Raw genomic sequence first — 52,859 nt, 5'->3', positions numbered from 1 at the left:
GACAGAACTGGAGGGTATTATGCTGAGCGAAATAAGTCCAATCAGAGAAAGACATGTATCATATGACCTCACTGATATGAGGAATTCTTAATCTCAGGAAACAAACTGAGGGTTGCTGGAGTGGTGGGGGGTGGGAGGGATGGGATGGCTGGGTGATAGACATTGGGGAGGGTATGTGCTATGGTGAGTGCTGTGAATTGTGTAAGACTGTTGAATCACAGACCTGTACCTCTGAAACAAATAATACATTATATGTTAAAAAAAAAAGGAGGGGAAGAATGAAGGGGGGAAATCAGAGGGGGAGATGAACCATGAGAGATGATGGACTCTGAAAAACAAACTGAGGTTTCTAGAGGGGAGAGGGGTGGGAGGATGGGTTAGCCTGATGATGGGTATTAAAGAGGGCACGTTCTGTATGGAGCACTGGGTGTTGTGCGCAAATAACTATGGAACACTGCATCAAAAACTGATGATGTATGGTGATTAACATAACATAATAAAAAAAAGTCTTGTGTATTGTGATGATCATTGTAATTTGGGCCCTTGGACATCTTTGTGTAATTATTATCTTCTTTTTGATGTGGAAATTAACTCACAAAGAAGATTACTAATATGCCCCAAGTCAATCATTAGAAAGTAGAACTAGGACTCAAATTCTGATCTCTATTTTCTCCTTTCCAAAATGCCAACAAAATTGAGAGAAAAGAGTTTGTTAAAAGTATTGAAATAAGGCTATGGGTTGGGCTTATAAAATTCATTTCATGCTCAGTATTATGTAAAGCTCTATTCCCTTAAGTAGAAAAACATAAAAGGAGTATTAGAAACAGATTTAAATGTTCATTTGTGGTGCCAGTGGCTAAAATTGTTTATGAATAGTATATGTGTGTCAAACCTGAGATAGGGCACCTGACCTACTTTCTAAATGTCAAATGTTATTTTGAGGGTTTAAGCATTTGAAGCCTCAGAGTTGCCTATTTTATAAGTTTTAGAGGAAACTGGAAGAGGGATTTCATGATTGAACACACTGAAACTGTTACTTAAGGCATATTAATAAAAGTACCAAAGGAGAAATTGCGTTAGACTCACTAGGCAAGAAGAGGAAGTAGAGTAAATGCTTAAAGATGACATTTAGATTGTAAAAGGGAATTAAATTTGTACACACACACACACATGCAAATACACACATATCCCCATAACAAAGCCACCCTAATTTCTCTTCTGGAGTACTTTGGCTTCTATGCTGATATTCATACTATGGATACATAATTTCTATTTGATGTTATTAAATTAGTAGAGGTATTCATTGAACATAGAAACACTGAAAATTAAAGAGATTTTAATTACATTTATTTGCCATAAAAAAACAAGATACCATTTTAGAATAAATGAAGTTGTATTGTAAATCAGTAGGACTAAATCTAAGTCCTAAGAAATTATATAAGTTAAAGCAAATATGATTTATTTTAAGATGGGTCTAGACTAATGATGACAATTCTAGATCATACTAAGGAAAATAAGTTTATCCAATTGTATTATATACCTTTGGTGGTAGACAATGATATTTATTTACAAAATATTTTTTTTTTTAGATTTATTTATTTTAGAGAAAGATAGTGATGGGAGAGGGAGAGGGGAAGAATCTCAACCAGACCCCCCACTGAGCATGGAGCCTAATGCGGGGCTCTGTCCCATGACTCAGATCATGACCTGAGCTGAAACCAAGAGTCAGACACTCAACAGACTGAGCCACCCAGGCACCCCCACACAATGTTTCTTAATGTTACTGTCAGAGGAAAACTGAGCAGAGTGAACTATTGGTCTCACCTAAGAAAGAAATTTGTTTACCCTCAGTTTTCTCATCTGTCAAATGGGAATACTGTTATTTACTATAAAACTTTTTTTGGGAGGAGGTAGAGAAATAAGAGAAACTATATGAACACCTTTTTGAACTCTTCAGCTTTCACTTCATTTATAAATCCTACTCGTGAGTTTTATTTATACATTTAATTCATAGAGTTACTAAGTACTCTGTGCTGGGAAGTAAGAATGCAGTAATGACCAAGGTGAAGTCCCAGCATCTGTGGAACTTACATTCTTTTGGAGGAAATAGGCACTAACACCAAATTGTGCAATCAATTATTTACAACTGTGGTATTGCTGAGAAGGACAAAGTTCTGATTTGGATTAGGAAGGTAGTGAAGGTTATCTTAAGGAAGTGACACTTGAGATGAACTCTGAAGGTTGAGTTAGAATTAATTAGACACAGAGGGAAGCAGCTCCAAGCAGAGGAAGGGGCATGTTCCAGTGTTCTGAGGTGGGAAAAATAAGCATATACTATGGGAAAAAAATAATGTGAGGTTGGTTGTCAGAAAATACAAAGAGAGTGGCTTAAAAATCAAGCTGGTGAGGTAGGCTGGGGTGTCCGATTCAAATTCTTGCCAGATCCATGTACTGGAACAGTGAGGCTCTTCTGAAGGTTTTTAAGCAGAAATGTGGAATGATCAGGTGTGTATTCTTAAAGGATCTCCCTGGCTACCCTTTGGAGAGTGAACTGGAGAATGGTGGGAGTGGATTCAGTTAAGTCAATTTAGAGGTTGCTTGAGTTGACCAAATAAGATGGTAGCCAGACCAGCGTGGTGACAGTCAAGATACACAAAGACATCCTGCAAGGGGTCACTGCAGTTGTCATTGCTACTAATATAAATGCAACTCTGTGTTAAGGATGACTGTATTTCAAAGTGATACCTTAAGTCTACATGTCTTCTTGTCTATAATGCTTTGATTATTGAGGTCAAAATGAGCTGAGTGAAGGTCCTTTTTGCTATCAGTTTTTCATAAATATGTAAGCATGGATAGAGACAAAGTGTGGGTATAAATAAAAGTCACATTATTTAATATGAACAGCCCCATATACATGGCATTAAAGAGTAGGTTGCTTTCCTTCTTTGATCCGCTACTGGATGATTAATAGTTTGCCTGGAATTTCTGAAATTTAGGTTTGGTCCTCTGGTTTGGGGAGCATGATCTAGGTTGAGAGGCGTTCTCTTTCTAAATTTGATGTAGAGGGAAGTGATCTTGTAAGAGTAAAAAGTCTTCCTTAGAATTGTTTGTTTAGATAAAAATGACTTATTTGCAGATATTATTTACTGTCCCTCTCTCTAAGGTATTTCCTGGTATAGTTGAATCTTTACTAAGTAGTCTACTTGAGAGGTCAAAACATAGGGGGAAATGGAGATAGCATGGATAAATATAAGCCTTGCCTGAGAAAGTAGGCCAGCTTAAGATGCAAGTAAAGAAAAAAAAAATCCAGATCCTTAGGATAAATTTAAAGACAAATCATATTAAGCAAAATATCATGGTTTTTAGCTTCTACAGAAGCCAAAGAAATATTATTTTTATGTTCCACATATAATACTATAAAATCTTGATTTATATTTAAGATCATTGAGTACCATCAGAAGTGCAGCAGAGATCAAGTGGTCTTGGCTCAAATTCCTTTAGAGATGCTCCAGGAGGATGAAATCAAGCGGAAGACGAATAAGAAGAAAAAAATCTTAGTAGTCTTCTAGGGAGAAGGATTCAGTAGCATCACGTGCCCCCCTCCAAGCTTGAGAGTCCCTCCAAGTGCTGAACTCTAGGGCTACGTGGTCTCTTGAGGGGATAAAAGGGCACCTTCATCAAATGCTTCCAAACCTGTCTCCAGGCATAGAGAATTTCTCAGAGGAATACACTCCATTATCCAGGCTACAGCGCCCTTGTGGTTCAAGGCTTATCAAAGCCTTAAGAGAAGTGAGTGACATCATGCAAGTGGCAGTGTAAGGACCTCTGAACAAAAAATTCACCCTTCCACAAAAGTAATGAAAAAAAAAAAGTATATCAGGATTGAATTTTTCAAAACTCTGGGAATTAACTAAAGACTTGGAGCAACCTGGGAGTATTCATTCAAGAAAAATGGCTGAATCTCAGTAAGAACAGCAAGCAAATCTTGATGGTAGGAATGAAGATTTCTCTTTGGTATGTTAATTCTGATAGTGAACATAAACATCATAAGTAAACTTTTCTTTTATCACATATTATACTAATTTTATCTGTTTAGGACTCAATTGTCTACATTGCTGGTGGTTATTTTAGAATTGGCAAAAGGAAAGAAAAACCACAGAAAGACTATGAAAGCTACATGGACATACCAAAGCAAAATCGGATTAGAAAAAGATAGAAGGCAAACCAAAGACAGAGGAACGGTCAGTTCTGGAAAGCATTAGAAAACATTGCTCAAACAAAACCAGATAAACAAAGAAGGAAGCTTTTTGAGGCTACCTCATATTACTAAGTTACTGAGAACATGAATTAAATAAAACAAGGACTTCAAGATTGTATGTGTATGGGGGGGGTGGGTAGATGCATGTACAGAATTAGCTGAAATTGCAGATGAGAGAGTTATGAAAATGATTCAAACAATACAAACAGGACTAATTAAAAATTTACACAGATCAAGGGACAGAACAGAAACAGTTGAGCACTAACTTAATCACAAAGGGAAGTCTGGAAATAATTGCAGGGAATTCAGAGAGGGAAAACAAAGAGTAAGGCACAATAGATATTAGATACAAAGATAAGATAATTATGGAGACAAAGATAAATAATTATAAGATTTTTTAATATCCCAGAAGTTAGAAAAGGCCATAAAACCAGGACAAAAAAAGTATCAAGAGATATTTTAGAAAGTCCTATTATAATGAAGAACTAAGTATACATTTATAAAAAGTACTCTCCATTCCAGGAAAAAAATCACCACTCAAAATTTGTCATTGAGATACTGTTTTTCTTAAAGTTGCAAAGGTCTGATTTTATATATTTATGACAAGCTCAAGAATTCTTTGGAAAAGAAACAAAGTTTTAGAAAAGTGGGCAAAGAATGGAAAACAATATTGAGAGAAGTAAAAGTGCCTAAAAATATACAAAAAGATGTGAAAACATAAACCTTGGTAATTAAAGAAGTTTTACATCAAACTATGAAATACTATTATCAGATTTGCAAAAATTTAAAAAAGTTTGAATTTACATTGTTATGCAGTATACAGAAAAGCATGCACTCTCATAAACTCTTGGTGAGGGAATAAATTTAAGTAACTGAGTGGAAGATTTGAAAAAGGCTGTCAGATTTGATCATGCTGTTGAGGGAGATACATTGATTAGAGAAATCCATTATGCAGGAGGAGGAAAAGCATGAAGGTTAGCTAAGATGAAGGAATTAAACTAATTCATTAGGAAACTGCACATGAGACAAAGTAGGGGAGAAGAAAAAAGACAAAAAATAAAGCGAGAGAAAACAAAACTGGAATATTTGCCTAATTTTAAGCACAAGAGTGAAGGTGGCTAAGAATCTCCCCAGGAGAATATAGTCAGGTAGATAAAAGGGCTCAGCCCAAGCTTCGTTGTGTAAACTACAAACACTTGCTTTGCTGAGTGGACTGGCTTCATAATTATAGCATTAGAGGAAACAAATAAGGAGCAAACACAAAAAAAACAAATATGGAAACAAGTTTTCCAGTAATGAAGGGCAGAGCATGTTAATTAGCTCTACCCTGAGGTCAATCTTTGGGGGTAGGGGTTATGGGGGAGGATTGGAAAGGATTTCTAAAGGACACCAAGAGTGAGGTGAAGAATGAAGAGGTGATTAAGCATACAAAGATTAACGGAATCTGCATGCATCAGGAAGCAAGGATGTTTGCTGGTAGACTGGCCTATTGCTTCTCCCCCAGATAGCTATAATCATTATATATGAGTTGAAATGATATATAGGTATTGGTGTTATTTTTCTATATCTGTCCATATCCATATTTACCTACATATGTTTATTCTTTAATTAGCTGTATCACCCAAAGAAGGCTTACCCTTTCAGAAAATTTTAAAAGATGCTGTGTTTGGGTGTTAAATGTAAGTGATGAATCACTAAATTCTACACCTGAGACCAGTTTTACCATATATGTGAACTAGAATTTAAATAAAAACTTGAAAAAATAAAAAAAAGATGGAGTGCTTTTTCAGTCTTTAAAGTCCTATCTTTACGTTACTTAAAAAAACAAAGACAGGTAACATTTAGGAGTCTTAGAGAAAACATTTTCCTTTTGAAAATGTATATTTTATGAACTCAAGATATGTTTAATAAGGGAACTGGGGCGCCTGGGTGGCTCAGTTGGTTAAGCGACTGCCTTCGGCTCAGGTCATGATCCTGGAGTCCCGGATCGAGTCCCGCATCGGGCTCCCTGCTCGGCAGGGAGTCTGCTTCTCCCTCTCCTGCTCCCCACTCTTGTGCTCTTTCTCTCTCTCACTCTCTCTCAAATAAATAAATAAAATCTTTAAAAAAAAAAAAAAAAAATAAGGGAACTGGAATTTTAATGACAATTAGCACTGCCTTTAGATTCCCACTGTTAACATTTAATTTGAATTTAAAATTATCAGAAAAAACTTCACTCTTATATGTTCCTTAGTCTTAGAGAAAACATTTTCCTTTTGAAAATGTATATTTTATGAACTCAAGATATGTTTAATAAGGGAATTGGAATTTTAATGACAATTAGCACTGCCTTTAGATTCCCACTGTTAACATTTAATTTGACTTTAAAATTATCAGAAAAAACTTCACTCTTATATGTTCCTTAGTCTTAGAGAAAACGCAAAGACAACCAAAATCAGTATGTTACGTATATTAACCTCTGAGACCATGAAAAGATCTGATTCTGAATATCTGTCTGAATAGATGTAACACTAGTGAACTGCACATTTAAAAGTGGATAAGCTGCTAAAAAACATTATGTACTAGTAATATAAAATTGACAGAAACAATAAAACTGTAATTGAACTTTTTAAGACGGCATTAATCATGGTCTTCACTGTTACAAAATAGAACAAGGGCTCTAATACAAAGTTACAACATTCATAGGAACCTGTTTAAAAATTGTTGATGGATTTGATTTAGAAGGTAAGCATGAGGTCTGTATAATCACTCTGGAAAATAAACCAGATTTGTTTCTTTGGGGTATTAAGCTTTTGTATTTAGTTTGCTCACATTTTTAAGGTAATTTTTCTAACCTGTCCCATGGATATAGTGAATCAGTCGTGCAGAGGTTATGGTTGAGGCGGAAGTGTGGGCAGTGGTGAGTTAGAGATTCACCGAGAATGCGCTAAGACCAAAGCTCTGAATAATAACCGCGAGGGCAAATCGGGCAGGACTGGAAGTAGCCCTGGGTGCTGTTGGTCATCATGGCATAGAAAGTGGATTAATATTTCTGGACTCCTGGTATGTATCAGACACATATGATCTATTCTCATGTTCACAGCAACCTGTGGAAAATGCCTCTTCTGATAGTTGATGATGTTAGGGTCAGGAAAGTTGTGATAAACGTGTCTTCTATCCTCAATAATGGTAAGGTCAAGATTCACATGTAGGGCTTAATGATACCACGTCCTCCCTTCCTCACATCACTCCTATTTTCCAAGCTGAGTGGGAAAACAGTCGGAGTGAGAGAGCGCACAGCTATAGAACATGAGGACGTAGCCAGAAACCAGTGTTCAGAACACTTGTCTGTGTGCCTCTCTTCCTTCAAAGCAGACAGTAGATCAGGAGTGAGAGATTACTGTATGAGTCAGGAATCTAGAAAAAGAAACCCCAAAAAGTTTTTTAAAATCGTTTCAAGGACAGGCCTCCTTTTAGGGGAAGAACCAACCAGTTCCCCAAATGTGGTTGGTTGGAGTACTGGAGGTAGACGTGGGGAAGAAAGTCGTTGGGGGTATGTCTCCATGTAGATAGATCCCTATGGACAGGATGATCATCATACATTCAGATGTTTTGTAAACTTCTGGCACTTTCCACATGAGCTTTCTAGCCCAACTACTACCATGATGATCCAGAACATTTCAACTTTTCACCTTTCTCTCAACTAATTATTACACACTTAATTACAGACATTAATGGTGCAGTGATAATCTATATGAATGTGGCCCCTGCCTCGGTGGAGTTTATAATCTAGTCAGGGCTGGATAGTGCAGACAGGTAAACAGATGATTATAATATGGTGGGAAAGTGCATTTAGAAGAGGGTATCTTACTTGTATAATAAAGAGACCCAGTGGGAATGGGGAGCGTGCTGTCTTGTCTGGGGATAGATAAAAAGAAAAACTAAACAGATTGTTTTTTTTTAAGATTTTATTTATTTATTTGATTTGATAGAGACATAGCGAGAGAGGGAACACAAGCAGGGGGAGTGGGAGAGGGAGAAGCAGGCTTCCCTCTGAGCAGGGAGCCCGATGCGGGGCTCAACCTCAGGACCCTGCCGAAGGCAGACGCTTAACGACTGAGCCACCCAGGCGCCCCTAAACAGATTAATTGGTAAGAGTGTACTAAAGCAATGTTATTTGTGATAAAAATACATGATAGAGATAAGATAATACAAGTACTTTGAAGTACTCCTAGAAGGTTAAATAAAATGACAAACTGGTAGTAATTCAGAGATTTATCAATTTTTACATACTTAATCTTATATATTACAGTAGACAAAAGAAAATGTGATACATTGTCCTTGTTCTCAAGAAGCTCCCACCTAATTTCAGGAAGGTGTTTTTTGCTTTGGTCATTATCAATGTTTAACACTGAAAGCAGTGCCTATAGGTATAGCCATTCCTTGTGGCCAGTATGCTGTGAAGGGGTTGTGCTGACATTAAGACCGTGAATATTTGGATAAGTGTAACAATGTTTAATGCTACATGAAAATATTTACCACATATATTTTCAAGCTTATATAACAGAATACAACATGATCCCAGTTTTGTGAAAGTTACTTGTTAAATGCATATTTATGCAAGGATGAAATCCAGAAGGCCATCAAGTAGAGCACATAGTAGGCCTTTAGTAATATTTGTTGAAATTATAAATGCATGACCAAATGATGGGCATGTGTCATTATTTTCTTTGTTTGAGTTTTGGAATTAGGATTCTTAAAAAATATTTTCCTCTTTATAGTCTGAACTTTTCATAATAAATATTTTATAATTTTTAAAATTGTGAGTTAAAATATATTTAAGAAGAGCAATTACAGAAGATCAAGTTAAGAGGTATCTCCAGAACAAGTTAGGGTGGGGATAATCTACTTTCTTCATGACTGACAAGGCAGGAAAAATAAGAGTGCAATTTTATGGGTCAATTATATGTGTAACAGCCTCAAATCCTTTATAGGACTAGCTGTAAGGGGTAGATGGTTACTATACACTGACTACTACTTCTACCTGTCAATAAACGCCAAGGAAGACGAATATTTTGCTTTACCCTACCTTAGGAACCCCTTTAACTATTAATTTAATGGCTTTCCACTCTTCGTATATCAAATAAACCCTATTGACACACCATCAGGACAGCCCATGACTGTGAACTCTTTGAGGTTAAGTATTGTGCCTTATTCATCTTTCTATTTCCAGCACCCAACACAGCATTAGGTAAATACTGGGTATTTTAAAAAGGCCTGTTGGATTCCACTTACACTGCTTTCCCAGTATTGGCTCTAAATTATTGTAAATCTTTCTTTCAAATCTAGATGCCTAGGCTATGAAGAATAAATCTATAGGATAGCTGGCTTTGGTGGTAGTGCCAGATGGTGGCCATGGAGCAAAAGAATGCACTTTTTGAACATCAGATCTATGCAGTTAGTATCATATCCGTAGAAATGGTGCATTGCAGAAGTAGCAGGATAAGGAGAAATTGGTACCCATTTGTGCGGCATATGCTTCTGCCCGCATGCATACACTCACTTGTGCCCAAGCGCAGATTTTGCAAGGAGGGATATAAATTGTTAGAATTAATCAGAAAACAGTGGCCTGATACAAATATAATCAGAAAACTCTAGATGGCAAGTCAAAACACTTTTGGAAGTCTAACACCAGAAAACACATTTTCTTAAGTGCATTAGCTGGCTTACAGTTTTGTTCTGACCCCCTTCTTGGATGCATCATTACCTCCCTGAATCAGATGCCGCATATAATTCTGTATCTTCTCTGTTCAAATTATCTTTCTGTATCTTGAAGTCAGTGAAGCCACCAGACAGTGGCTGTTAACATTGTTTAACCTTCCCTGGGGTTTATCTCCACATCCCCTTAACAATGTATTTATTTCTCACATTAAATCAGCATTGGCTCAAGTGCAGACATACACCCAATTCTTCAATTAACCAAGTTCAGAAACCTGTACAATTTGTTTTTCTTTGTAATTATTTTGGAGTTAGAGTAATTCTAAGAGGCTCACCTATCCCACACCTTTGAAAGCACACTTCAGAATCTATTTTCTTCCTCATGGAGGAATCATAAATTTAAGCTCATACGGAATTCTTTTATAGCCTCTTTCTCTAGAAACTCACGTCAAGAGTTACATTAGAAGTAAGGTTTACATAATCTTTAATGAGAGGCTTAGTTAAAACAAAAAAGATGATCAGATACTTAGACTTTTAATTAAAACATTGGAAGATACTTTAACTTTTTCTAGTCTTTGCTTTTTCGTATTCAGTAATGTAGAAAATATGGATTTATTGGTTAACTGTGAGTTTATTTCCCAGATGTGTAAAATCCTTCTTTTTTAAAAGCCATTACTCTGTTGTAAAGGGCTATAAATTAAGACCAAGGCTCCACAAAGCAGTAGTTAGTAAAATCATGGAAATGACTTTTAGGCCAGAAGAGATTTAGAGAAGCCTCCTGGTTAGAGTGTTGGACTAGGGGTAAGGAGGAGATTCCTATTTGATTTTTGCTACTAGATAAATTTGTCACCATGGAATAACTACTTAACCTTTGCATTCTCAGTATCTCACTTGTTAAATAAGAGTGATAGATGAAATGATCTTTATGGACCGTACCATGAGACTAGGGTTCTAAATCAGGTGCTTGTATAAATGTTACTGACCTTGGTTCTTTATAATGTTTGATTTTTATAGAAATTTTCATTTAAGTAATATGGGGTATGGGAGTTATGTGTTGTTAGCCATAAAACTGAATAAGTAAATAGGTGATGGTTGAGGGATATTTAGAGGGAAGGCAAATACCTAGCAGATAACCCACTTTTTTCTTTCAACCATGTAGTAATGGCAAATATCATTAATTGATTATACCCTATGACTCTATTGAGGATCCTGAGGTTGCGCGTGAGGCCAAATATTCAAGTATCCACTGCATTTGGACGATAAAACTGAAGTTCAGCATGGTAAACTATCACTTAAAGTCACAACATCTTGTGAATGATAGGCTCTGGAGCTAAGGCTTGAAACAAGGTCATTGGATTTCTCATCTGTAACAAGTAAAATCCATTCACTAATAGCTTAATGTTTATTAGTATTTCAGCCCTTTTGAGCTGGGTGAGACATAACTGGACAACAGAATTCAACAGCATGCAAATTTAGGAGAAAACACACACACACACACAGTACAAACATCAGTTAGCTATTGCTGCAATAATGCTGTGTAACAAAGAAACTAAAACATTTTCAAAAAAAGGGAAACAAAAAATGTCAATGACATTTAACAATTTATTCACTCCCATGGGAGATAACAAAAGGATCTTATTTAGCTAGGTGTTGGTGTGTCAGCTGGGCTCTGTTACATGTCTCTGGTTCCACTTATTTGGGCTACAACAGCTAAAGAGGCTTTCTTTCATACTCTAGTTCTTTGAGTCTTTTGTATGTGTTTCCCATTCACCTTGGATCATATTATCCAGGAATATTCTTCCAATAGCAATGACAGAATCCCAAGAATGCCTGTCAAAATGGATAAAATCTATTAAGGCCTGGGCTCTGAACTTGAACACTTTATATCTCTCAATCAATTGGACAAAGCAATTACACATGGCTGCACCCAAAGTTAAGGGGAGGAACTCCAAAGTCACACAACCAAAGGTATGGATGCAGGAAAAAATGAAGAAGTGTGGTTGACGATAGAAACTACTATGTTACATAGTACTAGCTACATTCCAAAAAATGATATATAATTCTTTAGAGATAAGAATTTAAAATAATGATAGTGAGAGATTTTGCAATCGAGATAAGAGAAGAATGTAAGTAGAAAATTAAAATGAAGGTGATAGTCATAATATGCACATATGATTCTTTGCAGCTGTTGAAAGGGGGACATATGTTTGGTCTTTGTGCTTCACAGTGTCAAAAATAATGAAATGTGCTCAGTCACAAACTTTAAAAATTGACTATATCAGGGGAAATAAGACTATACCATATAATTTGTTAAGTAAAAACCTTTACTCTGGTAGGAGGTCTGGTAGCATACGTATCTGATAATAGTATCTAATTCTGTGGAAGGAAGTAAAACCTGAGAGTGGTGGTCAAGGAGGATTTTAGCCTTATCTGCATTATCTGTATATCTCAAATATCCTTTATTTAGAAAAGGTTTTATAAGAAATGTGAAAAACAATAATGCATTTCTGTATCTGTTTAATGGTAAAATAACTTGAGGAATTCTTGGATTCTATATTTTCTTGGTTTATATTCATTCCTAATTATCCTTTAAGACATATTTAATGAAGATTAGCTCAATTAAGTAAAAAGTGAAAGAACCTAAAGATCATTAATTTATCTTGGTATACCGAGTAGCAAATATCAGAAATGTTTGTATTGTCCTATAGACAAAGTTAGGTTGAAATTCGCTGCATTTGAGCAAATTCTCCTTGTAATTAATATTTTCCTTTCCATACATAATTAGATAATGCTTTCAAAGTGTGATTTCTGCTCCACTGCAGCCTGTTTGGAAGACATCTGAAATTTTGAAGCTGACAGTTCATCTGTGAGTGTTAGTCATCAAGCATAAATGAAGCTTGGTTACTTAAATATAGATACTGCCTAGGTAATAGTAGGATGGCATTCCAATTCATTAGTTGAATTACTGTTACTTAGACTGACTTTCTATTTTTTCTTATTTCAAAGCAGGTTAACATTAGTAATAAAAACAAACTTGTTTAGAGATCAAATTTAGTCTTAAAAGAAGGAATGTTAGCTTTATCCATTGTCTCCTGAGACGCATAACTCTATATAAAGTCCCTAAAATGTATTTTAAAATGAGATAAAGACATGATATGTGACCTAAATAATAAATAACTACATTACTTATCATTTAGAGATTTAGGGAGCCAATAATAGGCCAAAAATAATCTGATTGTATCAGTTCCATTTGAGTGAGGAATGTGTCCTTGAACACAGTTCTTTTACTTCTCAGTATGGCCCTGGAATTTAAAATAGTAAAATTGAAAAAAGCCCATTTGTGTGAATGGGACTAGTCAAAATATGATATTGCCATATCATGGAATATCTCACAGCAATTAAAAACAATGAGAGAACGTGTGCATGCTTATGTGGTGAGATTCTCAAAGTATTGTACAATATCATTTATGTGTAAATATATACATACTACTAAATACTAATCTATATAAATTGATGTGTGTGTATAAATCTGTTTACATGCATACAGTAATACAGGGAAATATTTTGAAAAAGATCTGGTAGCATACATATCTGGTAATAGTATCTAATTCTGTGGAAGGAAGTAAACCCTGAAAGTGGTGGTCAAGGAGGATTTTAGCCTTATCTGCATTATCTTTATTTTATAAATTTTTATAAATAACAAATATTTTCACAGGAACATTGAATTGAAATCAAGTGAGGAAGCAGTTCCAGGAAGGACTGGATAAGAAGTGAATAAACTTTATTAAGATTGTATATAAGTGTTGGGATCAAGGTCTCCACTTGCAAACATGTAACCTTTGAGAAATTGTTAAATTGCTCCATTCTTCCACTCAGTCATTGTTAAAAATAGGTGTTAACGGTACTTATTTTCTAAGGATGTGTGTCTGGCATCTTCTGTGCCATGTCTCACCTCTCAGCTCATCTTTTTGCCTCTAGCCATTGACGCAACAAGGTGTAGCTTGATAGGAATCTTGATTCAGCTTCTTCAGGTATGTTGTGAGTTATGTAACCTTGTGGGAGGCCTGTGGAAGCCAGGCTAGCTGGTGTGGCACATATGCATACCAGAAAGTTCAGGGTGACAAATTGGAGGCCCTTAGGGATCTCCAGACAGATTAGGTCATAGCAGCTACCCTTGGATTGGCTTTCCCTTTTTTCCTGTTTGACTTTTCTAGTATCCCTTGCAACTCTCTCTCTTAAATTGAAGTGCAGTTGACATACAGTGTTATATTAATTTCAAGTGTACAACACAGAGATTTGACAATTCTATACATTAAGCTGTGCTCTCCATAAGAGTAGTTCCCATCTACCACCATACAACATCGTTATGGTGTTATTGACTGTATTCCCCATCCTGTACTTTTCATCCCCATGACTTATTTTATAACTGGAAGTTTGTATCTCTTAATCCCCTTCACCTATTTTATGCATCCCTTGCTTGCAATTCTTGTTCCCTACAACCACTTCCAAAAACACATACACTCAAGCTATTCATTTCAAGCACTGTTTTGGGGGGGAAACATGGGCTGAAGCAGGATGTGAAGACAATTTGCCCTGGGAAGAGCATAGAACTTTTCTAGCAAAAGTTAATGTACTGAATGGTAGATGTTATCATTCTTATCTTGTCATAGTTATTGAACACAAGGTTGAAGTGGATTATGGAGGCATAATTGAGGCCCAGGAATGCACATATTTAGTGTACCATTTGATGAGTTCTGACTTCTATGTATACTCATGAAACTGTTACCACAAAAAAGATAGCAAACATTTCCATCTCTCCCCCAAATTTCCTTGTGCCCATTAGCAATCCATCCCTTCCCCCATCAGTGTCCAGTGACAACCACCACTCTGCTTTCTGTCACTGCAGATTCATTTTAATTTCCTACAAATTTATATAGATGGAGTATATGCGCTTTTCTGTCTGGCTTCTTTCAGCATAATGATTTTGGGATTGAATCATGTTGAATGTATCATTAGTTCATTCCTTCTTTTTTTTTTTTTTTTTTTAAAGATTTTATTTATTTATTTGACAGAGAGACATAGCGAGAGAGGGAACACAAGCAGGGGGAGTAGAAGAGGGAGAAGCAGGCTTCCCCGCAGAGCAGGGAGCCCGATGTGGGGCTCGATCCCAGGGTCCTGGGACCACGACCTGAGCCGAAGGCAGACGCTTAACGACTGAGCCACCCAGGTGCCCCTAGTTCATTCCTTCTTACTGGCGAGTAGTATTTCATTTTATGGTATACTGTAGTTTGTTAACGGACATTTGGGTTGTTTTCACTTCAGGGTTTTACAAATAAACTGGGTATTGATATTCATGTACAAGCTTTTGAGTGAATACCTGCTTTTATTTCTTAGGAATAAATACCTAGAAATGGCGTGAGGTCATGCGAAAGGTATATGTTTAACTTTTTAAGGAAACGCCAAAATGCTTTCTGAAGTCATTGTACCATTTTATATTTCTTCTGGCAGAACAAGAGTTGCAGTTTCTTCACAACCTAAAACCCTTGGTCCCTTGGTCTCCGCCCCGCCCCGCCCCCCAGCCATTCTAGTGGTCTGTAGTGGTATCTCATTGTAAATTTAATTTGCCTTTCCGTGATGACTAAGAATGTTGAACATCTTTTCATGTGTGTATTTGCCATTCATACACCTTTTGTGATGTATCCGTGTCTTTTGCCTTCTTAATTGATTGTCTTTTATGGATTTCAAATGTATATACATTATTATTTTATAGTTTCCAAATTTTACTTATTTAATTCAGATTTGTTCTCTGTTCCAGTTTTGCAATGAATAAAGCAGCTGAGTTCTTTAACCTCTTTGAACTTAAACACTATTTTGTCTCTTGCTTATTTAGTATTTACCAAAGGCCTACTGTTGTTATTTGTGAATTTTCCAGATTCTGGTGAATACAACAGACCTTGTTCTTGCTGTTGTGGACTTTACATTCTGGTGAGGAAAACAGGACAAAGAGTGTATTTTTTGTAGAACTTTAATTGAAAGAGAATATGTTGAGATGTTGGCTAGTTATGGGATGTAAAGGAGGGATAATCTGGACATATGGACAAAAGATGAGAACTGTCAAGCAAAGAGGCAGATGGTTTTGGTAGACAGTGGATGCAAGACCTGTGTTCTTATGTTGGCAACCAGAGTGATTGGACAAGAAATACAGCTTTGTTTCAGATTACAAGAGAAACCTGCTTTTTCCAATGATAATGGGGAAGCCTAGTATGACCTAGTAATGCCTAAAATTCATTGAGTATTTACTAAATGATATAGTTCTAAAAGCTATCAGAGTATTTCTCATTTAATTCACATGGCAGTCCATTGAAGTGGGTTTCATTATTATCACCATATTTTAGTTAAGAAAATTGGGAATGTGGTGTGACTTCATAGACGGGAAAATGCAGAAACTCTTCTCAAATCCAGGTTTTTGGACTCCATAATCCACAATCTTAACCACTAGAACTGAGTTTAAGATTAGGAAGTTAATGCAGAAATGTAACAAATTTTAGAATGGAAAGAATCTGGTTGGAGTTGCATGAATGGAAACTCTTGGAACCGAGAGGCTATAAAATCCGAGAGTGGCTTTGTCATTTCATTTTGTTTTGGTGGAAGTGGGAGTTTTATTGGGACTAGGTTTAGAATGGGGAAATGTCTTATAATATCTAAAGACCAGATAAATTAAAGAAGGATGTGTCTTGTGCAAAATAGTAAGATTTAGAGCCCTTATGAATTAACAATTACATACTGAGTTAAAATAGGCTTTGACATAGAATTGTAGCTGTCTGTCCAATTAGATAGTTAACTTTGGGTTAGATCAACTTTTCTCAAAACTTTTATTTCTACTATGACATGCTATTATAATAGACACTTTATATTTTAATGATTTTACTTTTGCTTCAATGTAACACACATACACATATATACCATATATTATATATATATATATACACACACACACACATACACACACATACATATGTGTATATGGCAAAGCCTGTCAAAGCAGAATGGGCAAATGTGATGATGAAATGTTGGGCCAGTGATTGAGAAAGATTATAGGTTTAATGAAAACTTCTAAGAGCTTCTGAGTATGTAAGCTAGTGCCGGTAGAGTACTCAATAAATCTATTTAAACAATGGTAAATGGCTATAAAGTATAAAGTGTTAACTGTGAATTCCATTGCCTTTGCCAGCCAAAGTCCCAGTATTCATTAATCTCAGAAACACAAGTAGTTGAGAACTCCTGCACAGTCCTTTTGGATTTTGGAATATTGTATCCAACATTATCCAAGATAATTAGGAAAGGAAAAAAAATATGAAAAATAGACGTTCAACTACCCTCTGCTGAGGTTTCTAAGTTTAAGTAAATGAAGGATTGGATTTGGGACTACTCTTGGTAAATCAGAGCACACAGAAATGAGCCCACTGCTCATCATTCGAGCTATTTTCTGACTGTATGTGAAAACAGAGCAAGAATAAGAGAGAGCGAGCAAGAGAGAACATGAATGAATGAATGAATGAATGCGTATATTTCAAATAGAATGAAAAGTACTCTTCCATTTAATGATAAGTATGTAGATGTGCCCTGGACTGGGTTTAAGATAAGAGACCTAAATCTGCCAACCTGCCAGTGGACTCCAGGTTTTAGTGTTTCTCTCATACTCTGGGCATCTAATTATGCTCAATATGATTTTAGTTTTAAGTATATAGTGATATTGCACAATATTATCCTTAAATACAAACTGAATACTTCATTTGCTGTGCATCTTAAGCAACAGGTATTATCCCTTTTAAGGATGGATGACAGTTTTGCTGCATTGGATGTTTTTAAGGAAAAATTTCAACATACATATAAACATAACACCCATTTAACCAATCATGGCTATCAAATGTGAACATTTCTCACTCCCACTCTCTCTTCTTCCACTTCCAAAGAAATCTGGCTCTAAATTTAGTGTTCCATGTGCTTAAGAATATTTCAATGCTTTTAAGTTACCCTGTGAAGTTATCTCTGAATAAACAAATAATCTCATTGTTTCCCATGGTAGTAGCTTTATGTAAATGGTAGCATATTGCACATATCCTTTATAACTTGATTTTTTATTCAGTATTTTCTTTCTGATACTTATCCATGTTGAACATTTAGCTAAAATCCATTGATTTGCTTTATGGTATCATATTATATAAATACACTGCAATTATGTATCCATCCTTCTGTGGATGGAAACATCAACAGATGAATGGATAAAGAAGATGTGTGTGTGTGTGTGTGTGTGTGTGTGTGTGTGTATGAGATGGAATATTATGCAGCCATCAAAAAATGAAATCTTGCCATTTGCAACGATGTGGATGGAACTAGAGAGTATTATGCTAAGTGAAATAAGTCAATCAGAGAAAGACAAGTATCATATGATCTTACTGATTTGAGGAATTTGAGAAACAAGACAGAGGATTATAGGGGAAGAGATGGAAAAAGGAAACAAGATGAAACCAGAGAGGGAGACAAACCATAAGAGACTCTTAATCTCAGGAAACAAACTGAGGGTTGCTGGAGTGGAGGGGGGTGGGAGGGATGGGGTGGTTGGGTGATGGACATTGGGGAGGGTAAGTACTATGGTGAGTGCTGTGAATTGTGTAAGACTGATGAATCACAGACCTGTATTCCTGAAACAAATAATACATTACATGTTAATAAAAAAAATTAAAAAATTGTGTTAGTATTTGGTATAAGTTAAACTACGTTTCCTTTATATTGAGCATGATTATGCATAAATAAAATCAAAGGGCACAATTCTTTTAAAATGGAGTTTGTCTATTAAAAATAATTAGGTATTAATATAGATCTCAGTTTCTAAGGTATCATAAAATTTTAGGAAGTTTCTGAAAGAGTCGTGCAAGGTCAGAATGACTTATGTTTGAAAGTAATTCTGAGTATGCCTATTGATGCTTCCATAAGCATAAAAAAAGATGTGAAATGATATATGCCCAACTACTAATAATAGATGCTCCAAAGGATTGCTATTGTAAGGTGTGAATTTATGCAGATTATAAACTTTATATTTTGAATTATTTGAGTGGGTAAAATAAGCAAGAATTACCACTACAATTTAAAACATCAAATGAGGGGCACCTGGGTGGCTCAGGCAGTTAAGCGTCTGCCTTCAGCTCTGGTCATGATCCCAGAGTCCTGGGATTGAGCCCTGCATCTAGACTCCTTGCTCATCGAAGTGTCTACTTCTCCCTCTGCTTCTGCCCCTCCCCCCCAACTCATGCCTTCTCTCTCTGTCTCAAATAAATAAAAAATCTTTAAAAAAATAAAACGTCACATGAAGTAAAAAAAAAAATTACCAAGCATACCATTCAATGGAAGGCTGTTAGAGTGGGCCTTTATGCCTTCAATGAGTGATTGGAATAAACTGAGTGTACATTTCCTTACAACTCTGGGATCATGTAATTCTAAATAGAATGACACAAATTTCTTTTATTTGCTGTACCTATACCTACCTTTAATTTCTGTACCGAAAGTGAGGTTTGTTGAGCTCCAGAGTCTGGGTTTCTACTGATGTCTTCCTTTCTGAGGTATACATGGCAGAAAAGGTCACATCAGAAAAAATAAAGAAAAAGTCATAGGGAGATCATCTAACTCCTCAGATGGAATCTCAAGAGCAGGATGTCCAAAAAGAAGTCATAAAAAACACAGGAGTTAGATATCAAACTCTACATGAAAAATTGTGCTTTATCCTTCCTTAAGACCACAAAAATAAACAAAAGTTGACTTCTAAGTGATGCATTTTGGGGATAATATTTAAGTTAACTCTACAACTAAGCTATCAGTGATTTTTTAATAATAATGAAAAGAGCCTGAACCTAATATAGACATTTTGAAATTTTACTGTGACTTTCAAAATGTTTTACATAAACCTAGAAGTAAATTATTATGATTATTTATTCAGTAATCAGTAGGACATTTTTGAGCATGTTCTAAATGCCAAATATTAATTGCTCTAGGTATAAGAAAAGCAAGGATGAAAATGTAGTCTCCACCCTGAGGGACTTTTTATAAATGCATTACCTGATTTTTTTTTCTGGTAATTTTTTTTTATTGGAATTGTTCAATACTATTTTTTTCTTATTTGAAAGCATCTCAAATGCACTTTTTTTCTACCAATAATAAACTACTTTCATTCTCCATAAAGTTGCCCTCAGGCCAAACACTGTTGTTGTGTGACCTGTTGTCTGTTATTTTGGCTTTCTAATTGACTTTAGTATTTATTTTAAGTGTTATTTTCTTATAAGTATGTTTAGAGATGAATATAAAAAGAACAGGGATATTTTGTAAAAATACAGTGGAAGATTCAGTGATCTGGTATTTAAAATTGCTGGGTATATTTTTTTAGGGATTACCAAATTAGTGCTTTTGTGTAAATTCCCTGATCTCTGTGATTTTTGTTTCATATTTAAAACAGAATACTAAGGATACTCACCCCAAAGGATCTGGGTGAAAATCAGTTGAAGTGAAATATGAAAATGCATTGTATACTTTAAAGAGTAATAAAATCTTAATTAAACCATGGGAAGTACCTTTAAAGCCCTTGCAGACTTTCAGTTACCAAATAAATCAGTTCTGGCGATGTAATGTACAGCATGGTGATTAGAGTAAACAGTACTCTCTTACATACTTGAAAGTTGCTAAGAGAGTAGGTCTTCAATATTATCACCACAGAAAAGAAATGGTAATTATATGAGGATGCAGGTGTTCGCTAACACCAGGGTGGTAATCATTTCACAATATATAACTGTATCAAATTAACATGCTGGACATCTTAAACTTGTACAATGTGATGTGTCAATTATATCTCATTAAAGCTGGAAAAATGCACGAAGGATAGGATTATGGCATTCCTAATAGCACTTTCGAAGACAGCCTCCTATAAAATTAGTATTTTCTAAAGATAGAACCATATAACCTCTGTAATGTTTCAAAACAAATTCAAACAAAAATAATCAAATATTTATTGAGCATCTTTTATGTACCAAGCTCTGTGCCAGGAAGACCCTAGAGATAAAACAGATGCTGTCTCTGCCTTCACCGAGCCTACAGGTTTTATATCAAAGTAATTGCTCCCAACATCAAATTCTGAATAAATCATGGAAGCATTGTAGAAAATTTACAATGTAAACACAGACGAATATATCATGCAGCTCATAATCAGGACAAAATATAGGCATCGAAACGGCTCCTCTTAGGGGAACAGAAATCCATGCTGTTGATTGCACAGAAATAAAACTGTATCACAAGCAAACATGCCATAATAGTGATAGACATTCTGGAGGAGATGTAGCTGGGGCCTGAGCCAGGTTTCCCAAAAGAATCATTCTCTGTGAGGCAAAATGAAAGAATCTGGAATGCCACACATCAAAGGACATGCAAAGTTTATTGGCCATCTCTTTCTATTAGATTTGCATGTTCATGTAGTAATGCTCCTCAACACATTAATTTGAGAACAGCTACAGATTTAGATTGCTTGCATTTCATATTATAAAATAGACTGTGCATCTTCTAAACAATAATACAAATAAAAGAATCTGTCACTCTAAGAAGAAGCCAAGGCAGAAAAGCCACACAATTAATTCCAGAGGTATAAAAATGACATGTGATAAAAATCCAACTCCCATTCCCAGTTGACAAAGAACATGTCTTAATAAAATACTCCTTTCCTATGACTGTAAGAATATTTCTATTGCTTCATAATTAAATATAATGCTGAATATTTATAAAAGAGTATTCAGCAACCTTAATCATTAAGCACCAGAAGCAGCCTCATAAAAGTCAGGAAAAAAAGGAAGCACTATTCATTGATGATTTAACATTGCTCCAGATGTACTAGCCATTTCAATTAGAGAAGAGAAAGAAATAGGAGAAACACATATGAGAAAGGAGGCAACAAGATCATTATCTTTATTTGCAGATGATCAGGGATGCATACCTAGCCTGCAAATGACATTGAACACTAATAGGAAACATAAAATAGGTTAATAAAGTAACTGGTCATAAGATTAATACATAAAAGTAGATTTCCAAGACAGAAAACAAATAGCCATTTTTTAAATGTGCACACACACCATGTGCATGAATTACTGCCTTTTTTGGGCAAAGGGTTCCTGGAATACAGAGGCTGTGTCTATCCTGTCCTCAATTCATGGCACATTACGGTGTAGAGTCTATGTAAGGCCCCTCTCTGGTTGATTTTAGTGATTTGTTTATTCCCTGGTATCTGCGCACCCACCTCTCATTCCCCTAGCATCCTAATGAATAACTGTTCTAATGTGTTTAATGTGTTCTTGCAAAATGCTGTAATGATGTTGATGCCTGTACGGTATTTGTTGATGTTCAGGTACACATTTTACCTAGCTACTTTCCCAGTGACTGTAATGGATCATTTTTTTCAACTAAAAAGTTACTTGGAAACTATTTGCTCTTAAAAATGTCTATTTCTGACTTACCAGTGTGGGCTCCTGTTCTCATTGTCTTCTATTCACCCCGGTGGTGAGGGAGGGATACGTGGTCTGATAGTAGAAGGTGGCCAAACACAGGCCACTCAACACTGGTCACAGTACTGACATCCTAGGAGTGGAGGAGACTGTGTGCTATGCAGGGACACATGGGGGATGCACTCCAGAGTTGAGTGAACCACTAGGGGCCACACGAGGCAGGCTTGGTAGGAACAGGGAGGGGAAGTGCTCCCCGGTTTACACAGGAGGGTGTGGTTGGCTTATCTGAATAATTCTGTGGGCTGTCAGGGCAGCTAAGGCCATTAGGTTGATGACCAGGTAGATGGCAACTGTCCAGCCGGGAGAGGGGATTAGCCCTACGGAGAGACTAACTCCTGAGGTGTGGAGTGTATCTGGCCACAGCAGGGGACCACGTGGTAGGCCTTCAGAGCCCTGTGAAGCTGAACACATCAAGGCAGCCCATGAAATTTTAGACTTCACAATACAGCTTCATATTCTTGTCCTATTTCTTGTGTCAGGGTCTCTCAGAGGCACGAGAAAAGTCCTTCTTTTTGTTTTTTTCCTGATCAGCATTTGAACAACACCCTACTAGCCCCCAAAGTAAGACAGTATTCCCTCCTTCATTGCATTCTTCCCAATGCAACGTGGGTCTGCTCTGACATTTCTATTTTTCAAATACATAAAACATTCATATATGCTGATTTTCTTGCTAGGTCTCAAACAAATCTTACTATATTCAAAAGAAGAGAAGTCATTCATAAAGGGTTTGATTTCTTATAGCTTTCACTAGCATGGGCTGAAAAAGGTGAAGCGGTTTTATGCACTTCTCTTCCATCCTTGAAAAACAATCCCTATGCTGGGGAAGAAGTCTTTTGATCAGCAATGTGGGGCTGAAGGTACTGTGTGACAACGGGAAGTTTACAGTTTCGTGCTGAGGGAAAAAAACACACACACAAAAAACCAGGCCTACTTTTAAAAAATGAGAATGACTGAAATGTAGAGAGAGAGAGGATTGTCTCATTCAGAGGATTCACTAGAGAATAAAAATAGGTGCTTTCCTGGGCAGTATTGAGAAAGTGTCCCTAGGCCGCTCTTATCAGAGTGACAATAGGCCATGATGTCTCACAAGAAGGGATTATCTGGGAGAACAAGGCAGGTTGTGTCTGAGCAGCGTGCAGCACGTGGTTCGGAATGGAGAGCAGGATGGGAGGCAGAGGTCACATGAGGTCACCCGGGAAAAGCTGAGAGAAGAAGAGCTTGGCTGGGGTCGTGTGTGGGAGCAAGCCTCGATCGCGGAGCTTCCTGAGTACCAGGACAGAGCCACGTCAGCTTTGGCCTACAGCTAACTATCCTGTAACCTCACATTGGTGAGGCTCCTGCAATCCTGTGGCAGGAAGACGGTGGTTTCACATTCGTGGCCTCCTCTTTAGGAAGTGATCCAAGAGGGGGTGCTCGCATCCCTCCGGGGCTCGGGAAGAGGAGCTGACCAGTTCCCGAGCACCTCTCCTTGGCTGTTTCAGGACGGACATGCACTACACACCAGGTTTAAAGCAGTCCCACAAATGTAAATAGAGGCAGTATCTACCTCACAGCTTCTTATCCACACTCATTGTTTATATCAGTCTACTTACTATTGCATTTTTTATATATGTCTTCTCTTGTTTATCTAATGTATAAAGATGCTTTATGAATCATGAGTTATGATACATGTTATATTTGGCATTTTCTTAAATCAGGATGACTTTATGGAGGAGCAGGTAGGGAAGAAAGGAAATGACCTAATATTCACTGAAGAACTGCATGTACCTCCCCCTGTTTTAGGTGTTTTATTAAATTAATCAGAAATCCTGAGTTCAAACATCTATGTCACGTACTAGTTGAGGAACCAATGTCAAATTTCTTAGCATTTCTGAAACTCCTTTTCTTCATTGGTGAATGGCTGTCATGGGGCTGAATTTAGAAACAGATGAGGAGAAAGTTAAGTTGACCTGTTTAAGCATCCAGCTCAGTGCCTCATATAATGAATGGGGGATCTATGCTCATGGAAATCAAAGAAGGAAAGAATATTTAGATAATGGAATGTTGCATATTCAGTCTAAGTATTTCCATTTAAAAAATAAATGGTGCATATAGGAAAGACTAGAACAGAAGCAGTACAGAGTACAAAATTGCTGGGTTTTATCATGCTATATTTTCATAGAAGAAAATATGAATTTATTTAGAAATATGTGAAACTTGGGGCACCTGGGTGGCTCACGCAGTTGAACATCCGACTCTTGATTTTGGCTTAGGTCATGATCTCTGGGTCGTGAGACTGAGCCCCATGTCAGGCTCTGTGCTCAGCATGGAGTCTACCTGAGATTCTCTCTCTTGCTCTGCCCCTCCCCCCACTCAAATGTGATCTCTCACACCCTCTCTCTTTCTCTTTCTCTCAAATAAAACATGAAACTCCATTAAGGGAAAAGTCTAACATAGATATTACTATTGACCATGTAGTATTTGAGATAACAGGTAACTCTAGAGTTTTGGGAAAACATTGAAGGGCTTATATTTTTCTAGAATTAGTCTGGGTCATGAAAAGAAAATTTCCCAGAGAGTTACACAGTGTGCCTTTATTCCAGGCTCTGTCATTAACTTGCTCTGGCTTGTCTACTCGTTCTGTTAAGAGGTTTTGTTTTTGTTTTTGTTTTTTTAAGTAGGTTCCATGCCCAGCATGGAGCCCAACGTGGGGCTTGAACTCACAACCAAAAGATCAAGACCTGAACTGAGATCAAGAGTCAGACACTTAACCAACTGAGCCACCGAGGCACCACTGTTAATATCTTTCGATTTGAATTTTTTTTTTAAGATTTTATTCATTTGAGAGAGAGAACATGAGCTGGGGGAGTGGCAGATGGAGAGGAAAAGGCATACTCCCCGCTGAGCAGGGAGCCCGACTTGGGGCTCAGTCCTAGGACCCTGGGATCATGACCTGAGCGGAAGGCTGATGCTTAACTGATTGAGCCACCCAGGCACCCCTGATTTGAATTTTTAAAAAGTAAATGAGATCTGTTCTATTGCCCAGAAACAAACAACTTTATATTTGACCAATTAATTAACACTTCCAGTGCTCTTCATTCTTCTGATTAGATTAGAACTCCGTTTATTATCATTTTCTTTTTGCCTAAAGGGTTTTCTCACCTGAATTGATACAACAGATGGATCTGTTTCCTCAACTACAAAAAGCAAAAAAATAGCAACTTTTTTTTAGCATCAACATCTACCAATCCTGCTTCACCCTCCCAAAATTACTTGTCTAATCTTTACTCACCATAGACTAGTATTTCCCAGTTATTTATGTTTCATAGGAAAAAAATCTTAATTGCAGTTACCTTTCCTGAATAAGAACTAGGGGCTTATATACCACCATTATGTGTATCACCATAATTTAATAAATAAATCTCTCAGAGTAAGAGGACTTTTTTTGTTATTAGAATAATTGTAACTTTTTTCTTACTTTTTTTTTTAGAGAGAGAGAGAGGGAGAGCGAGTGAGCAGGGGAGGGGCAGAATGAGAAGGAGACTCCTAAGCAGGCTCCACACCCAGCGTTGAGCCCAGCATGGGGCTCAATCTCACGACCCTGAGATCATAACCTGAGCTGAAATCAACAGTCGGATGCTCAACTGACTGAGCTAGCCAGGCACCCCAGAATAATTGTAACTTTTTGTCTTTTCCTTACTTCCCAAGAAATAGTGGAAGTTTTGCCTAGGTCCAATACTTGTCTGGGAATCATATTTGAAAGCCACTACCACAGAGTATACACAAAAGAATATGAATCAAGGATGGTGAACTGGCTTATTTGAGAAACAAAATAATGTCAAGGGCAGGACCTGGTGTCTTGGCCCTAACAAGTCTGTTCTCCAGGGCAACCTAGGGATGGATTCAATTTCAAATTATGTATTTTGTATTTTTCATTCACAGGGCTCATCCTCCCTCTCCCAGAAACTTCCACTTAATAAAGTAGATAACATCATGTTGAGTCCATCACGTTACATCATATGGACCTCTCATGCCTCCTAGAATGAACCCTATGGCTTCAGAGCAATGTGTCATTTCTCTGGATTTTCAGGGTGTGGATCCTGTTATCTTGGCTTAGGTTCTTTGTTGCACTCTCGAAAGAAGGGCATGAGTTCCCTAGACTGTTAGTGCTATGAAAATTGGCTTCTGAACATTTATAATTGATCTAGGTAATGAAGGTATTAACTTTAGGTTTTAACCAAAGTTTGATGCACTCATTAGGTAGGAAAGGAAACTTCTGGCATAAATAAAAAACTCTTCACACGTCTGTCTCCCCAGGTTCCTTCAGCTCTTACCATAATGGGACTGACCTTGCTTACTTACAAAAATGAATAAACACAAGTGTTTTAATATCTGAACAAGAATATTTCAGATCTAGACTTAGTTTTATTAGGCATACCCGGGGAAGTTTTCCTATCCATCCAGATTTCCTGCATTTTCCTCATGAGAAAGCCAGGCCATATCAAGCCATCAGTTTTTAAATATTACAGTTGCTTTGGTTTTCCTAGGTACAATGACCTTTTTACCTTCCTGAAATGAGAATGATTACTTATTTTCAAGAATCATTTTTTTTTTGGAGCCAAGTGAATTGCAGTGATTTAAAGACCAGTTGTTATTTCTACCCACTTAGTTCAGGACAAAGTACATACTTTTATGGTGAAGCAGAGAATGGCCAAATTAAACCAGTTTTTTTTTTTTTTTACTTGAATATTCATTTGTGTTTGCCATGTAAATTGAAGGGAGGAAAATGATTTTCACTGCTGGAGCATAAAACAAATTAGATATAATGGTACATAAAAGGCAAACCAAAATCATTCTCTTGAAAATTAATGCCTTTTACAGGATATGAAGCCATTAAAAAAAAAACTGTCACAACATTTTTAACCTGTTCTAGTTTCCATGTTCCAGCAGCACATCCATTCTCTATTGGCCACATTCTGGGAAGCTGGTACCAGTAATTAAATAAATCGCACTGTACAGAACTTACAGTCCTCTAACATGGCAGGAAACCAGCTTTTTCTCTTTCACTTGAAAAAAAAATTCAATTACTGTTCTCCTTCCCAACTCTAGAAATTTCTTTCAACAAAATGGTTTCATTACAGAATTCATTTTTCTCAGTGGAATATGTAACCTCTCCTCTGTGAAAGCTAGCTTATGTTCACAGAATTATGGCCATAAAGGATTGTGCTTGTAGTCGTGTTTTTTCGGTAAGGCTAAAATACAGTAGGCCTCAAGTATCCATATAGAGTTGCATGTAAACAGAGTCCCATGTGATTGTATTCGAGATTTCAATGTAGATTTCCTAGAATTTCAGGTGAGGTACTGCTGTAAACCTAGCCATGTTAGCACCGCGCTGGCGGTACGTGACAAGTGCCGCTTAGCTACAGTCTCGCCGTAACGTGTATATTACCTTCAGGTTTTCAGTCTAGCTGAAGTTTGTTTTTTTGTGTGTGGTGGGGGAGATATGAATCTATTGGCATTTATTCTCCAAATGCATGGGAATTATTCCAGAAATACAATTGTGTCTCTATTAATATGATACGTATATTATATAAACATAATAAAATATGTAATATATATGGTTATATAAATATTTATATATTTGTATATATGTGTGTATATATATATACACATACACACATATATATATGGGTTATGGGGAGCATACATAAATTAAACCAAAAGCAAAGATAATAAAGACACTGAAAAATTGACTCTACCAATTATATTCTTTATGACAAAAAGTCACCATAAAAATGACTATTTGGATAAAGTATTTTGGATAAAAACAATTGTTTATTAAAGATAAAGGTTAATATTCAGAGTTCATAAAAAGCTCCTAAAAATAAAAGATTTAAAAGCTCAATAGAAAAATAGACATATATCAGGTTATTCTCTGAAGAGGAAATGCAAACGGCCTTTAAACATATGAAGAGATGCTTAACCTTGTGTACATCCTGAAAACTGAATTAAAATAACTCTCAGATGCCTACTTTCATATATCAGATTATCAGAAGTTTGAAGATCTGATAATATCAAGTGACTGAATAATAGGTACTTTTGTGAATTTTCCATGTGGAAATAAAATTTTGACTATCATTTAGGCAAACACTATTAAAATTTAAACTGTGTACACTTAAGCATTCTACTTTCCCATATCTCTCCTTAGATTCAGTTATATTTGATGCATATAGAAGGATGTTATTGCAATATTGTTTATAAAGCAAAGTTTCAGAAACCCCCTATATATCTAATAATAGGTGTTAAACTATAGTACATGCACACTATAAAATTCTATGCAATAATCAAAGAGACATATATGGTGAAAAAGGAATGGTGCGTATAGTATAAATCCTTTATGTAAATAGAAAACACAAAACTATATGTTCTATATATACAAATAACTATTTAACATATATGTAAATATGTAATTTATATCTTTAGGTAAAGCTTTTGTAAACAAATCAATAGAAGGGATCTGGAAGAATCACAAACATACAATAGAGGTCACCTCTGGTGAGAACACCAACAAACACTTGACTTTATTTGTATTTCTTGACTTTTTTCTTATTTTTTATTTTTTAAAAGATTTTATTTATTTGTTAGAGATAGACACAGCGAGAGCGGGAACACAAGCAGGGGGAGTGGGAGAGGGAGAAGCAGGCTTCCCGCGGAGCAGGGAGCCCGATGTGGGGCTCGATCCCAGGACCCTGAGACCATGACCTGAGTGGAAGGCAGACGCTTAACAACTGAGCCACCCAGGCGCCCCTGTATTACTTGACTTTTTAACTGTGTGAAAGACTAACTCATTATTTGGCTAACTGAAAATAAATACTTATTTAAAAAATAAGTCTAATCTACCTTAGTAGCCAATACTATTCTAGTGAATTGCCTTTTAGATGGAAGAGTTGAAAAGTAAGACCAAGGTGGGGTTTGGAACAAACAAAATGACAGTCTAAAAAATTAACCCCAAACCCCATGGGTTTATGAAGATCTCGACACTAAGATTACCAGTCTCTTGTGCACTGACTTCATACAGCAGAACAGGGACCTAGATTCAGGACCTGAGATTAAAATCTCCATTCATGCTAGTCAGGGTCAGATCCTTGTGTTAATGCAACTATGTCTGTGAAGAGCAGAAACATTTGTAGCGGGTTTAAATCTAAAACCTCCCCATTTATTCTGGGAGTGGCCAGTCTTTGGCTAAGCACACAGTTTATCATATTTGAAATGAAGTAGAACAAATTTAAATATGCAGTGAGAGAAAAGATTTCATACAGCTTTATCAAACGCAGTGTCCAAATATCTGACTATTCTCTCCACTTCCTCCAGCCCTCTGCTTGAAGTTGAATATGTAGGGATTGATTTGGCTGCAAATAACTATAAATGCACTGAAGGGCTTCAGTTGTAAGGATATTTAATACAGTAAAAGAAGACTAGAGGTAGGTACGTCCTGATTTATTTCAGAGGTTCAATGACGTCAAGGATGCAGGATTTCCATACTTCTGCTTCACAGTGCTCCGAGTGGGTTGATTTTTCATTTTTGTGCTTTATTGCCTCATGGTGGCAATATAGTTGTCACAGCTCCAGGCATCACATTTTCATCCCTCATTTTAGGCTAAAAAGATCTAGGAAAAATGTCTTTCCTTTATGAAAGTTGTACGTATTTATCTGTAGAGATAATCCCTCCCCAGATTTCCCCTGCAGAACCCCTCCTTATGTCATTTTATCTGGAACCTGTTTCATATATGCATACTATTAAGAGAGGTGGGGGAAAATACACAGAAAAGGGGACTGCAGTTCTCATGGTTGGCTTAGACTAATCATGATTACTTTACAAGTACCAGCAAAAGGACATATTTTCCCTGAATCTGAAGGATCTACACCTGCTTACCTGAATGAATCAGTTCCTTAGGGAAGGAGAAAGTGGTGGTGGTGGGGAGGTGGGTTAGTAGGATAATTACTGTTATATAGGTTCTGAACAATGGGAATCTTTCTTGGTTCATATGATCGTGATTCCCAAAGTGGCATTGCTCCCTCCATGCTAAAAATTAAAGACCGATTGTTTAGTGTTTCGGCTCATTCTGTACCCTTGACCTGCAAACCTAGTTTTAGACAGAAAGGAGTAAAGAGCTTCCAACCTTTGATTTCATTTCACAGGGAAGAATTATAAAGCCAGATAAGATCCCAATTGTGCCTTCTGTTTACCTTCTTTGGGATAGAATTCAGTTTTCTTGCTGCCAGGTTAAATAACAGTTTTTGGATTAAGGGATTCCTAATTCTAGCAGTGAGTGCCAGGAATTGAGGAAGGGGTGTGTTCTTGACTATCTCGTGTACTCCTAACAAGAAACCCACGAGGTGGCAGCTCCCTGGGAGATGTGTGGGGCATTCCTGGAGTGAGGGCTCTGAGATGAGAAGATTGTAGTGAGCAGAGAATCGTAACAGTTTCCAAGGGACTTTTTTTCTATGGCTTATTAAAAAAAAAAAAAAGAAAGAAAGGAAAACCCTGATGGACTATTCTTCTGTCTCCCAGCTGACCTGAGGTATTCAAGGATCTGAGCCCTCCTGTTCTCCAGTTCCACTGTTATCTGGATCGTGCCACATAAGCGATAGTACTTGCTTCTTCGGACCCTCCTCACTTAGTTCACTTAGTCCTATATTCTGTCTCCGCTTTGCTAACAGTTGATATTAACATTTTTTTCAAATGACTTAGATATAATCATCGGAAGCAAACTAAATGGAAAGCTTACAATAGAGAAGAATTACACGTCTGCACTCTTTGCAGACTGAGCTGGGACAGAAAGGGGCTGGGGCTGCCCCTCACCCTGATCCCTTCCAAACAAAGACATCCCCTGTGTCCCTGGCCATCCGGCTCGGGGAAGAGGGACCCTCTGCTGGCTCTGTGTTGAGGTTGCCTTGCCCACCACCCACTCCTGGCCAGCATCGGTGCCCCGCCTCGCGGGCTCTGGTCATCACCCTCTTTTTTGTGGCCTGAGATGATGTCATCAGTCCGCAATAGCAGAACTGCTGTCTCCATTGCTGTCTGGTATGTTTGCAGCTTCACAGCCGTGGCTCCCAGATGCCCAAGGCTTTCCTGTCCCCCAGGGTGTCCATCTCACCATTGTCCTGCGTGTGCTTGGCCAGAAGGCAGGGAAGTAGTCAGAAGGTGCTGACCCCACAGTTGTGGATCAGGGTACGAGGGATGACCTCTGAGGCCTGGGCAACAGCCCTGTCTGGCCATTCTTCCATACCGGTCATGGCCTTGGATTTTTCTGTCAAGGCCTGGGCCACGGCCATTTCAGAGGCTCCACCCCGGAAATGGGCGGGGGGTCCAGGTGGACATTGTGGCACACTTGTTTGGCATTCTGGAGGCTGCATTCCACTTCCGAGAGACTCTCGTTGCTGGCCCTGCGGAGGAGCGTGGTGTGGGCCTTGGGGTCTTCGCACCCAGTGATGCATGTAAAGTACTCCTCTTCACTTCTCTTCATTTCCAACATGCCTGCTCCTGTCTCAGCATCTCCTCTCAGCTCTGGCCAGCCGACTACCTGGGCCCCATGGGCTCTAGCGACGCACCTCAGACACTTTGGTAACTTTGACTGAATGTGTGAATTCCTAATTTTTCTCAGCCTGATATTTGTAGACAATTGAGGAGTTAAATACATGTGTGGAAAAAATGTTATTTTTAAATTACTTTGTATTCACCCTTAGAAGTTAAACTTATTTTCCTTCTTCAGTTGTGGTTTAGTTAATGTGACGTTCAGATATACGTCTACAATTATTTCTCTTGTGGGGTGAAGAGGAAGAGAGTAAAAATGAACAGGATGAATTCCCTTGATAAGGAGTCTAGCGTATCAAACAGGACTATAAATAGTTATATAATAATTCTAAGGGTAGAATTCAATGATTTCTGTCCATAAGTCTACTAAATACAAGTATCCCTTATTTTTGGACCTTCAAAATGAGGGCTTACAAAATCATTTCACTACCAGAATAATAATAAAAAAAATCCCCTATAACAAATCCACAAGCCAAGCTAGAAAAAAACATTTAAGTTATTTTTCAGTCTTGGTAAGAGAGTATAGAATACACCACAGTCTACCTTAGCTTTTTTTCCCTATAGAACCATATCCTGTTTGGGTGGTGTTTATATATATTTGCATCCTTGCTTTCCTTTTCCCTTCATTATTAAGTGAAACTGTCTTCTAAGCAAGTCAACTTAGGAAGAAATAAGAGACTTTTAAAGGCCTAACCCTCTCATACACATATTAGAAGAAGAAAATGTAAGACAAAGAAATGCGCTGAGAGAAGCGAATGCATACAGTTCATTAGTATCGTCATAGAGACCTTGCCATAAAAATGGATGTGAGGCAGAAAAGCATGGAATTTACTAAGAAGTCTAGATTTAATGAAAAGATCAGTGAAAATAATAAAGAATGGATGTCCTCACAAGCACATAACTTTACTAAGGGGTTTGATAGTTTTTGTGAGGACAAAAAGGAAAAGCCACAACTAATTGCTGCCAAAGATTTAAAAGTTATCTCATCTTACACAGATAAAATGATGCTGAGGCACTTGAGCATGATCATCGTATGATTTCATCTCTGGAATTATATATTCTAGCCATGGTAGCCTCCCTGAGCTCCCAACTCCATCTCCCTCCCTCACAGAAACTGCTGGGCTCCTCTGAGCTTCCTTTCCCCACACCCACGGTGGCCAGGAAACTCGCTCCATTCGGTGAGTGATGGCAGCCACAGGGCTATTTTGTTTCCTTCCCCTTTCTCAGATGTCACTGTCCTCTGCTGCTTGATGTCCAACATCTATAATACTGAGTTCATCCATTTTGTCTACTTTATTTCGTGTTTTTATGGGATAGAGTAACTCTAATTCCTGTTATCTACTTGGTCAAAGGTACGATTACACCTTTTAGGGTTTTGATTGTATGGAGTGACAATGAAATGAGGAATTGTAGGGTAAGTTACAATTATTTTTCACAGGGAAATGACATGTTATTTAAGGAAATATATTTTATAAGATTATTTGTGAGTAAAACACCAAACACATCCTCCACATCCAGTGTGGGTCAGTTAGGTAAAATAAATCCAACCGAGGCCTCTCACTCTCACACTTAAATATAGAAGACTGCTCTTTATACTAAGATCTGAGAGACACAAATCATAGGTGACTCTGACAGCCCCATTTTCTCTCCATCCACTTTGTCACCCCTCAGTGAGCTAGATGTCCATGTACTTGTTTAAAACATGGACAAGCAGTTTGCACTGAAATAATTGTAGCAGCTGTACTTTCCTTAATGTGCTTTCTCTCTCATTAAGCTCTACACAGAGCTGACCTTTTGTTTATAAATCCTCATTGTATGCTTATTGTTTTCTGAGATTCAAAGGTTTTAAATTTTGACTAATAAGAACATCTCGTCTCTCTGGACCAGGAAATCAATTGTTTAATCCCGAAGGCATTGTATAGGGTTTTGTTTGGTTTTGTTTCATTTTAAATCACCATGGACATACGGGAAATCAAGTAAGGGCAAAAGCATTATGTTGTATTGAGTGCTTATGTTTTATTTTATTCAAGCTCCACAGCCAACTCAGCTACTCCTGACAGCACATCCTTCTTGGTATAATCGGATATTCTCTCCCCACCAAATTGTAAATTTAAATATATTTCCTTGATCTTTAAAAAGTGGTATTTGGGAAACCTAATTCTCAATATCCTTTCTGTTGATCGAGAAAATATATTTAAAAATTAAGTTTTCACTAAAACAAACAAACCTCCCCCAATCTAGATACCTATGTCTTTTCTACCTTTCACCCTTATCCCAATTTGTTAGCCCTGCTCATTTACAGGGAAAAAAAAATCTCTTTGAGCAGGATTTTCTCCTGGGAATCTTCTAATGACATTATTATTAATTCGATATACAAATCATCTCCTAGTGCTGGAGGCTAGAAGTCCAAGATCAAGGTATCAGCATATTCAGTGTCTGGTGAAGGCCCTCTTTGGTTTGCAGATAGCCACTTTCTTGGTGTATCATCACATAGCAGAGAGAAAGATCATTTCTCTTATGTCTCTCTGTCTTTAAAGATTTATTTATTTGAGAGAGAGAGAGCGCACTGGGAGGCAATGGCAAAGGGAGAGAGAATCTCAAGCAGACTCCACGCTGAGTGTGGAGCCTGATGCAGGGATTGATCTCACAACCTGAGATCACCACTCACGATCACAAAACCAAGAGTCAGATACTTAAATGACTGAGCCACCCAGGCAGGCACCTCATCTCTCTCATGTCTCTTATGCAGACACTAATATCCACCTTGATGACCTAGTTGCCACCCAAAGGCCCCACCTTCATATACCATCACCGTGGGGATTAGAGCTTCAACATATGTAGTTGGTGGCAGGGCACAAATATTCAGTCCATAGCATATGACACCTGTTCTCATGGAGAAAACCAGCCACTCCACTTTCTTCCTCCTGTCACATTTAACTTGTTTCATGGAGCTGGAAAACTTAAAAGAATAGGATGGCCATGATGTGACTGGCAGTGCAAACTGTGGAGTGGCTGAGAACTTCTGTGACTTTGTGTAGTGCACTTTGATTCTCAACTCTTTCATGTTTGATGGAATTTCTAACAGGTAGAAGACATTTTCTAGAAAATTCCTTTCTCTATTAGAAAATACAGTTTTGAAAATGTAGAACTATTGATTAAATTAACACGCTTGCTAAACTCTGTCGAGTTAATTCATACTTGGTAAAATGTCACAACAGTCATAAAAGTCAAAACCTTTTTTTCCCCCTGGGAAATAGAAAGTGTGGTTTTACTACAAATATTAAAAAAAAATTAAAGTTCTGGGGCCTGGATTCTAGTCCCAGTACTGAGTCTAACTAGCATTATGATTTTTTTTTTTAAGATTTTATTTATTTGAGAGAGATTCTGAGAGAGCACGAGCAGGGGGGGAGAGGCAGAGGGAGAGGGAGAAGCAGACTCGCCCCACAGAGCAGGGAGCCCAACTCGGGACTCCATTCCAGGACCCTGGGATCATGACCTGAGCTGAAGGCAGACACTTAACCGAGTGAGCCACCCAGGCGCCCGAAGTAGCATTATGATCTTAGGCAGTTATTTAACCACCCTATAACTCACCCTCCTCTTTAGTAAAATACAGGGATAACACTACATTATCTATAAGGCCCTTTTAGAACCTAAATTCCAGATCCGTGGTTTACTTATTTGGTTAAAAGAGGAGGGAAAAGAAATTATATTGTATTCGGCATATGAGGTAGTGATCCATTATGAGATAGGAGATGAGGTGTGGAAGGCTATTTGAATCCACCACCTGAGGACCAAATTAACAATGCTAGACTATTCACTGTGTGGTCTTGGTGAGCCATATGAATTATTTTACTTTTAAGATGTAGCACATATGATGAATTGGTCAGAAATTTTTCTGGGTTGATTCTGGCAGCCTCACTGGCTTTGCTAAGTGGTGGATTTATTTATTTATTTAAACTGGTATAAAGTCTTTGCTCAAAACCCAGGGATTTTAAATCCTTAATTCATGAGAAATTTGTGATAGTTTTGCAGGCATCTTTAACTACAGAGAATGAATTTTTAATTAAAGGGAATAATGGAAACATAATGAAGTAATTACTTGCTCATTGCAAGTTTATAATTCATATGTCACCAGCCACCATCCTCTTTCTGAGATGACTGCTTTGGTATGTATTTATACATGTATTTATTTATTACAGAAGGGATTTAATGCAGCTAGCAGGGAATGCATAAAATATAGCAAGATATCACCAGTGAAGGGTGGATGAGAAATGAAAAAAACAACAACAACAGGGGAGGTCTAGGAAGTAAGGCCAATAACTAAATAACTAGCACAGAGATCTGAAATTAAAAGTTTAGGTAAACAAGTGTCATCCCATTCATGGGTTCAAATGAAATCCTGGTACATCTCAGAGACCCTGGTGTCCATCAGATACAAATAATCACTGTTCAGGACAAGGACACTAATTTCTGATTCCTAGACAAGGAGGAAGAGCAGGGTACTGGAAAATCAGAACTTTGGTTCAATTCAGAGATTTGCCCAATACTAGCCGTGCAAACTTGGGAAAGTTATTTTACTGCTCTGTGCCTAATAGCTTCATCCACAAAATGGGAATGAAAATAATAACCATCTCAGAGTATTGTTTTGATTAAATGAAATAATGCATGCAGAGTTAGCATAGTCTCAGATTTAACAGACTCAGTGTAGATAAGATTTAGCTATATTCACTTTTTTTTTAAGAGAAGATGCAATTGATCCAGTAATCCCTATTTTGATCCCCTAAATTGATCCAATAACCCTCAGACTATTGTCAGAGACACTTGATAAACACCTTGTCTACACTTGTTCCCAGAATACTGTAAGCACTAAGAGTGAGAGCCCTTTAGCCACAGTCCTCTGAAGGGACAAAATTTACCCTCATCTGTCTCCACAATAAATCCTTGCAACCTACAGCACAGGAATCAAAAATAACCAAATGATGACCTAGATCCATGAAACTTGTGTATACTTCTTTCATTGGCAAATTAGCATCATATATAAAATAATATCCAGTATAATAGAACTATATGTGATGTGTGACATTGGTTTAAATCTGTTCACCCCCTCCTCCTCTTTCTTCTTCCTTTCTTGTCGTAGAACTCTTGCTTTATAAAGTTGGAAAGATCAGTGCATCACTAATCAGCTAGGAAATATGTGATGGATACTTCAGAAGTGGCATTGCAGGAACTCAGGTCTTTCTAAGATTCTGTGGTTGATTCTGCTTGGTCTATTCGAGGTCAAGAGGGGGAAAGAGAAGATAATATGGTTCTAAAGAAAGAAAAAAATGGTGTCAGGAGACCCAGGATCTAGTCACTTGCTCTATAAACTTGGTCTACTCTCCAGGCCCCTCAGGTTTTTGTTTATTTTGTTTCATATACCAGGAATGAGATCTGCTCCCTTCTCTTAGGAATGATAAAATGGATTTGAACTCTTATCTGTATGTTACATATTAGGAAAGAGGGATACAAAGAGAGGTTATAAGCTATAAGATACTATGACTTTTGTTCCATGCAAAGGTTCTGTTCACAGCTCCTGCTCAATGAGCTGCATGAGCATGGATGAATCCCTTAAACTCACAGAGCTCTTTCTCCCTCTTGGGTGTGTGTGTGTGTGTGTTGTATAAAGTCTACTTATAATTAGTTATTCATATATATGTGAATACATATTTATTCAGACTTCATTCTTCAGAGTTTTGAATAAGCTGTTGGGGCTCAGGTGTAACTTCATAACGGACTGCACAGTCAATAATGATAACATATTGTGTGGTTCTTTAGAATGAGGAAGATGACAAACTGTTTCTAAGGATCCTCACCTACTATTGAATCACTACTTATTTGAAACAATGATTGTGCTCCTCTAAACACTGAACTCCCATTGAACTGACTTGGTGAGTCAGTCCAGTGTGAGCAAAGAGATGGGAGTAAAATGAACCAACCTGCAAGTGTTTGGAGTTACTTGTAACTTATGAATGTTAACCAAACCCAAATCAGGCAGTGCCTTTACAACCAGCCATGGGTTTTGTTTGTTTGTTTAAGATTTTATTTATTTATTTGAGAGAGAGAGTGCCTGTGAGCAGGGGAGGAGCAGAGGGAGAAGGAGACAATCTCCAGTAGACTCCTTGCTGAGTGCAGAGCCCAATGTGGGTCTTGATCCCAGGACCCTGAGATCATGACCTGAGCCAAAACCAAGAGTGGGGCACTTAACCGACTGAGCCATCCAGACACCCTTACAACCAGCCATGTTTAACTGAACCTAAGCAAATAATATCTAAAACATACTGCATGTTTACCATAGTGTCAGGTTCTGTTCTAAGTGCTCATTTAATACTCATAATTATCCTATAAGGAGACACTCTCATTATCTGTGTTATACTTTTAAGGAAACGGAGACAGTTTAACAAAGTTGGCCCAAATCACATGATTAAGACAAGCTGTCTGAATCTAGAGCTTGATTAGTTTTTTTGTTTTTTGTTTTTAAGTTATAGGGAATAAAGTTTATTTTGGCAGGAGCTTGATTGATTTTTAATTAGTATGGTACATTCCCAGGGCTCTTAAAGAATACGTTTAAATAGGTAAGACGTTTGCATGTTTCAGAGAGAGAGAAAATACCAAGATCATATTTAAGAAGCAGTTTGCTGGGGCGCCTGGGTGGCTAAGTCGTTAAGTGTCTGCCTTCAGCTCAGGTCATGATCCCAGGGTCCTGGGATCGAGCCCCACATTGGGCTCCCTGCTCTGTGGGAAGTCTGCTTCTCCCTCTCCTGCTCCCCCTGCTTGTGTTCCGTCTCTCGCTCTGTCTCTCTCTGTCAAATAAATAAATAAAATCTTAAAAAAAAAAAAAAGAAACAGTTTACCATCACTCTCATCTTCTAGCCACCCATGTCACCTTGCCAATGCTAATATTTTTACTTTCTCATGTGAAATATTCCTTGTCTATCCTTTTTTTAATTGAAGTATAGTTGACACACAATATTAGATTAGTTTCAGGTGTACAACAGTGATTTGAAACGTCTACCCTTTCTTTTTATACCAAAAACAGAAACAGAAAATATAAAATGGTCTGGATTTTGTTTTTATTCTTGAAGGGTATGTGTGTGTGTGTGTGTGTGTGTGTGTGTGTTCATAACAATATATCAGGGAGATTGTTACATAGCCATGCATAAAGATATTTTGCTTTCTCTCTTGGATGAGCATAATTTAACCAGTCTCTTGTTTCTAGACATTAGGTTGCATTGAATTTATTTTTTGTACCTTATGTGGAATAACCTTGTGCATATGCCATTTATCATTTGATTTTTCAGTGTAATTTTTTGGTAACAGCTTTATTGAAAAATAATGGACATACTCTAAATTGAACATACTTAAAGTGCCCAGTATGATGGGTTGTGACATATGTACATGACCACGAAATCATCCCCATGATGAAAACAATGAACATATCCATCACTCTCAAAGATTTCCTCATGCCTCTTTGTAATCCTTCTCTCTCTCTCTCTCTCTCTCTTCCCTCCCTAACCACCCCTCCGCCCCATTTTAGCCAATGATCTGCTTTCTGTCACAGGGATTGTTTTCTTTTGTCTGTTTGTTTGTTTTTTTAAGTAGGTTCCATGCCCAGCATAGAGCCCAGTGCAGGGTTTGAACTTAGCACTGTGAGATCAAGACCTGAGCCAAGACCAAAAGTTGGATCCTCAACTAACTGAGCCACCCAGGCACCCCACTAGGGATTGTTTTTGATTTCCCACAATTCTGTGTAAATGGAACCACAGAGTTTTGCACTCTTTTTTGGTTTAGGCCAGTCTCTTTACTCAGCATAATTATTTTGAGATTCATTCATATTGTTGCATTTATTGACAATAGTTCATTGCTTTTTTCATTACATTGATATTTTCTATTTCATTATTTCTGTCTTAATTTTTAGTGTTTCTTTTCTTCTAATTACGTTGGGTTTAATTTTCTCATGTTTCCTCATTTCTTAAGGTAGAAACTGAGACCATTAACTTGAGAAATTTCTTTTTTAATGAGTGGGGTTCAGTGCTATAAATTTACTCTTAAATACTGCTTGGCAGCATCCTATAACATCTGGTATTTTAAAATTTTTATTCAGTTCAAAATTATTTTAAAAATCTTTTTTGATTTACTCTTGACCCATGGTTTATTTGTAAATGTGTTATTTAGTTTCAAAATATTGGGGGATTTTCCTGAGATACGTTCATTATTGATTTCTAACTTAATTTTTCTGTGGTTAGAGAACATGCTATGTATGGCTTGTATCTCTTAAACATTTGTTGAGATTTGTTTTATGGTCCAGGATATAGTCTATCTTGTTACATGTTTCTTGTGCATCTAGAAGTAATGTGTGTTCTGCTGTTTGGGATGAATATTATGTGAATACCAATTGGATCAAGGTGACTGTATAGCTTACATTTTCTATATTTTCACTCTCCTTGTGTCTATTTTTTCTGTTGATCATTGAGAGAGGATTATTGAAATCTCCAGCTATAATTGTGAATGTGCTAATTTCCCTTGGAGTTCTATTGTGTATTTTAAACCTTTTTTTTTTTTTTTTTTTTAGATTTTATTTATTTGACAGAGAGAGAGATACAGCGGGAGAGGGAACACAAGCAGCGGGAGTGGGAGAGGGAGAAGCAGGCTTCCCGCGGAGCAGGGAGCCCGATGTGGGGCTCGATCCCAGGACTCTGGGATCATGACCTGAGCCGAAGGCAGACGCTTAACGACTGAGCCACCCAGGCGCCCCCTATTGTGTATTTTAAAGCTCTTTATTGAGCGCAGAAACATTTAGGATTGTTATGCCCTCTTGATAAAATGATCCATTTACATTATGAAATTACCTTTAAAAAATCTTGTTAATATTCATTGCTCTGAAATACTTTTTCTGAAATTAATATGTTCATTCCAGCTTTCTTTGGATTAGTGTGAGCATAGTACATATTTTTTTCATTCTTCAACTCTAACTTATTTGTAGCTTGCATTTAAAGTTTTTTTCATATATTTGCATATATTTGCACCTTACTTTGCAATCAATCTGACAACCTCAACCTCTGCTTCTTAACTGTGACATTTAGGCCATTTAAATTTAATGTGATTATTGATATGACCTGCTTTCCATCTAATCTATAGCTCTTTTTATTTGTCCCATCTCTTCTTACATTCATTTTTCATATTTATGTGTTGTTGCATATTGAGTATTTTATAATTTTTATCTCCTTTATCAACTTATTAGCTATAAATCTTTATTCTTTAAGTGACTGCTTTAAGGTATATGTTTATATAATCTGTGTCTACTTTCAGATGATATTAAGCCACTTGACATATAGTAAAAGAAACTTGCACCAGTGAACTTCCATTTCTCTCCATCCAGTCTTTGTGCTATTTTTGCATACATTTTACTTTTATATAGGTTAAAAAGTCACATTACATTGTTACTGTTTTTGTTTAAACAGTCAATTATATTTTAAGTACATTTTAAAGATGAGAACACTTAAAAAAGTTTTTTTTAGAGGGCAGAGAGCGAGAGGGAAAGAGAGAGAGAATTCCAAGCAGGCTCCATGCCCAACGCAGAGACCTATGTGGTGCTCAATCCCATGACCCTGAGATCATGACCTGAGCTGAAATCAAGAGTCAGATGCTTAGCCACCCAGGCACCCCAAGATGAGAAAAATTTTATATATTTATGCATGTAGTTGCCCTTTGATACTCTTCATTTCTTGTATAGATCTATATTTACATTAGTAATCACTTTCCTTCTGCTTGAAGCACTTCTTTTAACATTTCTATTATGAGAGAGTGCTGCTGAAGAATTCTTTCAGCTTTTATATTTTTGAAGAAACATTTCACCTTGGTTTTTGACAGATATTTTACTGATTAAAGAACTCTAGGTTAAATTTTCGTTTTCCTTTCAGAACATTAAGGTGCACTTGAGGAAACTTTCCAAGGCCAAGAAAGAACCATTATTCAAAAAGATTAGAGGACACAATTTCTGGTACTCATATAGCACCAGAAATACCATATGTTTCGATCAGTTAGTCTGGAAAACCTTATATTCAAAGGGTATTTGATAATATGTACAAAGAAGGATTTGTGTGACCAATGGGGAATAATTAGCTTTAGTCTGAGCACTGCCCTGGTCCTATCTAACAAATTTTTTTTGAAAGACCCCAAAGGATCTAACTATCTCCAAGGTATTTAACCACAGCCCAGAAAAAGCTCAAGAATATTTATGGGAACGCAAAAATATCTGGCACCCAACAGGACAAAATTCACTATAGTAAGTATCCAATCCAGAATTGCCAGACATACAAATACGTGTGAAGGTATAGCCCATATGATAATAAAAAAATCAATGAATTGAAACTGACCCAGAACTGACACAGATGTTAGAATTAACAGGAAAGGACATGAAAACAATTCTTATAGCACTTCAGTACGTTTAGCAATAAAAAAGCCCAGGAGATATAGAAAAGACCTAAATTGAACTTCTAGAGATGAAAAATGCAATGTGTGAGAAGCAAAATTACAAGATGAGATTAATGGCAGATTAGACATTAAATAAGAAGAAGAAGAAAAAGAACCAAAAGACATAGCAGTAGAAGCAATCTAAAATGAAACTCAGAGGAAAACAAAAACAAAACACTCCCCTCCAAACAAACAAATGATGATATCGACGAGCTATGGGACAACTTCAAGCAGCCAAAAAATGCAAGTAATAGAAGTCCCAAAGGTGGGGGGTGGGGGTAGGGAAATAAGACAAATATTTGGAGAAATTGTCATCAAACATTTTCAAAATTTGATGGAACTACAAATCAGTGAAACTCAAGCATCTGAAACCTAAAATTACACCACGTTATATCAAAATCAAATTGTTCAGAACCAGTGATAAGGAGAAAAAAAATCTCATAAACAGCCAGGGAAAAAGTGACATATCACTTACGGAGGGATAAGTACCTTCTTTTAAAGTACCTGTGAAGTTCCTGTGATGAACCTACCAGAGGGAGATCTCTATAGCTTTCTCGAGTTCTCTCCTTGTGTGGCTTTTTCCTTTCTGAGGTGCTATCCTGAGACTTGCAGCCACCTGCATCTCTAGTTTCTCACTCTCATCTGCTCAGTTCAGGAATGTTAGCTGGGCCACAGCTTGGGAGTTCTCCAAAACTAGAAAGTTGGGGCTACCAAAGGTTTCACCTTGTTTGTTTCCAATTTGTCGCAAAATATTGTCCTTTTTTGTGTGATGTCTTGTGTCTTGAAAATCATTATTTCAGATACTGTGTCCATTTTTGCTTGTTTCAGGTGGGAGGGTAAATCTAGTTATATCATTCATTTGGAAGTTAAACCTGCCACTACCTTAGGAATAAGGTTAGGTCTCAGATAAACTTAAAAACATAACCATAGAAAATACTTAAAATAAAACACAGAGGGAAAGGATGATTAAAAACATTTTTAAGAATTACTTACAGGGGCACCTGGGTGGCTCAGTCAGTTAAGTGGCCGACTCTTGATTTCAGCTCAGGTCAAGATCTCAGGGTCCCAGATTGAGCCCCCTGTTGGGCTCTGTGCTCAGTGGGGAGTCTGCTGGAGATTCTCTCTCTCTGCTCTCCCTCTACCCTCCCCCCGGTGTGTGCTCTGTATCTCTCTAAAATAAATAAATCTTTAAAAAAAGAATTATTCTTTTGTATATGAATTTTCATGTTTTTTGATTTGTTTCTAAAGAGATTTTAGTGTTTTCCTTCCTGATTTGCAGTGTTTTTGTACATTAGGGAATTCAAAATTTTGTTGGTATGAGTTTAAGTGCCCTATGCTTTTCAAATTAGAGATCTTTAATTCACTCAGACAGTAACCCTTACCTTACTTGGGCAAGAATTTCAGGTGTAACTAAGTTTACATTTATCCTTGACACCTGACTCTTTCTGCCTTTATGGAGATGCTATATGGACCCCTCCTTGTCCCCACTGTCACTCACTTTTGGTCACTCAGGTTCATCTTGATTCATTTTAGTAAGTTTTATTACCTATAGGTAGAAAAGATGATATTTATTAGAAGAAGAAGTTGAAGCTCAAAAAAAGGCCCCAGACAACCTATAAAATCTGTATGTCTCCTCTCAGTAGCTTTCAAGTCTAGCATGTCAATTATTTCTCTCAAAGAAAAGTAAATGTCACCAGAAATCCTGCTGTACAAAAGAAATGCATAATGAAGCTGGTTTCAAACTTGTTTATCTCCCTTTATCATATATCTTGGGCATTCATATTTTAAATGTTGCTTTTATCACTATTGAAAAATGATTGCTTAGCATACATGTTAAGAAGAACCACAACTTGAAGATAACTATTTGATGAACATTTGTTTCCACATTTTTTTCTAATATAGGTCCACAGTCTCTTATCTCGCAATTCTGAAATCCAAAAAACACTTAAAATTGAAAATATTTTCCCACTAATTTGGTATTCAGACCTAACCTTACCCAAATTCATTTGCTGTTCAAGCACGATTAGAACTTAGTTGAAATTATTTATGATCTCTATTTATCCCACATAGTGTGACTATTCAGAGGTTTTGCTACAGAAATATTAATGTTGTTTGGTCATGAAATGCTTTCTTGAATGCCTCTGATGGTGTTACATAATATATGCACCATATGTATTTCCCCAAATCAGGAAATAATTTTGAATTATAAGTAATGAGTGTTCCCAAGGGTGGATCTGTAGAAATTTTGCAGTAAATATCCTTAGATATATATTTGCTAATGCTGGCATATTGTTTATAGTTTATTCTTTATTCTAAATTGACAATTTTTATAGCCTTACATTCTTGTGAATTAATTTTATCCTTTCATCCAGCTTTCTACTAGATTGAAAATTTTATCGAATATATTTGTCTGTAATTGCAAATGGTCTTCTAACATAGTTAATGGTAGGATATTTGTTTTGTGGTTGAACTTGCCCATCAAATTTTAAAATTTATGTGCTCAAATTTATAAATCTTTCATGCTTCCTACATAGTTCTGTTATTGAAACCTTCACCCTGCTGTAGGATTTTTATAATATTTTCATTTATTATTCATTACAGTTACTTCCATTTTTTTCTGATTAATTTGGTAAGAATTTCTTGTAATTTATGTGCCATCCATACTGGAAAATGTTTTCTGAATTTATTCTTCATATGTATCTGCTTTCTTGCCACTATTTTAAAAAATCTATTTCCTTAATTTAATACGGTCAAGGTTAACCTTTTTCCTTTATTGATTCAAGGTTTTCCTGAGAAAAGCATGCCCATTCAAGGAGTACAATAGTCTTTTATCTTTCAGTGTTTTACAGAATTCCTGGAAAAGAGTAAAGGTCGGCAGAAAAATGTGAAAAAGGATATTACATGGAAATAAAAGTGAAAATTAATTTAAGGAAAATCAGGTACATGACCAGAGATTAGACTGTTGATTTATATACAAGTATCTCATTTAGGGTCACTATGATTAATGAGCATTTAACAAGCATAACACTTTCAGAAGTACCTTGCCCAATTTGTAGTTGATTCATATAAAGAAAGTAATTTACTGAAGATCTCACAGCTAACAATCCTGATACCTTCCTTGTTACTTATATGGAGCATATTAGAACTAGTGAAATTATTAATGAAATTAATACTTTATTATGACATTTCAATTATTAATGACATTTCCTGAGTATGCAGGAACACCTACTACTGAGCAAGTTCTCTAATCAGATTCACATATTTCACAGTTACTTCAATTTGGTGAAATTTGATACAAACAGGTTTTTGTTTTGTTTTGTTTTCTTAGAGAAAGAGAGAGTATGAGAGCATGCAAGTGGGAGGGAGGGGAAAAGGAAGAGGGAGAGAGAATCCCCAGCAGGCTCCATGGCCAGCATGGAGCCCAATGCAGAGCTCAATCCCTCAACCATGAGATCATGACCTGAGCTGAAATCAAGAGCTGGATGCTTAACTGACTGAGCCACCCAGGTGCCCCGATCTAAACAGGTTTAAATAGAGTCACCAAATATCCCCTTCTTACCATCTTCCAAACATCTACCACAAAGATCGAGATATTAAAATACTACCCTGCACCACAAAGACCCTGATCATTGCCTCTTCTAGCCAATTATCTGTCAAAGTTATTCCTTCTTTTGACTGTAGTCCCCATAGATTTGTTTTGCTTGTTTTATGATCTTTATATAAATGAAACCATACTGTATGTACCCTTTGGTGTACATACTCAACATTATGGTTTTTGAGATTCATCCACATTGAACTCAGGCTTCCTCAGTGTTTGGAGCCAGAACCAAGATCCATATGTCTCCTATATAGAAGCTCTCTTTTTAAAAAGAGCAGAAGATTCATAACGAGATGTGATTCCCTCTCACCAGGGGCAAGGGAAGGATCTCTTAGAGAAGAACACCAAAAACTTGGGGTGGTCTGCACCATTTTCTCTGATCACTGACGTAGGCTCCTCGGGTAAGCTATTACTAAAAGATTGCTGAGCCCCTGGACTAGAGTCCAGAATCTGCCTGGAGCACAGAGAACAGGGCAACTACTGAAAGAGGATTGGTGGCGATGTCTCTTTTATTTTTTGTTATTTTTTGGCATGCAGATTTCCCATGGGCTCAATGGAGATTGTGGAAAATGAAATATTATCAGTGATTTTGTCAACCCTTCCATTGGGCAAAGGTGTTTTTTTGTTTTTGTTTTTTAACAATAGGAACATCTAGTTAGTCCACCCTGAGTAAAGAGTGAGAAGGGCTAACAGGGCTGTTCCTGAGGAACTGGAGTTCCCACATAAACGGTATGTTTATCTGTTAGGGATTTTATAATATAAAAGCATAGACCGGGTGGCTTAAACAACAGAAATTTATTTTCTCACAATTCTGCAGGCGAGAAGGTCAAGATTAAGGTGTTGGCAGGTTTGGGCTTCTGCTGAGGCCTCTCTTGTTGGCTTGTAAGTGGCTGCCTTCTTGCTGGGTCCTCACATGGTTGCCCTTGGGTCTTTGTGTTGTCTGTGTCCTGATCTCTTCTTCCTCTAAGGACACCAGTCATATTAGATTAAGCCAACTCATATGACTCCGTTTACCTTAACTACTTCTTTATATATATTTTTTATTGAAGTAGAATTGACATAAAATGTTATATTAGTTTCAGGTGTACAACATAGTGATTGGAGGATTCTCTATATTGCACAATGCCCACCACAGTAAGTGTGGTTACCATCCGTCGCTGTGCAACATTTTCACACTGTTATTTACTATATTCCCTATGCTTTTCATCCCCATGACCGTCTTATAACTGGAAGTTTGTACCTTTTAATCCCCTTCCCTATTTCACTCATTCCCCCAACTCCCTGTTTAAAGGCACTGTCTCTAAATACAGTCACATTCTGAGCGATTGGGGTTATGACTTCAACATGTGAATTTTAGGAGGATAATTCGGCCCGTAACAGAGAACACCATAAGGCTTTTTGAAGAGTCTACCAATGTACCCACATGAGAGACACGCTGGAAAGCATGCCTCATAGAGGTGAGGGCCACAGAAGTGTTAGCAAGACAAGAAGTTACAACCAACGGAAGCAGGAAACTGCACACCACCAGAGGTGGCCGAAGTAGACATTGTTGCATCCTCTACCTGTATGTCCATCTTAACATCACTGGGCTAGCATGTGGAAAGGAAAGAAGAAAAAGAAAGGTGTAAGTGCAAACAGGTTCTCCTCTCCTGTCCCCTATATCTTTCCTCTCTAAGCTGCTATACCTCTGTTCTAGCCTGTGTTGGGAGGAGAAGAGGATAAGTGCTTAATGACGCTGAGTCTTTAAAATGATTAGTGTTTAGATTTTAGGAACCAGAATGAAAATTTTAATGACTAAAAGAGTCTGAACATTTATGGAAGTCAGTTGAATTTTTAAAAAAAAACTATGGCAAGATATACCGGGTGTCCTTAACCCAGGTCAGTGGAATTACAGTCTCCAAGGGTGGCCTAGGCAAAGTAATCTGTAAAACTCACATCAGGATTCTTTTGTTTTTTTTTAAAGATTTTTTATTTATTTATTTGAGAGAGAGAGCACATGAGAGGGGGGAGGGTCAGAGGGAGAAGCAGGCTCCCTGCCGAGCAGGGAGCCCGATGAGGGACTCGATCCAGGGACTCCTGGATCATGACCTGAGCCGAAGGCAGTCGCTTAACCAACTGAGCCACCCAGGCGCCCTCACATCAGGATTCTAATGTGCAGTTGGTATTGAGAACCAGTGCTCTAGGCACCAATCTCCTGCCCATGGGAGTCATCGTCCTCACTGGGTACACCGCTGTTTCTTCATGAGGTTTCTGGTGGCTCCAAGCTAATGCCACTCTGGCTCCTTTCTCATTTCCTAGCCTTAATTCATAAACCAGAGAAAGTTTGTTCATACAGGAAGGGTCAGTCATAAAATTCCCATTCACACTGAAGCTTTTACAACTGATAGAAAATGTCTGGTTCTTTGGGTTTTTCAAGATCCATTCAATTTGTCCTGGAGATGTGTAGGTATAAGGAAATGAATATATTGGCATTCGTCTGTATCCTAATTGTGAACAAATCCTGCACCCCATCAATACCATGATATGTTAGTGGGTCAATTAATATTGAACTAGTGCCCTAGGCTTGTTCTGGGAATTCTTATTTGGTGCCAATATGATCTTCGGGTTTGCATCTCAAATTTCAGGATCATTGTTGAATTATAATCTTTGCTTATTCTTCTTCTATACTCTTCTACCTTCAGTTCTTTGTATGTATAAGACTGAGGCTCTTTGCTGCCTCAGAACCTCATGTCTTCTACACAAACTTTGTGTAGTTCCACTCCTAGTATTTTATTCAGGATATTTAGGCCGATGTGGACCAGCAGCATCAACAAAAACTGAGAGTTGGTTAGAAATAAAGAATGAGTTTCTCTAGTCTTAGACTCACTGAATCAGAATCTCTGGGAAGGTGACTTGGAAACTTGTGTTTTAACAAAGTCTTCAGAGAATTTGTAGGCCCACCAAAATTTCAGAAGCACTTTTCTAGGCTTTCCTGTAATATTTCAAGCAAATGTTGAAATCACAATGACTTAACAGAATAAAGGCTTATTCTGGGTGACAGCATGGGTTAGGCGGCTCTCCATGGGGGCTGTTGCCCAAGTTCAGGGATCATTTCCTCTCATGATGCTGTCAATCCATGGTCTCCATGGTCTCCATGATCACTGTAGATAGAAAAAGGATGATTGAGCAGGGGTGTTAAGATAAACCTTAAATATAGCCTATGTCACTTATGCCCAGATGGCATTGGCTAGAACTTAGGCACGTGGCACCAATCTAAATGTGAAGGAGGCTGGAAGATGGGAGAAGAGTGTGGGTCTCAGGAATACTAACCGTCTTTGCTCCCCACTGGCTGGCCTTTGCTTGGCATACTCTACTTAACAGTCTCCGTAAATGTCTCCCCTCCTCATACACGTCAGGTGCTGACATCCATGTTTCCTCCTTGCTATAACTGAGGATACTTAAGATTAATTCTGATGAAGAAATTTTATGTCTTAATTTTAATATATTAATACATTTCCCTTTAACTATGTTTAAAAATGTACACTCTCAGAATTTTCATTTTCACACGTGAAAAATCATTCACCACCCTAATTTGCATTTAAATAAATTATTTCGAGGATTTGTAGGTATTCTGATGACTTTGTTTCCAGATTTTTAGCTATGTTCTTAGTCTAATTTACTGAAGCATTTCTTTGTCTTTTTTTTGGTAAGGACTTTTGCCATTTCTGAAGATATTTATTTTTTCCGTGAGATTATTTTTTGACTGCTTCCCAGAGACTTTTGAAGTTAGTTGTGGCTAGGAATATGTTATCATTTGCATTTGCCAAGGTTCATTTTTTTGAGGTTATTTAGTTTCCTATCAGGCTTAGAAAGGCCTTCGTTACTTGAACATCATGTAAATGTCCTCTGTATTCCTCTACAACAACCATGGCTGTAGAAAAAGAAAAATAGGATAGGAATTCAGGAACTTCTGATGGATATTTGGGGTCTAATAAACCTGAGAAAAGAAAAATGTTCTTTAAAAAGAGCTAAAATGGCTGATTTTATAAAAGGCCAAAAGACAAAGTGACGGCACCGTTGACACAGGAGTCCTTCAGTAAGCCAACCTACAATTTGTGAGCGGTTGGTGAAAGGGCCACTTATGAGAAAGAAGGCTCATTTATGTCACTCGGGGCTCAGGGTGGTTATTTGATTCAGTCTCATTGCCAGAAAAATTGTTCTTTTTTCTGGACTGTGCCTCCCCAAATGGTGTCCTATTAAATAACTCCTTGGTGGTCAGAAAAACTTTTACCTAAGAATTTTCTCTCTCTGCTACACCTTCTGTTTTAGAACTTACATTGAATTTGACAGTGAGACCAAAAACTTTCTATCAGGTTACTTAATGCCCCTTTCCTCTCACTGTTGCACTTACTTAAAGAGCCTACATTAGACATGTATAATCACGTTTAGCAGCTTCCACATACCTCCACCATGCCTTCTTGGCTGCCTCTGTAATCTCAGGATGATGCCACAACCATGTCCTTTGTCCTGCTCCATCTCTCTCGCATTCAGCACCTCTTCTGTCTCATCTTCTTTCCCAAAGAAAAATGACATGGCTAAATGCTTTCTCCTTTTCCTCTGTCTATACCCAAACTTGTTGCTCAGCGTTGATTGCCCACCTAAGCTCCACTCAACCCTGAATAAACAGGACTCACTGTAAAACTTGATTTAAAAAAAAATTTATGATGTTTTCAGATAATCCACTAATTTCAAGTATTTCATTTTTGGTTTTTTTTTTTTTTTTTTACCTCCCCAAATCAATAGCTTCATAGGCTATTTGCCACAGAAAAGTGAGATGACTTTTTATTTAATTAGAACTTTGTGCCAGCCATTGAAAAAAATTTTAATTAAACATGTAATTATAAAATTATGTTATACATCCACATGTTAATTCAATGGATATAGAAAAATTATACTCATTCTTCTTTTAAATCTACAGAGGAAATTTGATTTATGTAGTCCCTTGCAGACATTTATTGATTATATATTTTTTATTCATAATGTTTATTTTTTTTTTACAAATGAGATGCCATTTATATTGCTCTGCTCTTTATTACTTAACAATATGTCTTGAAAATCTTTCTATTTCAAGGCTCACAGGTCTACTTCATCTCTTTAAGGGCTGCCTGGGGTTTCAGTGTATGCTTATATCAATTTACTTACCTGGTCCAGAGCAGAGACGGATTTTCAGTTTGCCTGACCTCAAAGCTAATGCTTTTTTCTCCTACAACATAATGCCTGGAAAATCAGTGTCCATTCACTAAATTTGACAAATGAAGTTTCTAAGCCCAGATAAATTGGGTAACTTGCCCAAAGTCATCACAGATTTAGTGGAAATGTCAGGACTGGTGCCAGATGCTTTTTTTCTCCCCTCTGAATTCCAATGCAGAACTCTTTCATAACAGTAGTTTCTTCCAGAAGTAGTTGTATATGAAGTATCTGTGAAACAGAGGGTCATCTGGTACCTTAAATGAAGTTAGAAAAAAAAAAAGAGTGTCCATAAGTGATGGGTTGAATGTAAATCACAAGATTGCTGAGGGTAAGCCCACTTACTGTCAGAAAATGAGAAAAGCGAGAGAATTGTTTACATATTTTAGGGAAAATTGAAAGAGTAAATCATTCAATTTGAAATTCACATGTATGTTTCCTATAAGAATTCTTTAGAGTTTGTCAGGTTGGTTTTAACTACTTAGCTATCTCAAAGTTCTATCAATGAGTGAAAAGGAGGAAAGGAAGAGGGACAGGGAGGTGAAGAGGAGAGTCAAATTCTTTATAGTCTGATAACCCAGGGTGGCAATTTAATCCCCAAATTCTGGATTCCTAGGAAATGTGTGCCCTGAGGGTAACACAGGCTTTAAATTTCATATTTTTCTGTTTTAGCATCCTTCTGGTTTTTATCTGTCCCATGCATATTTCCTGTACTTTCTCAGGAGCTTAGCTGTGGATTTAAAAATGGTTATTGTAATTTATCTAGTATCTTGACATTTGCATTGGAAGCCTTTTCAGAATATTTAGTTAGCCACAATGCTGGAAGTAGAAGTCCCTCTGATTTTTTTTTTTTTGTAATTTTTATTCCAGTATATGCATAGAAAAGTGCATAAATCCTAAATACAACTTTATGAATTTCAAAGTAAACAAAAAATGTAACTAATATCAGATTGAGACACAGAACACTATGGACATATTAGAAGACTATCCATTCCTCCTTTTAATCATTATGCCCATAACCACTATACTGACTTCTAACACTGTATGTCAGTTCTCTCTGAGCTTGATAGAAATGGGATCTTGTAGAATGTACTCTACATGTCAAACTTCTCAAACACCGTGTTATGTTTGTGAGCCTTGTCCATGTTATGTGTATGTGTAACTGTTTATTCTTATTGTTGTGTTAGATTCCATCATATGTATGTATGAGAATTTATCCTTTGGCTAGACACTTGGTTAATTGTCCTGATCATTCTCAGACATATTTTTTGGTAAACTTACACATTTTATTCTATGTATCTATCAGTATAATTTCTGTGCCATTGATGTGCATATTTTTATTTTCTTTTAGGTTGGGTTGTCTGCATTGTATTGATTTGTGGAGTTCTTTATATTTTCTAGGTGTAT

The 52,859-nt window shown here is 37.1% G+C and overlaps 1 pseudogene; it reads right to left on the bottom strand.

Annotated features, from left to right (window-relative positions):
• Window positions 1–25,596: 25,596 nt before the first annotated feature.
• Window positions 25,597–32,225, bottom strand: LOC102746918 (T-complex protein 1 subunit gamma pseudogene; annotated as a pseudogene).
• Window positions 32,226–52,859: the final 20,634 nt, after the last annotated feature.

The sequence above is a fragment of the Leptonychotes weddellii genome, chromosome 14, assembly GCF_054177405.1.
Source record: "Leptonychotes weddellii isolate Sample4059 chromosome 14, ASM5417740v2, whole genome shotgun sequence".
NCBI classification, from domain to species: domain Eukaryota; kingdom Metazoa; phylum Chordata; class Mammalia; order Carnivora; family Phocidae; genus Leptonychotes; species Leptonychotes weddellii.
Note: the sequence above shows the minus strand (reverse complement) of the source record. Positions and strands in the feature narration are given on the sequence as shown.